This window comes from Sabethes cyaneus, chromosome 3 (genome assembly GCF_943734655.1).
Source record: "Sabethes cyaneus chromosome 3, idSabCyanKW18_F2, whole genome shotgun sequence".
Lineage (NCBI taxonomy): Eukaryota > Metazoa > Arthropoda > Insecta > Diptera > Culicidae > Sabethes > Sabethes cyaneus.
In genome coordinates, this window is record NC_071355.1 from 16,593,426 (window position 1) to 16,664,824 (window position 71,399).

The following is a 71,399-nucleotide window of genomic DNA, read 5'->3' on the forward strand; positions in this document are numbered from 1 at the left end:
TCCACGAAATCCACCACCGCCGCGTCCACCACCTCCACGGAAGCTCATGCTTTCTATGCTATCTGCTAGCGAGAGTCACTGTACGAAAGGAGAAACGATTCGTTATTAAAAAGGGATTTACTAGCTTGAAGCTTTATATCCCGCTACCTAGCCTAGATCGGTAGCAAGTACGGTAGTAGCGCACACATACTGACGAACCTGTTGGTTCGTAGGTAAACAAATTTGAGGTTATAAAGTTTGACAAAACACTAGATTATTTAATTTCGTTGAATAAATTAATAATATTAACACTTTTTTTTGTTAAAAGGGAAGCTTGTTACAATCGTAACCCAAATGTTGTCAACTAAATTTTTAAACCTTTGCTAGATCTATGTAACTAGATTGTTCAGCCGGTTTGCTCGTGAAATCCGTCAGCATGCCGGATGAGTTAATACCAAAATACTTACCTTACGGTTAAATTTACGATTTCTTTCGTCAAGTCCAACACTTATTTGTTGCTTCTGTTTTAATTTCGGCAATACGAACAATTAACTAAAGCGAAATAACGTTAAATTTCGGGAAACCAGCTTTTCCAACGTCCTAAGCACATGTTTACCTCTGTTTACAACGCACACAGTACGAAGGCGAACGAGCACGAGCGCAGGCTGCTCGAGTGCTCGCTTTTTTTTGATGGGTGTTTATGCCGACTAGGGGTGGTCAGTTTTCGACTTTTCGATATCGACGTCGTCGATCATGGCTATGGGGTAAAACCGGTAAAACCAGGCGTATGAAATTGTTTACCCTTCGGTTTGGAAGTGACTGGTGTAGGTAAAATAAATAGTTTTAGGGAATTACTACCTAGCAGCGCAAAGTTCGATTATTTTGATACAGAAATAATATTCTTTGGATTCTTTTCTAAGCCTGAATGCTTTTGGATCACTTTAAATTACTTGTAATTAGCTAAAATTTACAATCATAAAGTGTATTGCCATATACCACTCATAATCCGACGTAGGTGAAGAGGAAACGATGTTTGCAACACATTTTTGATTTGGTTTTAATAGATAAATCCAATGAATTTGTATTGATGAAATCAGTTTTATTTAGGAAGGCGTATTTACGTGGTTTCGAAGGTTTCTTTTCAAGATTTTAATTTTTTTTATGATGTCATTTATTTGTATAGGCTCGTATGTATACGGTAGCTTTAAGGAGCCAACTTTTTTTATGTCTAGTATTTATAACATGTTCAACACTGCTTATATACTATGTTAGAGGGTACGATCGTTACACCCGATTTACTGGGGTTAGTATGGCTTAATTACTTATATTCCAAAGCTGGAGGACAAGGAGGGATAGGTTTCAAGGTTTCAAAGCTCGTTATTGTTTTCTACTATTAGCGATGAACAGGGTCCAGTAGATAAACGCTGTTTAGCGTTCCAGTTACTACGTTCGTGGGTGTTGGTCAGAATGAATGTGTCTTCTTTGGGGTGGCATTGTTACGTGGAAATCGTTGGGGCGTTTGGTCTGCGATTTATACAAAAGCGTATTAAATTCTTACGTCAATTTCCTTTAGAAACTTAAAAACCAGAGTCATGTACTGAAGATCTCTGCTCGCCAGAATGTCTCGCACCGGCACGTTTGGTTGTCTTCCTCGAGCCCGAAGGGAATCTGTTAGCTGGGACCTGACACCACAAAATTCGGTACACGACCATATAATATGCTCGATGTCGTGATAACCATCGCCACAAACGCAGTGATTGCTTTCTGCAAGTCCTATTCGGTAGAGATGCGAGTTTAACGTATAGTGATTGGACATGAGCCTGGATATGAAACGAATGAAGTCTCGGCCCAAATCCAACCCCTTGAACCACGCCTTCGTCGATACCTTAGGAGTGATGGAATGTAGCCACCGTCCCAGTTCTCCTTTATTGCATGAGGATTGCCAGCTGATGAGAGCTTTCTGGCGCAAGACGCTAAAAATTCATTATAGGCAATTGGTCTATAATAATCGCCTTCGATTGCGCCCACCTTAGCTAATAAGTCAGCCCTTTCATTGCCCGGAATGGAACAGTGAGAAGGGACCCACGCTAAGGTAACCTGGTAACCGGACAAAGCTCTTGTAAGCTCTCGTATTTCCCCCAAGAAATACGTAATAATGTTAATAATGTGCGTTACATTATTAATACGTTAATAATGTGCGTGTTCGCGGCGGAGCGGAAACAGAAACAACCGTATTCGAAAACCGACAGTATCGTTGTTTGGTATAGCCTTATAAGATCTTCTGGATGGGCGCCCCACCAGGTTCCGGTTATTGTACGGAGAAAATTGATCCTCTGTTGGCATTTTTGTTTCAGATACCTAATATGGCATGCTCAAGTGCATTTAGAATCGAACCAGACCCCGAGATATTTAGTGACTAGAACCTGCGAGATCGTTCTACCCATTAGCAGAAGCTGCAGTTGTGCTGGATCATGCTTCCGAGAGAAAACGACCAGCTCAGTTTTCTCCGGGGAGAAATCGATACCAAGCCTAAGAGCCCAGCTGGACAAATTGTCCAAAGTATCTTGCAGAGGACTTTGCAGATCATCGATTCTGTTTCCCGTTACGGATACAACGCTATCGTCAGCAAGTTGCTTTTGCTTTAGCATGCATGGGTTAGCAAGACATTCATCGATGTCATTGACGTAGAAGTTATATAACAGCGGACTTAAACAAGAGCCCTGGGGGAGGCCCATGTAGTTAATTCTTGAAGTTGTCAGATCGTCATGTGTAAAAAGCATGCGTTTTTCTGACAACAAATTGAGCAGAAAATTATTCAAATTCGGTGAAAGTCCTCGTGAATGAAGCTTCTCGGTTAGGACTTCTACGCCTTTTGGCAAAGTCAGGTAGATTTTTCAACAAGTTGAATTTAATTCTGTCTAACCCTGGAGCATTATTGTTGCACGAAAGGAGAGCTATTGAAAATTCTGATATTGAAAACGGCGGTTCGTTTGTAATCGACGGGGACGCATCGCGAAAAGATCTCTGTGACGGTACAGAGTCCGGACAGACTTTCTTGGCAAAATCGAGAATCCATCGATTCGAATATTCCGCGCTTTCATTTGTAACGTTACGATTCCGCATGCGTCTAGCAGTGTGCCAAAGAGTACTCATCGCTGTTTCTCTAGCTAGATAATCCGTTCACGAACCGTCGCCAATAACCGCGTTTTTTTGCTTTCATCAAACTTTTCATTTGCCTCTCAAGTACTTCGTACTTCCTAAGCAGTTCTATCGAACCCTGTTTTCGAAAGTCCTTATACGCCGTAGACTTTTTCGCGTACAGGTCAGAGCACTCTTTGTCCCACCAGTTAGTGGCAGGTCGTCGATTAATTCTTGTACCCGGTATCGGTTTTGTCTGTGCTTGAGTCGCGGCGTCGAGGATCAAGCTAGTGATAAACGTATACTCTTCCTCCGGAGGAAGTACTTCATAAGACTACAGCTTCGGATATTGTAGATGCGTAACTCTTCAAATCAATATTTCGCGTGATGTCATATGTGACATTGATAGGATTCGAGGAGGCTGAACCATTAGCAATTGAGATAACGATTGGCAAATGATCACTACCGTGGGGATCGTTAATTACCTTCCACTGGTAATCTAACGCTACTTAGTGACGTCGAGCAGAAGGACAAATCGAGCACGCTTTCACGGGCTGGAGGATTAGGTATTCGTGTCGCTTCCCCGGTATTTAAAAGTGTCATATCAAGTTCGTCAATCAGACTATAAAGTAAAGAAGAACAATTATCGTCATATAGCGACCCCCATTGCACAGTGGTCCAGAAACGAAAGTTAAGTGGAAACTTACTTTTGCGGCTAAGCGATTTATAATAGCTCCCTATGATGTTCAGCAAAGTTGTTCAACTCTAAAAGACATATAATGCGAAATCAACGACTAAGTTCCAGTTTGGCTTGTAAACACATAATCCATAATAACTTTTTATAAGAAAGAGATAGAAGGATAATTTCTTCGACAAAGTTGTAGCTAAAGATTACATAAGTAACTTTGCTAAAGACATAGTAAGCCTATTTTTAGGCGTTTCTAACTTACGGGGTGTTTTATAAAAAGACCTCTCAAAAATCACTTTTTCGCTGATTACTTCAAATGCAATGGTTTTATTGCATCATAATGTCTTACAAAGTTGGTTATCTTATCAAAAGACATATTTTTGTAGAACATTGTATGTTGAAAACTCATACGTATAACGAGTTCTAACGTTTTTCCTGTGTTTTTTTAGTCTTTTTTGGAATAGAATATCTCAAAAAGGGGCAAACTAAAAGAATCAAACTTGGCTGTTTCTGAAAGCTTGGAGTTTTATCTCAAGCATATGTGAAAATAAAAAACTGGTTTTTTCTCTAACTCGAGTAATTTCAGTTTAATTATTTCATCTTTGACCATTTTCTACTATGCAGTATTTTCCAATATCTTCTTGAAGACGATTAAAGTCAACTTGTCAATAGTAAAAAAGAAATTCGTCGTACCTTGACACAATTTCTTCTGATTGTCACGTTAAATAGTCTTCGAACTCCAGATATGACATCAGTTTTCTATCAGCACCAGCTGTTTTTGATAAATATCTATCTTTCAATTTTCATTATTTTGCAAATATGCTCAATCTACCATCAATAATGTTTAAAAAATAATTTTCAATAAAAAAGCAAAAAGATATTGGTTATTTCATACATAATATTGTTAACTGTCATTTTAGTTTTATGTCATTTTTTAATCGCAGGGAAGTATATCAAAACAGGCAAAGAGATAAAAGAGAAAAAAACCTATAGATCCTTTTCGAACTTCAACCACCTTATATCAGTATCTCGTTGATTTGGAAAACAAAAAGGGTAGTCATTTATTTGAGAGATTCAATAAATGTTTTGTTTTTGAAATATTTTATTATTGTTAGCAATATAATAATTTATTATATTAATAATTGGTTTGTGCTTGGTGGAAGCTCCAGAGTACGTGTACAATACGAACGATTCTGTACTGCAATGACTGGATCAGACGACAGCAGGAGGCGTTTGAACACATCCTCCAAATTGGCAATTCGGTTAAATTTTCTGGCGTGAAATTCCCTGAACTTACAAATACATTTATTTCGCGTTTCCTGTACCTCTTCGCTTAAAAACCCTATGGGTTGTGCCGTGGCCTTAATAATATCTGCGCCGTGTACTAGAATTTTATTAACAGTTGGCGATATAGCTAATAAGGAATTGAATGGGAAATAATCTCCTAAACTACCGAATTACTTTCACGAACATTTTAGATACTAATTTAAAATAACAGTAACGGTACCCTCAAACCTTTTGACAACAAACTCCAGGACTTTAATAGGATTTGCTTGAAAGCGTTCCTCCTTTTTTACTACGATCATAGTTATGTTCCTGTTCCTGAATACGTATAAGACATCAATTTTGAAGACTTCTCAGCTTTCTGACACTAAAGTAATTTAAAAGATTACTTTAGACTAGAATCAGAAATATCAATATAAAATTTAATTTCATGTGCATATATCCAAGTGAAGATTTCCATGACTATTTGTAAAACAATGAAAATTGTAAGAAAGATATTTATCAAAAACAGCTGGTACTGAGCTCAATTTGCAGAGAGGACGATACGACAGTGATTATTTGAAATCCAGGATAACTGCTAACCAGAGTACAGTAGTTCGGTGGAGACCAAGGCCCTTCACTCTAAACCACCGTCGAACTAACTACGCGCGCAATGAACCGGCCTGCCGCTGTACGCAGCTAATGCACAATTTTAGAAACATACTAAACTTAAACATGTCGACTGATACTATTAAGAAAAACCTTTCTGACTATTTCTGAGAGGTCAATTACATGTACACTAATACCACTGCATTTTATATTATTTTATTATATTTGGCATTATAATTTATATTTATATGTATGGATTGGACGACGGGCGAAGTCCATTTATCTTGACAATAAACAATTGTAAAAACTACCGTTATAAAAACTTATTTGATGAATATTTCAGCAGTGTTTCGAAAACTAGCAAAAGGTCGAAAAACTAGATCTCTCAACTTATCCGAAGTTCGAAGACTATTTAACGTGACAATCAGAAAAAATTGTCGCAAGGTACGACGAATTTCTTTTTTACTATTGACATGTTGACTTTAATCGTCTTCAAGAAGATATTGGAAAATACTGCATAGTAGAAAATGGTCAAAGATGAAATAATTAAACTGAAATTACTCGAGTTAGAGAAAAAACCAGTTTTTTATTTTCACATATGCTTGAGATAAAACTCCAAGCTTTCAGAAACAGCCAAGTTTGATTTTTTTCGTTTGCCCCTTTTTGAGATATTCTATTCCAAAAAAGACTAAAAAACACAGGAAAAACGTTAGAACTCGTTATACGTATGAGTTTTCGCTGCTGGACCACTGTGCATTGTGTGCACTGAGAATTAAAATCTCCTAAAATCAGAAATGGTGCTGGGAGCAACTCTGCTATATCGTAAAGTTGCCTCTGTTCGAACTGTTCGATTTTAATTTAAAACCACAAAAAATAGTGTCCAAATTGTGTCGTGAAAATTTTCTTACCATCAGATTTTGGACACCCCTGTATTTTGATTTCTGGCAGCAGTTTGTTTACCTATTAAGATTCAGTGAAAAAGCAAAATTGAATGTACCCGTCTGTACTATTTCTTCGATTTGTGATTGAATTGGTAAGCATTTTAAGGAAAAAGAACATTTATAATAATTCCTTATTTAAAATATCTTGTTTATCAGGGAATACATCATGCAAAATACAACAAAATCATGTAGAGTGGCCCGCTCGAAGGAGGCAATTAATGAGTGCTTGCAGGAAATCAGTAACGGTGTGGCAGTTAAAACAGCATGTCGCCAGTTCGGTATTCCCAGATCGACGATCAAGTTTCGGCTAAGCAATCAATACAAAAACCAGTCAAGACATGGAACTGCTCCAGCACTTGATCATGCTGACGAACTTGAGCTTGTTGAATGCGTGAAGAAAATGGCTCGGAAGGGATGCCCTGTCACTAAATACCGTATCATGAACAAAATGATTCGCAAATCGAGACTGGTAGTAAGCTGCAAATTAGAGCTCTAACTCCCCTGAAAACGTTTCCAGTAATTCAATCGAACACAGAAGGAAGTATTTCCCGATGGGATTTTCTCGACGAATCCGATACCAAGAATGCAATAATTTGAACTTTACTTACATCCTTACATTTTATTCTCCTGCCTGAGGATATTTGTTAACGTTTCAACTATATTAAATCGTATATTTTAATTTCACTTCCGATATAATTAATAAACATGAAGACTGATAACTGTTATGTTACATGATAAACGAAGGGTTTTGACGTAGGACTACGTCTTACGGCAAGTTTTGAGATAGGGTGTCATTCCAAAAAATCGAAAAATGCGAGCGTCACGAAAAATGAAAGGTTTTGAGCGCTAATAGCTCAGCGGTTTTCCGATCGATTTTCAATATTCTTCCACCAATCGATCGGAAAATCTTCTAAGAATTGACCCAAATGAAGAAAAGTATGGATTCTTGATGTTAAACTATTGAAAAATTGAAAATAATGAACCTATGTTTTTATAGAATTCTCGCTTCGTGATTGGTTGGAAGATTCTTTACGATGATCTTAACCTATACCAATTTGATATCTGTGCTTGGGAAGTAAGCTAAAACAAGTGACAAAGTTTCCTCATTTCAACAAGATTTCTTAAAACCGCGGTTCAACCTAGACCATTTTGATGTCCTTGCTTGGGAAGTACGCCAGAGAGAGTAACAAAGCCCCCTCGTTGCAACAGATTTCTTACGAAAGCGATTAAACCTAGTCCAATTTGATGTCTGTGTTAGGGAAGTGTGCCAGAAAAATGACAGAAGTTCGTTATCCCAACAGATCGCAAATTCCTTACTGCAAGACGATTAAACCTCGGCGAACTTGATATCTGTGTTGGAAAAATGTGCTACAGCTGTAGTGTTCGGTTATAATACGACTCTGTATGAATACGCATGCTTGCCGTTTCATTACAAGTGAAGTGAAAAGATGTGCTGTTGATAAAATAGGATTGAATAGGTAAAATCCCTTCAACGTGGGGAACCATGAGTAATAAAAACAATCTTTAATTTCAGTAAGGTAGCAGGAAAGCAATAGTTTGTGTTCTTGATTTTGTTAAATTGTTTTCAAATGCACAATCTTTTGAGAATTGAACGTATGCAATGTTACTACTTTGATAAATGTTACATACAACGTATGTAGCATGTATATATGTTGCATATAGCATGTATACATGAAGAATCGAATGATTACTTGAATGATTGAATACATGCTACTATCATTACACAGAGACTTACGTAGTCCTGCGTCACCTATATATGCGGTCGTGTCTTGTACACAACCCCTCTGATTTTTTGAAGTAGGACTACTTCTTTGATTTCTATATTGGGGTGCACTTTAGAAAAACGAAAAGGGAACATGTAACGAAAAGTGGTTATGGTTTGCACGCTTATAACTCAGTCATCCGTCAACAGATTCTAGAGATATTGGTATCAATCGATTGGAAATTTTTCAAAAAATCCATAACAACACAATAGATTCCATGTTTCCCAAACAGACCTTTAATAATTGAGAAAATATTAGACGGATATTCATTATTTCATTATTTTCATGTTTTTGCCTTCCCACGCCAATGCTTCCCTAGCACAGATGACAGAAATATATACGAGATGAGCTATGGGTTAAGCTGGCCTTTGATTGTATTTAATTTACGCTCTATAGAATCCGCTCGAAAATTGTTGAGCTTCAGTGGATGCTGCTTGCTCGGAATAAGGCATCGAAGACATTCAAATTCACCCAGCAAGATGCCAACAAACCGTAGAAGTAACCGACTCGCCCGCCAGCGAACGATATGGTTATTGCTGCTATCAATACCCAGTAAAATCAATGGATCCTCGCTGCAAGCCGTTAGAAGTAAATCGCCACTAGCCACAATTGTGACGTTCCAAGGTTGGACACATTCGTGAAAAAGGTTTTGAAATTAGCTGTCGAAAAGCTGGTCCAAACAAAAAGAACAGGCGCTTCCGATTCGTTCAAGGTTGATAAAACGGACGAAAACAATTTATCTTTGCTAACTGCTGCAAAGGCGGCTCCGATTAAAGCTGTACTACTGGAGTAAATATGCGGGTGCCCCCGAACAAAAATCTACTAAGCCGATGAAAACCGTAGCAAAGGCACCGAAAGCCCCAGTCAAAGGAAGTCGTTCCAGCGGAGAAGGTGCCCGAAAAAAACTGCTGCCTAGATGTAAATTTCCTTGATTTGCATTACTAATATCTGGTAGAAAAAAATCAGTTCTTTTAAGAACTACTGAATAAAAGTATACGAAGCAGTTAAATTGATTTTTCTCACATTTTAAAGTGATGTTGGCAGTTTAATATGAGCGTTCGAAGTACGAGCCCGTCAGAAATTACATGTTTAAACTGTATTAAGACAAATATTTCCGAAGAATATTTCTGAACACAATTGTTCATTCCACTTTCCACTGGTTTTCGGTGGCATGAAGACGATGCTTCATATTAGGTTGCTCTGCAGAAACTGGTAGCTCTTCATTAAGGAAGCACCGGACACCGGTTTCGTTGTACGTTGTACCGCCTTTCTTTCGTGTCTATGATTCTCTGCCCTACGTTGATCCGCCTTTGTTACAACTTGCTGCCGTTTGCTCTGGTATATAATCAGAAGTAAGCCGGCGAACGGCATCATTTTCGCATTGGCATCGGTACGGTACAGAACAGACAGCAGAGAGTTGCGATTATATCTCCCTCACTGGACTCGGCAAACTGGTAAAACGCAGCGCAGCGGCAGCAACAGCCGATCATTGTTTGGTGTAGAGTGCGCAGAACGCGTTGGTACCGGAGCATCGATCTATTATCTGCTATATTAGAATATTTAGTTGCGGGAGCGGAAGAGCTTGAATTAATGGAAAATGCTCTGTGCGGTAACCATTGTCTCCATTGCCCTGGGAGGTGTTGTTTCAAACATTCAAGCCATTCTGCTGGCCGGATTTTCAACCACATAAATTACCACAACCCGTCCTTTTTAGGACGAACGAATTTGTTTATGAAGAGATGAAAATTTTCTGTATACTAAATTTCTTTAATTAAATTTCCAAATGTCGCTGATTCTTTAAATCATGAAGAATTACTTCTGATTTGATCTATAAAACGTTAAATATGTAGTGACTCACCATGCGGTCTTCTAACTCATGACGTTGCTTTAATTTTATTTTTGCTAAAAATTTTTGCCTTCTCACGCCAATGCTTCCCTAACACGGATGACAGAAATATATAGGAGAAGAGCTATGGATTAAATTCCCTTTGAATCAAAGGGATCAAAGTTTGATTATATTTAATTTACGCTCTATAGAATCCGCTCGAAAATCGTTCAACTTCAGCTGTTGCTACTTCCCCGGAATAAGGCAACGAAGACATCCAAATTCACTGAGCGAGACGCCAATAATCCGAAGAGTCAACGGATCCTCGTTGCAAGCCGTCTAGAAGCATATCGCCGCCAGCTACAATTGTGACGTTTCAAGGTTGGACACATTCGTGAAAAAGGCTTTGAAGTTAGTTTTCAACAAGAGAAAGCTGGTCCAAACAAAGAACTGGCGCTTCCGGTTCCTTCGCCTACCAAACTTGCTAGCGAGAAGCAAGATTACTAAGTCAAAGAACACCATAACAAAGGCACCGAAAACTCCAAAGCCAAAAGAAGTTGTTCTAACGGAGAATGCGGTCCGAAAAAAGCTGCTGCCAAGCAGTAAATTTCTTCGTTTTGTATTATTAACAGCTGGTAGAAAACAATCAGTTCTTTTAAGAACTACTGAATAAGTATATGAAGCAGTTGAATTGATTTTGCGAACGGCATCATTTTCGCGTTGTTTGGGTTACAAATAATAATGAGAGTTACGATTTTATCTTCCTGTCCGGATCCGGACGCGGCAAAGGTGGTAAAACTCGGCAGTAGCCGATTATTGTTTGGTGTGGAGTGGAAATTACGCCGACCGTGTTGGATTCGAAACATCGATCTATTATTGTCAATTGCAAGGAAAATTGTTCAATTAATAAGTGCGCAATCGCTCATAAAAGTGCTATTTTAGCTTAAATCTTTTCGGTATCTTCGGCGCACTTATTGCTTGGAAGATAACGAAAAAGTGCGCCGAAGATCGAAACGATTTAATGCAAAATAGCACTTTATGAGCGATATCGCACTTTGGATGGTACAATTTTACTTGCAATTGACAATAAGCTGCTATAATAGAATATTAAATAAGCTAGAAAACCCAAATTTTGGTCGCGGAAGCAGAAGGGTTTAAATTGGTGGGAATAGTGATGTCCGAAATTTTCAATTATTCGATTACCGATTAATCGGTGAGCCTTGTCTGTACTAATCGATTGATTCAACTATTCGTGCTAGCGGTATTCGATTAGAAATATTCGCATATTTCTTTGAGTAATTCGATTAGTCGAACAATTATGAACGATTAACGAACATTATTCGGGGATTATACGTACTAATTGAACTATTCGATTAATTCAACTACTCGTGCTGGCATTATTCGATTAAAAATTATTCGAATATTCCTTGTGTTATTCGATTAGTTGAATTAATCGAACGATTAACGGACATCACTAAGCCCATCTGAAGGACGAAAGTTGACAATGGACATTACGAGTCAGAAATTTGAGAATTAGAGATTAACAAACGGACCTTTTCAGGTCCACCATATAAATTAGCTGAGGAGTTGAAATTATGAATTTCTCACATGTAAGAACAAAATTCTTTCATTCGCAACTTGAGCATCTATATATGAAATTCATACAAAAATCACCGGCTTTAGCATTGGGAGACGAATTGCGCTACATTCGTAGTCCTACTTCAAGCCTGCGCCCGTGCCACTAGGCATGGACCCTTGTACTTTTTATTTACAGTAATCAAATTGTGCTGAAAAGTCTTCCAAAAAAGCTTAATTAAAAAACGGATTTAAAGCATATGAAGTCCTGCCTGATTGACTTTATATTCAAATTTACGATCTCATCCCATGATAAATTTCTGATATTAAATGAATTTAAATACTGAAAGTAGACTGTAGACTGTACCATCCTGGTTGAATGAATCTTAGAGTGTCCAAAATATATTCGTTGATATTTGCCGTGTCCAACATACATTTTGGAATGTCTAAAATAAAGTAAGAGGGTCCAAAATATGAGCATGTAGCATGTATATCTACATGCGTTGTATGTAACATTTATCAAAGTAGTAACATTGCATACGTTCAATTCTCAAAAGATTGTGCATTTGAAAACAATTTAACAAAATCAAGAACACAAACTATTGCTTTCCTGCTACCTTACTGAAATTAAAGATTGTTTTTATTATCCACGGTCTCCCACGTTGAAGGGATTTTACCAATTCAATCTTATTTTATCAACAGCACATCTTTTCACTACACTTCTAATGAAACGGCAAGCATGCGTATTCATTCAGTCATATTATAACCGAACACTACAGTTGTAGCACTTTTTCCAACACAGATATCAAATTCGCCTTGGTTTAATCGTCTCGCAGTAAAGAATTTGCGATCTGTCGGAACGACGAACTTGTGTCATTTTTTCTGGCACACTTCCCTAACACAGACATCAAATTGGACTAGGTTTAAGCGCGTCCGTAAGAAATCTGGTGGTACGAGGGGGCTTTGTCACTCTTTCTGGCGTACTTCCCAAGCAAGGACATCAAAATTGTCTAGGTTTAACCACGGTCCACGGTGTTAAAAAATCTTGTTGAAATGAGGGGACTTTGTCACTTGTTTTGGCTTACTTCCCAAGCACAGATATCAAATTGGTATAGGTTTAGATCATCGTAAAGAATCTTGCAACCAATCACGAAGCGAGAATTCCGGTAAAACATAGGTTCATTATTTTCAATTTTTCAATAGCTTAACATCAAGAGTCCATACTTTTCATTTGGGTCAATTCTTAGAAGATTTTCCGATCGATTGGTGTAAGAATATTGAAAATCGATCGGAAAACCGCTGAGCTATTAGCGCTCAAAACCTTTCATTTTTCGTGACGCTCGCATTTTTTGATTTTTTGGAATGACACCCTATCTCAAAACTTGCCGTAAGACGTAGTCCTACGTCAAAAATCTGGCTTTAGTTTTCAAAAGGTCGCATAATCAACCCTTTTGCATGGATTATGCGACCTTCTGAAAACTAAAGTCAGAAATGAGCATTCCGTACGTTAATGCCTTTAGTACGAAACAAAACTGGAAGTGGCAACTCTGGAACTTCGTCTGCCAACGACCCGCTAAACGGGTACCCGATCATGCAGGATTAGGTTAGATCAAGCTGTAGAACCTTAGATCGATCTCTTTTCCAATCGATCATGGAAGGTCCCAGACAGAAATTGTGGGAGGAATTTACCTAACTTATTCCATTTGCCTAGCTGCAGGAATAATGTAACAAGGGATAGAAGGAACCTCAAAACTGTCCGAGAGAGAAACGACCTTCAGCGAGAGAAACGACCTTCAGTATTCGGTGGGATATAACCCGAGATCGGCTATCAAATGCCTCGCAAATATGCGCGAACTGGACAAAGACATGAGACGGCGCTGAGCGGAATGTGATGGTTTCCCGGGCCGGCAAGTATTAAAAGCAACGCCATCCGGAAGTGGATAGAGCGCTGCAGCTGAGGCCTTATGACAAATTGCGGCAGTCAGCAAATTAAGCTGGGTTGGCAGAAAATTGTAAAAATTTGAATACAACCCGACGCCGCGGAAAAATTCAAAAAATAGTGTTTCACCGAATTTCCGAAAACACCAAAGCTTTTGCACTCAATTCAGAGTGTAAAACATTAATTGAACCAAGCATTGAACAACAGGTAAGAACCACTCGAATAAAAATGTATAACGAAAAAACATTAAATTTCACTGTTATAAATATTGAGACTTCGAAAAACCACATTGAAACGGTGAAAATCTTTGTAAAAATTTTACAGCGAAGAAGAGAGTGATTAAGTGATGTAACAATAAATTTTCGATTGTCATTCGATGTCAAGACGTAGAAACAACGAGGTTAATGTATACCATAGGAACGAAGCCTTTCCCCGAACACCTGCGTTAAGAAACGCGGCTAATATGTTGACAGACGAACAAGTAAGTCGCAACTCGCAAGCGCCTGTATAGTGTCGTCGTCCCGTCAGTAAAACGAATTAGATTAAACTTCTCGATCGGTGGTTTCTACAGTAGACGGAGGAAGAGACACAATTTGTGTCTACAAATAACTCAACCTGCCAAGGATTGGACCTTAGATAGAGGTTATTTCCTGCTTCGAAACAATTTGCATTATTGCCGAATTATATGAAAAGTTTTCCAAGAACGGTATAGAGGGATTCCACGTCAAGTGACGAAAAAATAACTTATTTTTTAATTTATCATTTTTGATTTAGCTGAAACTTTGCATAGCTGTTCTCCTTAAAAAATGGTGTCATTCTATCATATCAGGTATTTTTTTAAGATGTCGACTGCTTTTTCAAAAGGGCCTAACCAAAAATGGTGCTAATCCATTAAGGCTGTGAACCATTTCGCGAAGTTTTTAACTTTTTAGTTAAAATTTGACAGTTTGATGGTTATTTCTCCTCGAGTGGTTAAAATCAGTTCAGAATGCGAACCATTTCATATTTGACGTATTGATAGTTGTTTTTTGTTCAATGAGAGCCTATAAGGTGAGGATGAAAATATTGTTTATTCTGTTCGAGTTAAAATTGGATGAATTTTTAATGTTGATTTGCTTTTATTTGATAGATAAAATTCATCTCATGGCAACCCGGGTTGTTTGAACAAATTTATTATGCGATAAGCATCCATACCAATGCAAAAAAAAATCCAACGAAAAATCAGTGAAACACGTCGAAGCTCTCTTCCTCACCTGTGCATATCTCATTGGCTCTGAAGCGAACCATCGAACTGTCAAAACCTTGGTCAAAACTAACCATGCTCCCGAGCAGGGTTATTTTCGAAAAACCATCGAACTGTCAAATTTTAACCAAAAAGTTAAAAATTTCGCGAAATGGTTCACAGCCTAAATATTTTATATTGGAAAAGTGGTTTATTTGATCAAAATAGTGTATTCAGCAAAGTTGTAGATAATAAAATTGACTTTCTAAAGAAATATGTGCACTGTAAAAAAACTTTTTATGTTAAAAAAAGAAAAGAAATCTAAAAAATGAAATATCTAAAAAAGCGCATTTTCTAAAAATTTTATTTTTTGACATGTTAAAGGTAACAATATACACTACTTTTTCTGAAAGTTTTATTGCTGGCGAATGAAAGGCAAATAAGTTACATTTTGAAAATTTCATGTTTTTTTTTATTTTCATCAAAAATAATTTTTTACAGTGTATAACTTTTTCTCTATTTCTGGCTCTATCTAAAGTCCAATCCTTGGCAGGTTGAGTTATTTGTAGACACAAATTGTGTCTCTTCCTCCGTCTACTGTAGAAACCACCGATCGAGAAGTTAAATCTAATTCGTTTTACTGACGGGACGACGACACTATGCAGGCGCTTGCGACTTACATGTTCGTCTGTCAACATATTAGCCGCGATTCCTAACTGCGGGTATTCGGGGAAAGGCTCCGTTCCTATCCTCGTTGTTTCTACGTCTTGACATCGAATGAGGTGTCAGGCATATAATTAAGTTTTTGTAACGGTAGATTTTACAATTGACAGAGAGAACGATAGAAGACAGTAATGAAACAAAGAGTCGATAGGAACAGATTGAGATAAGGCGTGAATGGGAGAGCGAATTTTTTTATGTAGGTGTACTGACCTCTATTACTTTTCTAATATGAGCGATGAATGCGGCTCGAAAATCATAGTAGTTCGAAGCCTATCAAATTCATTGTCATATCTTTTCAAAAACATGAAATACCATAATTAATCGGCCGGTTTTATTTTGTCCTAATAATCCGAAAGCCTACCATTTTTTTGCAGAACTCACCTTAAATTCCATTGTAACTTGGTTGTAAAACAGTGTAAAACTTATAGTGAATGTACCACAAATTTTACTGTTTTTGGTTTTTATTTGTATGGGAAAAAGCCGAATAAAATTTAGTGTTACATCACTTAATCACCCCCTTATTCGCTGTAAAATTGGCGGTATCCATTAAAATTTACTGTGAAAACAGTGATATTCAAGGTCTAAAAGCACAGAGAACAGATTAACAGGCTCGAAGGAAGTAACCCAAGCAACCAAAAGTTCGAATATTACTTGACACGCGAACTCGAAAGTTCATAATTAGTTCAGATTCAGTTCCGTGGAACTTTCTTGCTAATTAGTAGTGTATATCAAGTATACGTGGAACTAAATGCTTTAAGAAGTGCTGCGAGTACTTCATAGATACTTCAAAGCTATTAGGATGCTACATGAAGTTCTGAACTAACTTTAGTTGCTAACAAGATCTGCGTGCTGCTTTTTTGTGTATATTTCTGGTGATCAAACCAGCAGAGCCTGAAACTATTGGAGATTAATTATTTTTATTTCACTTGAATAAATTTAATCCTCGCACATTTCTAATTACAAATATAAATTAGAATGAAAAGCTCTTCATTATTGTGTTGTGTTGTGTAGCATATGCTGTCGGTATCTCACTACTATAGTTAATTGCCTGGTTCCAAACTTCATGTTCTATAATTAACTCGCGCTACATAAAGCTGCTGCAAGTTCTAAAACGAACTTTTACTTAAGAACAACTCATTGGCAAAATTCACATCGCTTGTATATGACAAAGGTGACGCAGTGAATCGGTATAGGTTTACAACGCGGAACACCCGGGTTCAAACCCAACAGCAGGCAAATGCAACGAATATAGAAGTTAGGTAGAAGACCGCTTTTTACGAGCCATAATGGCGAACGTCTTCGTAATACTTGAACAGCATGTTTGACATTTCCCTATAGTACATCGCACGTTTTCTTTCCGCGCGTTCAAGGTAAAACTAAAGGAATGTACAGAAAGAAAACGTGCGATGTATTAGGGAATTGCTAAAAATGCTGTTCAAATACCACGAACACGTCCGCCATTATGGCCCGTAAAAAGCTGGATAGAGCCGTAAATATCAAAATATAAAACTTTAATTTCTTCAGCAACATTGTAGGTAATTATTAGCTCTACAAATGCCACATAGATCACTTTTTCAAATGCTTGGTTGAGGGGCAGTAATCAAAAGAGCAAAATCGAAGCGAAAAGAGCATGTCAAGCCAGGGTAACCGTCATTCTTGACAATAATGCTACTGTGTTACCTGACTCACTGCGAATATGCGTTGTGTTCGCGGGATCGTGTTGGTTCGAAAGGTTTCGAAAAATATCGCCCTTGTATCGAAAATATCGTTAATTTTGATCACTAAAAATAACGTACTTAAACGTTATATTTTAAGTGCCAGTAGCACGCAATAATTTTATTGTGAAACTGAATTGTTATTTATGCAATTATTTACAAGTTAAATGCAATAACAAAAGCACAACTTATAAAAAATCGTTTGTTGTCGATATTAGCTGCATATGCGTTATAAACCACCTCCACGACATCGCTATCTTGGCCTACAGAGTTTGACAGTACCCCCATTAAGTTGGACCCCTCAGTATTGTACCCCAAACAACAATGGCGTCGCATTGATTTTCTATGGAGTGATTTCCCGCCCAGTATTTCTGACGTTTCAGATTCAGTCACAGAAAAATGGCGACGTGCCGGGGGGTCGTTATAAACGAATAAAACGTATTGTTACGTTTTATTTCAATAACACGTATATTCGCAGTGAGTCAGGTAAAACAGTAGTTTCTCCATACGTGCGAAGATACCTTATTCGGCCAATCACCGACTGGCCTAAAGAGGTCTGAAAATCGTGTTCTCATTGTCATGTCTCGTCTCAGGTTTTAACCCTCCATTTAGAGCTGTACTTAATTTGCACACGAGTTTAGGGTAACCAACGTATTTTGGACCCCATCAGTAGCTGTACATAATTTGGACACTTACAGCAAAATCAAACCGAAGTGTCCAAATTATGTACAGCTGCTGATGGGGTCCAAAATAGGTTGGTTACCGTACACATTTCAATCTGATTCCGCAAAATCGCTTGGTTATCAAATAAAATGTTTGTACTTTTTGATTTTCGATACTTTTTGCAATTTAGGAACATCTCTAATACACCGTTTCACCGTGACGCGACGATCAGAAAATGACAGCTCATGATGCTGTCAAACGATTCGTGCAGATTCAAGACAAAATCGAGCAGTTTTGTTTTTAGTGTTTTCTTTTGTTTGATAGTTTGATGCTAAGCCGAAGCTGAACAACTGATACGGCTGAAACTTACGCGCTATATTGGCAAAACACAAAAATCGTCACATTGCGATTGCAAAACGTTTACATAGGCTAATTTAATTTCTGTACAGAATCAAGATAATTAAACAGAAATGGCTGAAGAGGAACAGGTTTGTATAAATAATTCTGATCTACGATTTGCGGCATTACTATATTTCTGTCCTGAACAGATGCCAATCATCCCCGTAAAGGAACCGCTGGATTTGATACGCTTAAGTTTGGACGAGAAAATCTATGTTAAAATGCGAAACGAGCGTGAACTGAGAGGACGATTACACGTAAGTATACTGATTAGAAGTCCTGGATGTGGGTAGAGTGATCGTTTAATTTTTTTTGTAGGCATTTGATCAACATTTGAATATGGTACTGGGTGATGCGGAAGAAACGGTAACAACTGTGGAGATTGATGAAGAAACCTACGAAGAGGTGTATAAGACCACGAAGCGCACCATTCCAATGTTGTTCGTTCGAGGGGACGGCGTCATTCTGGTTTCGCCTCCCATGCGCGTAGGAAGCTAAACCTAGAAGTTCGGATCGCAACAAGTAAGACATCAATAAATTAATCATAAATGATTTAACATTGCTCGGCTATATAGATACCGACTGTTATTAAACTTCCGAAATCATTTTGACACCTTTTAACCCAGCGAGGATGTTGCAAGCAGTTATGCGAGACATTTCAGTGCGGGTTTCCACGTCGGCACTGGCAATGTGAGGCAGAACAACCACATTGTTCATCTGCAGCAGTGGACTATCCAAGGGAAGTGGCTCTGGGGTCGTTACATCTAAACCAGCGGCTCGAATCTTTCCTGCCTTGAGAGCGTGTATCAGATCGTGTTGCTCGACGATGCCTCCTCGACTTGTGTTAACCAAAATCGTAGAAGGTTTCATCCTAGAAAAGACGGAATCGTTGAACAGATTGGCCGTCTGCGTGTTGTACGAACAGCATATGATGATAAAATCGCTCGTCTCAATGAGCTCATCAAACGAAACCTGGCTGACGCCAAGTTCGTCCGCTGTTATACACTTGTCCGTCCGACTGGTAAATTGAATTTGCAGTGGTTTGAAGGGAATTAATCGTTTGGCAACTTCCTGACCTATGCGGCCGAAACCAAAAATGCCGACGACCGAATTTTTGATACTGGAACCACACATCCACGTTGGTGACCAGCTTTTCCAACCACCGTTGTGAACTTCCTTATTTGCTTCAAACAACCTTCTGGTAGTTGCCAGCAGTAAAGCCACCGTAAGTTCAGCGGTTGCGTCCGTTAGCACATCCGGTGTGTACCCAATACGAATACCACGCTCACGGCATTGCTTTACGTCGATGTGGTCAAAGCTGGTGGAAAAAACGGAACGTTATTTGGTTTAATGGAAACACGGAAACGTAACTTACCCAACTGAGATGGTAGACACGATCTTCAGACTTGGCCCAGCCTGATCCAATAGTTCTTTATCTATCCGATCGTTTAAAGAACAGAAAATAGCATCTTTTCCGGCTACATTTTTAAGGAATTCATCACGCGGAACAGGATATCCTTCATCCCAGATTGAAAGGTCACACCTGTCATCGATTAGATAGAGTTCATTTCTGTTCAGAGAAAACATCCAAAACTTACTCCTCCTTCAGCAGATCCAATCCAATGCGAGGATAATCGTTCCGTGTGACGTACACCCTGGGCTTCATGTTGAAATAGCAATAGCTTCGGGGGCTAGATCCGACTACCGGTTGAACTTCAGTGTCCGGTGACCTTAGAGAAGGGCTGCGCGGAATAACGCCACTGCTGTTCACAATCACGTTTGACACAGTCCGTAGGATGCGTGGGCGGAAGAAGATATTCATTCTATAATGTACTTACCTACGACGATGCTGTATGTATTGACACAAGAGAAAGCATCAGCTGATTTTGTTGAGACGATACTTTCACACGCAGCAACAATCTGTGGAGCTGTTGTATGCTATAGTAAACTTCTCTCGCTATCGCTTCGTTCTGTTAATGGAATTGCACTGTTACAATGTGTTTCACGGATTAAAATTAATTTTTTCCTGTAAATTAATTGTGTAATCTCTAATTTTGTTGATTATTTCTAAAACCGATTGCGAAACTTCGGAGCACCATATAAAAAATAATCGTGTAGATTACTTATCGCATTCGAGCAAAACTGCTCGAAAATCACACCAGCGCAGATGCTGAAAAAGAACGGTGCAAAAATGTAAACACAAACATTATTTACCGGCTCCGGCACGGCAATCGTCACACTGCGAACAATATTCCATTACAATTTTAGTGAGGTTTGGTATGAAAACGCTGCAGCTTTTGCGGGCCATGTCTAGTAAATCGAAACCGTCGAAAGCAGGTAAAGCAGCTGGGAAACAGGCTGGTGCTACGGCTACACCGAAACCGGTGCAAGGACCGGTCTACGTAGATCCTAAAAGTGGTAGCGTGTTGATCAAAATTCAAGCCAAACCAGGAGCTAAATTCAATGGTATAACAGATATAAGTGAGGACGGTGTTGGAGTACAGATTGGTAAGTAAATTGGGAAAAAAATAAGTTGCTTTTGAAATTTATATTTTCTTAGGTAAAATTCTACTCGTTTAACATTTGCTCTTATAGTCAAACCTGAGAATTCAGATTTACCAGCATCGTGGGAAACTTGCTTATCCTGTAGTTTTAAGACAAACTGTGCATTTTCAAAAAACATCCCTTGGCTTTCTTAACATTGGAGTGACAAACTGATTCAGTCCATACCGATCTCAAAATAGCATTTGACAAAATAGACCATTCGATACTGAGCAAAATTAACCAAAATCGGATGCTATTCTACGTTCATTGCGTTGAACTTTAGTTTTTATTTGTGCTGAAGACAGTTGGCGGGTCCATTTCATGCTGTTTTTACCTGTACGGACTCATCACTACGACCATTATCGTTGATCTATTGTTATATTGCCCGGGTGCCATCTCGTTCCACATGACAGCGCTGTCCTCAATTACAGCCACCTCCGGCGCAGATAACCAGTGCATTTTACTATTAGTCATTTTTGCACTGTCAATAGGCCATATCGGGATAATATATAATTCAGCATGAAGGAAGGGTGATGAGGAGCCTGAAAATAAACCCATGCTAAAGTCACTTTGACTTCAAATGTCCTGATTCTAGTAAGATTCGAACCCATGACCTACCTTGCGGTTACAGAGCCTTCCTCTCAAGCTGGTTTACGAACAGTGCAGGTATGCCGCAAGGAAGCAATTTGAGCCCGCTCCCGTTGTCGCTATTCATTACCGACACAATCATTTGTCTCGGAAATTGCTCCTATTTAGTCTATGCTGACGACTTAAAGATAGTTCAATGTCATTGACAACATTGATGGTTATTTACTTCAAATTTTATTTCACGAATTTGTTCGAATGCTAGTCAATGGAATGCAGATTAATATCACCAAATGTTGCAGAATTAGTTTCCATCGTAAAAAGAGTATTTTATCAATTGACTATACAATTAACGGAGAATAATTAAACTGAGTACAAACTGTTAGATCTTAGAGTGACTCTAGACACAGCTCTTGAGTAGTTCCACGTGAAATAGGTAAATGACAAAATTTAAACCTTTCTGATTTAGGTGAATCTTTGCAAATAGGATAGGAGGAAATATGCACTTTCCACAGGTTTTGACGTTCCACAGGCGCCATTTTGATTCAAGACTCATTTTTAATAAGGGCGTATTTATTTTCATGGGTATTATATTTGAAAGATTGTATCTCAAAAATCAGAGGGGTTGTGTACAAGACACGACCGCATATATAGGTGACGCAGGACTATGTAAATCTCTTTGTACTACAAAGTTTGTAGTGATAGTAGCATGTATTCATGCTTGTAATCATTCGATTCTTCATGTATACATGCTATATGCAACATATAACCATGCTACATGCATTGCATGTAACATTTATCAAAGTAGTAACATTGCATTCGTTCAATTCTCAAAAGATTGTGCATTTGAAAACAATTTAACAAAATCAATAACACAAACTATTACTTTCCTGCTACCTTACTGAAATTAAAGATTGTTTTTATTATCCAAGGTTTCCCACGTTGAAAGGATTTTACCAATTCAATCCTATTTTATCAACAGCACATCTTTTCACTACACTTCTAATGAAACGGCAAGCATGCGTATTCATACACAGCCGTATTATAACCGAACACTACAGCTGTAGCACATTTTTCCAACACAGATATCAAATTCGGCGAGGTTTAATCGTCACGCAGTAAAGAATTTGCGATCTGTTGGGACAACGAACTCGTGTCATTTTTTCTGGCACACTTCCCTAACACAGACATCAGATTGGACTAGATTTCATCGCGTTCGTAAGAAATCTGTTGGTACGAGGGGGCTTTGTCACTCTCTCTGGCGTACTTCCCAAGCAAGGACATCAAAATAGTCTAGGTTGAACCGCGGTGTTAAGAAATCTTGTTGAAATGAGGAAACTTTGTCACTTGTTTTGGCTTACTTCCCAAGCACAGATATCAAATTGGTATAGGTTTAGATCATCGTAAAGCGAAAATTCTGGTAAAACATAGGTTCATTATTTTCAATTTTTCAATAGTTCAACATCAAGAATACATACTTTTCTTCATTTGGGTTAATTCTTAGAAGATTTTCCGATCGATTGGTGTAAGAATATTGAAAATCGATCGGAAAACCGCTGAGCTATTAGCGCTCAAAACCTTTCATTTTTCGTGACGCTCGCATTTTTCGATTTTTTGGAATGACACCCTATCTTAAAACTTGCCGTAAGACGTAGTCCTACGTCAAAACTATCGATTTTACAAAAATTATGTATAAGCAAATAAAGTTGTAGAAAATTGATTTCTGAACATGAAAAAATGTTGGTAAATGGTTGGATAATGCATAAAACAGACCCATTGTGGTCTCTAGCCTCTTATCTAGCAACTCCTACTCCTACCTCCACCTGGTACCAGCCGGAATACGAGCAACCTTAGTGGAGATCGGGTAACCAACCCCGGTGGAAACTAAGGTCATATACTAACAGTGTTGTCTCGACACTGAAAGATGGCAGCCTCATCCCGAGACTCGATAGCGTAAGCCCTACTGCGCAACCTATCTAAACCCAAAAAACTAACAACAAGAGTCAAGAAATATCTTCGCGGAATATTCGGCATGGACCAAGGCGACGAAATAAGGACATGGAATGGAGACTTGGTACCTGGAACTGCCGACTGCTAAATTTCGTTGGTGGCGACAGGGTGCTGCTCGATCAGCTAGAACCCCGAAAGTTTGGCATCGTGGCACTGCAGGAGATCTGCCGCAAGGGCGAGAAGGTGTGGAGGATCCGTGGCGGCAAAGCCCAATTTTTCCAGAGTGGTGGAGCGACCTACGAAATGGATTGGAAAGCGATCAACGAGAGGATGTGCGTGTTGAAGATAAAAGGCCGTTTCTTCAACTATACCATCATAAACGTGCATTGTCCACACGAAGGTAGACCCGACGACGAGAAGGAAGCGTTCTATGCGCAGCTGGAGGCAACGTACGTGCTCACGACGGGGCATCAAGATCGTCATCGGGGATATGAACGCCCAGATCGGCAGGGAAGCAATGTATAGACCGGTGATCGGGACCCATAGCCTGCACACCGACACGAACGATAACGGCCAGCGATGCATCAACTTTGCGGCTTCCCGAGACTGCCGCTGGAAGCATATCTGTCCCATGTTACAAAACACGAAAATGAGAAAATCGCACTCAAAGTTGAAAAACTGATTTTTCTAAAATTACTTAGTTTTGATGTAATTATTTGTCCCTCTTTGAGAGAATGTTGAAAAACTTCACTAAATTTTGTATACAACTTGAAAACATTTTATATGAAAAGGTATATGCAGCGAGACAAATATGCGTCCATTTTTCCAGTAGGACAAATTGTCCTCAAATTTTTTCGAGTTTTTCTTGTATAAACACCATGTTTTCGATTCATATTCTAATCAGGTATCAGGTATCAGCATCTTTGGCTCGAGCAGCACGTTCCTCACAATCATGTGGAAGATTTGTGCCTTGCCCATCTTGCCTGTGTCATCTGATGAGGACGGGAAGGAAAACAGGAGGAATAGGAAGGGGTGGATGAGGAATTTGGACAAATACAAACATATACCTATATACCGAGAGATTTTTGTACCCCCGAGGGGATACTGCAATCCTTGGTAGTTAACTTATCAAAAGTACACCCCCTGAAGGGTATACTCATGATAAATAAGAGCTTATAGCTCAATACCGCTTTCGGTAAGAAACATCAAAATGTCTCGTAATTTTAGTTTCCTAAAATCCGATTCATTTAAGACGTAGGATCCAAAGATCCTATGACGCAATTGTGCTACTGTAGGACAGTTGCAAATTACGTGATATGGTGTACCGTAGTCGGATTCACATAAATTACAATGAAACGATTCAGCTCGCTGAATCGTAGCCATATGATAATTTAGTCTGCAGTGACCAGTCAGTGATCTGACAAGAATACTGCAATTTACCTTTGAGTGTTGCAAAAGAAATTTCGCAACTTCTCACAAGGCTTAACAATGAAACTTTTCGTTTGACGACAAGTTTCAAGATTTTCCCAATAACGTACATGTTCAGATGAAAACCAAGATCGAATCTTTTGTTTTATCCAACATGCCGCTATTGGTAAAGCAGGTTCCGGTCCGAAAACCGACTTTTCTGCTCCAGATCTTGCTAGTTCATCAGCCCATTCATTCCGGTTATACCAGAATGGCCAGGAACCCAAACCAGATGAACGGCATTTAGAATGCTTAGTTCTTCTAATTGGGTGTGGCAGGCGATGACTGTTTTAGATTTAGAATTATCCGCAAAGCCCTTTGCTTTTATAGCGGCTTGACTGTCAGAACAGAAGTAGATAATCTTGCCTATCAGTTCTTTCTGAAGTGCAAACTGAGCTCCGCACATAATTGCAAAGATTTCAGCTTGAAAAACGGTGCAGTAACTACCCAACGAATAGGATTCCTCCAATTCCAGCTCACGGCAGTAAACACCAGCACCCGCGCGACCTTCGTACAAGGAACCATCGGTATAACAGACCACATAGTCGGAAATTTTCCTTTCCAAGTAGCCTGACATCCAATCCTCTCTAGGAGGAAAGTCACTTGAGAAAGTCCTATACGGGAAAGTACGCATGAGCGTTACATCGCTAGGAGCAAGGGCAAACTTGTCCTCAGCAACAATTTGCGACCACAATCGAGTATGACCAGTGGAACCGTCCACAGACTGCCAAAGGCCAATCGCGTGTAGTCGATAAGCACATATTAGTGCCTCTTGCTTCAGGTGGAAGTGTAGAGGTTTAATATTGCAAATAGCTTCTAGGGCGGTAGTAGGAGTTGTAGTAAATGCACCAGACATTGCCATTAAACACATCCTTTGAAGATGGTTTAGCTTTGTCTGGATAGTCACAACTTCCCCTCTCTGCCACCATACAAGACAACCATACGCCAGTATTGGTCTGACAACGACCGTGTATAACCAGTGTATGTATTTGGGTTTAAGCCCCCAAGAGTTGTCAATTGCTCGTCTACATTGCCCAAAGGCCATGCACGCTTTTTAATTTCGGAAATCAATATTTGTGGACCAGTCAAGCTTGGAGTTGAGAATCAACCCCACGTACTTCACTTCGTTCACAACATCAACATCCGAATCGTAAAAGCGCAGAGCGCGAGCTCCATTGGTATTTCTACGTCTTGAAAATAAGACGATAGATGTTTTGCTCGGATTTACCGAAAGTGCAGTTTCTCGGCACCACGTTTCTACGACACGTAGTGCGTGCTGCATTAAGTCAAATAATGTGCTTATGCACTTTCCAACTACTAGGATGAGATAGTCATCCGCAAAACCGTATGACGGATAGCCTAGACCATTGAGTTTCCTCAAAAGGTTGTCCGCCACAAGGTTCCATAAAAGAGGCGAGAGAACGCCACCTTGTGGACATCCACAAACACTTTGCTTCCAAATGCTTGCTTGCCGTAAGGACGAAAAAAGCAATCGGTTACTAAGCATTTGTTCTATCCACTGTATGACTTTATGACAAATATGCGTCCATTTTTCCAGTGGGACAAATTGTCCTCAAATTTTTTCGAGTTTTTCTTGTATAAACACCATGTTTTCGATTCAGATTCTAAAAATACATATATAATTATAAAGTTAGATAACAAAATGTCGAAAATGACAAAATGTAACATGGGCCAATTATGCTTCCACCGGCAGGAGACCTGGTGATCAAAAGCACCTTCTTTCCCCACAATATCACAAGGCCACTTGGAGATCACCTGATCAACGAACCTTGAACCAAATCGACCATATTCTCATCGAGGGCCGGTTTTTATCGAGGTGTGGAAACCTCGAGTGCACGAAATGATTGGTTTGACGGAGAATGCCAACAAGCGATAGAGAGGAAAAAAAAGAGCTTGGGAAAACTATCTGACCATATCCACGAGAGAGAATTTGGCCAAGTATCGACAAGCCAGGAATGAGTTGACCACGATCCTGAGGAAAAAGCGCAAGAAGGAGGACAGAGATCGTGAGAAGCTAGAACAACTATTCCGGGCTAATGACACCCACAAGTTTTACGAGAAGGTGAACCAAACTCACAAGGCCCACTCACCAAAACCTGACATGTGTAGGGACGAGGATCCCCTCCCTAATCACTAATCACAAACGAGCGCGAGGTGGTCGACAGGTGGAATCAGTTCTTCGATGAGCACCTCAACGGCGATATAGCAGCAGGAGACGCAATGGAAGTTAACCTCGGAGTACCTACAAACGACAACAGCGTACCGGCTCCTGATCTTGAAGAGATCCGGCGAGAAATCGGTCTGCTGAAGAATAACAAAGCCGCCGTAAAGGACCGACTCCCGGCTGAACTCTACAAAAATGGCCAAGCAACGGCACTTCACTGGCTGATTTCAAGGATTTGGGAAGAAGAGAAACTACCGGAGGAGTGGATGGAAGGCGTAGTCTGTCCCATCTACAAAAAGGGCGGCCGACTAGACTGCTGTAACTACCGCGGCATTACGCTGGTCAACGCCGCCGCGTCTCGACCAGGTTGAAGCCGACGTGCGTGTGTCGAGACGCGCAATGAATTGGCGACGAGTAGCCCAAGATCGAGAATGGAGAAGAATTCTTGATACGGCAAGAGCTACCCCGGCTCTCGGCTGAATAAGTAAGTAAGTAAGTAACATGAAAAAAATATGCACTGAAAAAAATCTTTTACCAATTTAAAAAAAAAATTGAAAAAACTTAACTTTTGAAATCAAGATATCAAAAATAAACAATTTTTGAAAATTTTTAATTTTTTTCAAAGATAGAAGTAATTTGCAACCTTTTAAAAGTTATCCTGAGATGGAGCAACTTTCATGGACGGACTTCGTAGAACAACGACTTTCATGATTTTTTTCCAACTTGGGCTTTTTCAAGTAATATGTATATGAATTTGTAACGCAAATAATAATTTTTTATGTCATTTACAACAAAATTGGTCATAATAATATTTTTTCTAAATGTAGGCGTTTTCGAGATATTCGGAGAGAAGATTTATTTTAATTTTTAATGTTGAACACGTCTTTTTCATATGTTACTCCAGTTGCTCCAGTGTTTCTATAAAATATCTATTAACTACATTTAATTTCCTACAACTTATTCGAATACACCTTATTGATTCAGCCTTTCGCTTTTGAGTTGTGGGTATTTTGAAATCTGTATTCGAAAAAACTAGACACGCTGATTAGTTAACTTTTTACCGCATGAGTAAACATAACAGAAATTTTGACTAATGATAGTTCAAAGGATGTTGTTTATATCGGTGGACCAAAATAGATTAGGAGATTACAGTGATATCTTTGGAACAAGAGAAAGTACACAAAAAACTTTGGGTGCTTTCTTCGAAAATCCAAATGCTTCTCATCGACGGAGCAATAAACTGCTCAGAATCGAACACTCAACCATATCCCAAGTAATCAGACGTTCAAGAAGCATCAGACTACCAAACGGAATGATGACAGCGGTAGGAAACGCGCCACCATAGACCCGACGAATACCAGCATGGTAGTTGCGCATTCAAGCACAACCCAATATTTCGATTCAGGATGTGGCCAAAACAGGCTAAATTTTCGGTTTATTTTGTGCAATAAACAATGACACTTTGTGGACTGCACGTGTACAAAGTTCGGATGGCACCGAACTGGAGTGACAAACAGAACACGGTGGCCAAAACTCGCGAAAGGAAGCTGTTCATAAAATTGTTCTGTATTGTGATGAATGGTGAAACCTACCAGACCAATACCGGAACAGGAATACTATGTTGCCACCTATAAATTTTCAGTTCCTGAGAATGTACAAAAGGAGAATACGTTGTTGAAAATTCGTTGTCTCGCAAATGATCTGTGGATGACGTAAAATGAGTCAACCGTTCATTACATTTTTACCATCCTTGCTATAGGTATATGGTAGGTGGCAGCTACTATCGTGGCATACTTTGCGTCTATGGTGCCGTGTTTCCTGCCGCTACCATCCTTCTGTTTGGTAGTCTGATACTGCTTGAATTGTCAACCAAACTCGGAAGGGCTACACACCGAAACCTGACATGTGTAGGGACGAGGGAGGGAATCTAATTACAAACTAGCGCGAGGTGGTCGACAGGTGGAAGCAGTTCTTCGATGAACACCTCAATGGCGAAGTCGCAGAAGGAGGGGGAACGGAAATTAACCTAGGAGCGCCCAAGGAAGATAGTAATATCCTAGCACCTGAACTCCAAGAAGTCAAGCGAGAAATCGGGCTGCTGAAGACCAATAAAGCCGCTGGGAAGGACCGCCTACCGACAGAGCTTTATAAACATGACGGAGAAACGCTAGCAAAGGCTCTAGGGAATGATCAGGCGGGTTTCATGGGGACTAGCGCAACTACGGACCAAATTTTTACTATCCGACAGATTTTGCAGAAATGTCGGGAGAACAACGTGCCCAAGCATCACATCCTTTTTGATTTCAAAGCAGCATACGATCTAGTCGATCGAGACAAGCTATGGCAGATAATGCACGAACACGGTTTTCCGGACAAACTGACACGGACTGATCAGAGCTATATTGGATCGAGTGATGTGTTTCGTGCGCAGTCCCTGTTCGTTTCTCGAGTCTCTTCGAGACGCGGCGAGGGTTGAGACAAGGTGACGGTTTATCCTGCATGCTGTTCAACATCGCTCTTGAGGGGGTGATCCGACGAGCGGGCATCGAAACGAGAGGCACGATTTTTAGGGTAGCCAACTTCTTGGCATTGCAGATGACTTCGATATCATAGCAAGGAACTTTGCGACTGAAAGCGGAGTCTAGGAGAATTGGGCTAAAAATAAATGCGTCGAAGACCAAATACATGAAAGGAAGAGGCTCAAAGGAAACAAATGCGCGTTTCCCACGGACGGTAACCGTTGACGGCGACGAACTAGAAGTGGTAGAGGAGTTTGTGTATTTGGGATCGCTGGTGACCGCGGACAACACTAGTAAGGAGATCCAGCGGCGCATCCAAGCGGGAAATCGGGCCTACTTTGCCCTTCGTAAAACGCTACGATCAGGAATCATACCCCGCCGCACGAAGCTAACAATGTACAAAACCATTATTAGACCGGTAGTTCTTTATGGACTTGAAGCCGTGACGCTGCTTACGGAGGACATACGCGCCCTTGCCGTGTTCGAGCGGAAAGTGCTGCGGCGATATTTGGCTGAGTATAAACTGAAAGCGGAGAGTGGCGAAGGCGTATGAATCGCGAGCTACAGTCACTGCTTGGGGAGACTCCCATCGTACATCTAGGGAAAGTTAGCAGGACGACAGTGCGACGAAAGTTCTTTTCAACAACCCCACCGGCACCAGGAAGGGGGCCCAACGTGCACGATGGCTTGACCAGGTCGAAAGCCATTTGCGACTTCTGAGACGACTAGGAAATTGACGACGAGTGGCCCAAGACCGAGTTGAATGGAGACGAGTGCTTGAAACAGCACGAGCCATCCCGGCTCTATGCTAAAGATGAAGAGAAGACTATACACGAACGGCTTCGTCGATCGCATAGCGCTGTGGTTTTCCGGTTGGTTCGTTGCAACAAGCCGTTTACCGAAAAGAAAATTACGTTAAGTGCAAGTTTATTGCAAGCTGGAGTTATGATAATCAAGCAATCGGTTCTTTTAAGGATCACGCAACAATTGAAGAATTGTTTATTATATTTTCTTGTCCAGTTAATACGATAATAAGACAGGTAACGTGGGAAAAGTTGAATTTTTCGCCGTTGCGGACGACCAACAAATGGCGGGAATAAGTTTTCTGGTCACGGATGACATATTCTACAACTTCCAAAACGTCTGCAGCTTGTAAATCAGTGTTCTTTTTTTGTAAGCCACAGAAAAGTTTTGCGTAAAATTTTCAGCTTTTTGAAAACTAGCGCGTACCGTGTACGGATTACCAGAGGAAAAGCTCCATTGAACGTAGAAACAGATCATGAAAATTGATTTACTGTTTGGTTTAGTGTGACTGATTCGTTTTAATAAAATAGATTCAATAAATTCGTAGAAATAACTCCCAAATCTGTTGAGGATTGAACGTATACAATGTTCCTACTTTGATAAACGTTACGTACAACGCATGTACTGCCGCCGGAAGCATATCTGTCCCATGTTATAAAACACGAAAATGAGAAAATCGCACTCAAAGTTGAAAAACTGATTTTTCTAAAATTACTTAGTTTTCATGTTATTATTCACCCCTCTTTGAGATAATGTTGAAAAACTTCACTAAATTTTGTATACAACTTGAAACCATTTTATATGAAAAGGTATATGCAGCAAGACAAATATGCGCCCATTTTTCCATTGGGACAAATTGGCTTCAAATTTTTTCGAGTTTTTCTAGTATAAACATCATGCTTTCGATTCATATTATAAAAATATATATATAATTATAACGTTAGACAACAAAATGTCGAAAATGACACAACGTAACATGGGACAGTTATGCTTCCACCGGCAGTGTAGTATGTATACATGAAGAATCGTATTATTACCAGGCTTCATTTTCAGTTTTTTGCCTTATAGATGATCATTTGACTGCAGTGCCTCAACGAAACAGAATTTGAAAAAGTAGTGTAAAAGTCAATTGTAGAGTTAATTATTATCTACATTATTGTTGAAGAAAGTATAGCTCTATCTTTTGTATTTACCGGGCTATGATGCTACTACCCCGTTGGTAGCGAAAAGAGCGCTCATTTGGCTACCAACGGGGTAGCAATCGCATAGCGCCGTAAATACAAAAGATAAAACTATACTTTCTTCAACAAAAATCTAGATAATAATTAGCTCTATAATTGCCCTTTACACTACTTTTTCGTATTCTGTTTAGTTGAGACGGTGTAGCCAAATGAGCATCTTCTGAGCAAACAACCGAGAATGAAGCACATACATGGATACATCCTACTATCGCTACAAAGAGACTTGCGTAGTCCTACGTCACCTATGCGGTCGTGTCTTGTGCACAACCCCTCTGATTTTTTTCTTCAGTAAAAATATTAAAATAGGGTACTTGTCGAGTAGTTGTTGCTTATTTCAAACCATACTAGTTAATTTTTAGAGAGCCACTTGTGATGGCGAATCTATTATCCTTTTGTCATTGTAGCATATTGAACGATTTTCCCTTATTTGACGAACCCACAAAAGGAATATCGAAATAAAATCATAAACCAATCCCTTCCAGCTGCCCCACCGCTCGATGGTGAAGCCAACGCAGAACTGATCAAATACCTGGCGAAGCTGTTGGATTTGCGCAAAAGTGACGTCAGCCTGGACAAAGGTTCAAAGTCCCGCCAGAAGACGGTCGTTCTGGAGAAGAGATGCCGCACTCCCGAACAGGTGCTGGATACGTTTCGGAAGGAAGCTCAACAGACGTGATAGGCAGCAGGGCAACCGAACACTCTCTTTTGATGGGTAAGTTTTAGCTACTACTTTATTTTCCTCTCATTCTATAGATGTGTACGGGTGTATAATTATACTTTTTTTTTACCTCCAACGAATAAAATCATTGTAAAACGACGGCTTAGTGCACATAAATCTAAAAAAATATTAACAAAAAGAATACCTTTCTACAAACTTGGGGTCTGTCTAGTAAGCCCTATCCAACACGTATGTTTCCTTTCTTGTTTCCACATTACTCTATATAGAATGGTTAATAGGTTTATAATAGATATCAACAGTTTTATCAAGTGGTTTCCAATACGTAGTACAAATGTGAAGAACATCGGCAATTGTCCGATGCTTTTGCTGAGCGGGAAAAAGTTCTGATTTTCTATCATTTTTCTTTTAGCTAAACGCGAACGTTGACTTTCTCTAAAAAGTTTTTACTAACTACCATTAGGTTTACTCAAACCGGGTTGAGAAATGTGTCGTATTTTTAGAATCCCTAGTCTTCTTCGGTTTCTGCTGATTTGCAATCGTAGAACGAAACGAATCCCGTGAAAGCATGCAAGGAATGTGAAGAGAAGAGAGAATTTCAAATTAGAACCATTTTCTCCTCCGGTCGGTTGCTTGTACGCGCTGCTAGAACTAGGGTCTACGGTTCACCAAATAAAATTTCCGAACCTGGTGGTATCCGACCGGTTCCGAACTGGATCGTACTAAAGTAGTTGGCGGATTGCAGTACGTTTGGCTGTTGTGTTTCACCCGGCGAGAATGATTGGGTCTGGCTAGGTGGTGCTCCGGCGGCTCCGTTCGCATTCGGTTCGAGTTGCAGTGTCAGATTGTACGGATCCTTAATGTAGTCGCTGTAGATGTCAGCACCTTCGGCTGGTCCCGCAGCTGGCTGGACAAACATAGGGGCAAAGCTTTGAGCGATGCCAATCGGTACGTTGCTTAGCGAAGGGTATTGATTGCCCGCCAGCAAGTGGCTCAGCGGGACCGACGAAGGATGTGGTTGGGTTTGCTCCGGTGAGCTGTACTCTGGTGTGGGTTCAGGCTGGTCTGGTTGCGGTTCCGGGATGAATGGAGGAGGTGATGGTGTAACTGGTAGCTCAATTATGTTGGAGTAGCGATTCATGTCGGCAGGGCTGGATGGTGGTTGGAATTCGGATTGGGCTACGGATGGGAACGGTGTAGGGGCAACAGCTGTTGGCGGGGGATTTGATGGTGCTATCAGGACCGGAACGCCCAACGGGACTTGCGGTATTATGGGCGGGTGGTTTATATTGTTTGTATTGTTGATTAGCAGATTGGTCGCAGCGGGTGCTATGCGTCCACCTTCTGGCGGGGAACTTGAGAGGACTTGTGGGACTGGTTGCAACGTGTTTATCGGGGTCGGAACCGGCATTGCGACGGCAGGTGATGTCGGAACTGGCGATGGTGCCGAAGGTGCCAAAACGGGCTTTGTATTAGAAGCTAAAAAGTTTATTGATTAATAGGTTGAAATTATGCGTCGAATACTAGTAACTTACTGTCGGTCTTAAAAAGTTCATCTTTCAGATGGGGCAAAAACCCGGAAATGCGCTGCCAGGTTACATCCCATAATGTAGAATGTGTCACTCCGTCGCTATTATGGAATACGCAAACCTGCAAGACAGGAAAAATTGGAATTTAAAATTCAGGAGTCTCGCGAAGTAAAAGACATTGTTGAGAAAAGCAAATCGTTTATCTAAAATGAGTTTCGAGTAAAATGTTGCTCACTAATCGATATTATCAAGGTGATCAAAGAACAATCAGTTATGGTAACTCTGTTCGACATGTTCTCCAATATGACATGAACTCTGTTCGACATGAAGATTCCAATATGACCAGCAAAGGTACGGGAATTGATAAAGAACTTATAGACAGATGCGACATCATTCTACGAATGTTTTCTTGTGGTTTTATAGTTAACGTAAATGCAGTCGCACTGGAAGCCGTACGACTCTATGGTATCCTATGTCAGCGAGCGTACACAAAATGTTGATAGCATAGTGCAGATGCTATCGATGTTGCGCTTCTAACAATTGGAATAATGAGCGAAGAGGAACAGGAGACCAGAAACAAAGATTTTAGAAATTTGTGCGAGCATAATAGCCGCAAGACAAGCCGTTGCTATACGACGCAAAATATTTTAAACATGATTGCTCACAACTTCCGACCCGTTTCTAGCTAAGATCTGAAATGAACTTAAACGAAATAGCAAAGAACTACTTAAGAAAGAAGTCAGAGATCTAGTATTTTGTGAACCATCCGATTCGTCGGATGAAGACGACGATTGAATTGATGTTTTGTCTTTGAAAAAAATGTACCATTTTCTTCTAAAAATGCTGACAAACAAAATCAGAAAAACTCTCACTGTATGACTACAAACGTTGGATCATAAGCGGATCTGATAAATGAAACAATACTACGGAGTAAAAAAAATTATAGCTGCCTACCCAAAGAAGCGAAATTTTGTAACATTTTGTAACATTGCCAAATACAGCAAACCTCTATCAGGCTTCATTTTCGGTTTTTTGCTCACTGCCGCTACTCGTATAACAGTCCCATTTATATAGATAACTCCATAGAAATAGAACAGATTAACCTCGTGTTTTGTCTTGACCTTGAAATAAGGTTGATATGTATGGCAGAAAAGGCTTAGCTAAGGCTAATGCCAATGCACTCTCTAATCATCTCTCTCTGAGATCCTTTCCAGTGTTGTTAACCAACACATTTGTAAATGATACCTAATAAATAGCGTTGAGCGGGACTCGGCTGAGAGAACTATTCTGATACCCATAGCTACCGGTTATTTTGTATCGCGCGTTTATTCCGAAATCCCCGTACCGTGTTATAATTACAAAAGAAGATTATTAAAAGTGGCGACTAGGTAAAAAGTGTTCGGTATTGTGTGCAGAAATCCGGTTTTCTTAAGTCGGTTCGGTTTTCGCGAGTGAAAGTTCTGTGCTAAAGGCACACAGCAACGAGTTTTCGGCTAAGGTCGTTACGCTATTAGTAGCGAAGTGATATTTCGGCGAAATTTTACTGATCATCTTTAGCAGCAGAAAAGCTACGGTAAATATTTTTTCTTGGAGTGCTACGGTGCTCAGAAAAAAATGTTATTTGAAAAGGAAATTACTGTGATTCATTTGTTGACGTAGGACTACGTCTTACGGCAAGTTTTGAGATAGGGTGTCATTCCAAAAAATCGAAAAATGCGAGCGTCACGAAAAATGAAAGGTTTTGAGCGCTAATAGCTCAGCGGTTTTCCGATCGATTTTCAATATTCTTACACCAATCGATCGGAAAATCTTCAAAGAATTGACCCAAATGAAGAAAAGTATGGAGTCTTGATGTTGAACTATTGAAAAATTGAAAATAATGAACCTATGTTTTACCAGAATTCTCGCTTCGTGATTAGTTTGAAAGATTCTTTGCGATGATCTAAACCTATACCTATACCTATTTGATATCTGTGCTTGGGAAGTAAGCCAAAACAACTGACAAAGCTTCCTCATTTCAACAAGATTTCTTAACACCGCGCTTCAACCTAGACCATTTTGATGTCCTTGCTTGGGAAGTACGCCAGAGAGAGTGACAAAGCCCCCTCGTGCCAACAGATTTATTACGAACGCGATTAAACCTAGTCCAATCTGATGTCTGTGTTAGGGAAGTGTGCCAGAAAAAATGACACAAGTTCGTTGTCCCAACAGATCGCAAATTCTTTACTGCGAGACGATTAAACCTCGGCGAATTTGATATCTGTGTTGGAAAAATGTGCTACAGCTGTAGTGTTCGGTTATAATACGACTCTGTATGAAGGTGAAATTAGTCATCATCGATTCTGCCAATTTCAAAAGCAGTTTTTTTGTTTGAAACAAAAATTCGGTTTATGAAAATATATTCGCTGTGTTCAGATTGGCAAGAAGAATGCAGTATATACATTTTTATAAACACATTCCCGCTTTTGGGCCGAAAAGCTGCTTCCGAAATTGGGCTTTCCGACGAAAAGTCAATGACTGCTAGTTTCCCGTGAATACACATGCTTACCGTTTCATTAGAAGTGTATTGAAAAGATGTGCTGTTGATAAAATAGGATTGAATTGGTAAAATCCCTTCAACGTGGGGAACCATGGGTAATAAAAACAATCTTTAATTTCAGTAAGGTAGCAGGAAAGCAATAGTTTGTGTTCTTGATTTTGTTAAATTGTTTTCAAATGCACAATCTTTTGAGAATTGAACGTATGCAATGTTACTACTTTGATAAATGTTACATACAACCAGGGATGCCACATATAATTCTGTGTTTTTTGTTGGAAAAATCTGACAATCTATACGGCGAGGAAAAATATCTGTGCAAAAATCTGTCCAATGCAAAACAATGAGAGTGAAAGAGATAGAGAGTCATTTTGCTGACTATTTCCGTCTCTTTCACTCTCATGTAAAAGCTCAAAAATCTGTTTAATCTGTGTAATTTGGCGAAAATCTGTATTCTATGCATACAGATTCTGTACAGGCGATTTCTTTCAAATATCTGTTAAACACAGAATAATCTGTGCATGTGGCAACTCTGCATACAACGCATGTAGCATGTATATATGTTGCATTTAGTATGTATACATGAAGAATCGAATGATTACAAGCATGAATACATGCTACTATCACTACAAAGAGACTTACGTAGTCCTGCGTCACCTATATATGCGGTCGTGTCGTGTCAACCCCTCTGATTTTTTGTTGGAAAAATCTGACAATCTGTACGGCGAGGAAAAATATCTGTGCAGAAATCTGCCCAATGCAAAACAATGAGAGTGAAAAAGGTAGAGAGTCATTTTGCTGACTATTTCCGTCTCTTTCACACTCATGTAAAAGCTTAAAAATCTGTTTAATCTGTGTAATTTGGCGAAAATATGTATTCTATGCATACAGATTCTGTACAGGCGATTTCTTTCAAGTATCTGTTAAACACAGAGTAATCTGTGCATGTGGCAACCCACAGTTTGCCATGCGCATAATGGCGAGAACACCGTAAAAAGTGTTCTGTACCAGAAGCCGTCGTCAAATATAGATCATCTTATCGATTATGATAAAGGTATATTTATACGGCTTTCTTCTTAATTAAACTAAATTTTTAGGTTCAGATTCTGATGCCTCTTTTGATGGAGAGAAAACTGACCCGTTTGGCCTTCACCATGGATTTGGTAGCGATATTCCTAAGAAACCACAATATTTATCAACCGTGAAGAATGTACGTGAAATTGAAACGATGATGCTCTTCAGAAATACGTTCGGAAGGATAAAGGCATAGAACTAGGGCTGTCTAACCGGTAGTACCGAAACCGGTAATACCGACCAATTTTTGGATACCGAAATACCGTCATCCGGGGATACTTGCAACACTTTTGAACTTTGACTTGGTATAACTTTCGAAGTGTACCGTTTATGTCCAAGTGTTTTTTTTTAACGAGTAGGGAAATCTGCTATCAGACACCTGAGAAGACAACTCAGGGAGTGGGGTTTGGTATCCCGACCCTCCTACTGGGGCGTGAGGATCCAGACCCACTAAAACCCTACTCGAGTCTCCAGCCTCAATCCCCCCTGGAACCACCTTATCGGTATTACTTCAGGGAGGTGTCCAAGTGTAAGTAGCCAAAACATGTATAGTGGTCAGTACTTTTGATTTATGATTATGAGACAAAATATCAACTAAATGAATCTGTAGAATGAACCGAAAATAGGGGTGTTGCATGTTACTCAGTAAACGGGGTTACTTGCAACTCTTTTCTGATTTTGCGTTTCTTATGATTTTAAATTTGATTTTAAAACGCGAATGACTATTTTTAGATATTTTGAGTGTGTTTGCAGTAAAACAAGAGATACTGGAGGTATGTTTTGCTTCGCCATTTGCGTCTATCGCTTTTTAAAGGATATTCGGAGAAAATGCAGCATGAAGGCGAACTCCAAATTGCTGTTTCATGGCACGTGGAATTTTTCACAATTTTATTTTCCCGGAGCTGGCAGTAGATAAAATAACATCGTACAGATGCTAACTGACTTTGTACATACTGTCTATTACGATTAATATCTATTTTACAAGTACTGCAAGCCGCGCCACATTGGAAGTAACAACACGAATTCATCGTTTCTTCTCCAAGTTCAAAACATAAACAAAGCTCAAAGTTGCTATTTGTTAGCTTATATGATGCGCTAATTGTGTACAGGAACTGAATGATAAAAAATAATTTCATGTCAATTAACTGACGCAACTTTGCACATCCATTTTTCCTATTCTAAAAGTGAAATTACTTTCCAATCGTATAAAAACAAGCAAAACAATGATATAATGGATGCAACTTGACTAAACAATAGGTAAACGTCCCTTCTTTAAAACGGCATTGGCTACAAATCGTTATGTTGACAAACAAATGCGTTAGAGCTGTTAAAAGTGCGATGCGCAAAAGTGTTGCAAGTAACCCCGGTGTTGCAAGTATCCCCGGATGACGGTACCGGTTTTGGCAAAGCAAAAAACCGGTATTTCCGGTATTTTTTAATATCTTAGTTTTTTCAAACTCCTTATTCGAAGAAGAACTAAGTTTGATGGAAGATTATAAAACTCATATAAACAAATAACTTGGTGTTAATGCTGACGAGATTCTGCGATTACTAACAGTGAAGAACGTGAAATTGTGGGTCAAATAATTATAGCTCTTGAACCCGTTTAAGGCACAGTAGAGCATATTTGCCGTAAAAAAGTTTCATTGTAAGAACTAGATGTCGTGTTTCTTATTTTTGAACAACTTGATATTTTAAACCCACCAAATTAGTCGAAGTTCTCAAATAACGAATTTAGGAAACAAGATCAGGGCCCAGCAACGTCACTTATAAGTAAATCACTACTCATCAATGAAGTACAGTCATCCCAGTAGTATGGGCCAGTTACGCATGATGATGCCTCAAAACTATTGGTAGAAACACAGATTTAAATAATTTACAGTTTATTTATAACTTAATTGGTTATAAATATATCATAATTTGATGTTCTGTAGGTAAACTTATTCCAAAATCACAAACTTTTTGGCAGAACAACAAAATGTAAGCATGTTCCATTCCCAGTATTATGGGCCACTTTTAAACCTGGTCAAAATTATGGGTCAATGCTCCCAGTATTAAGGGTCAGTAAAACAAAACTGGTTTTATTTAGAGAAAGGCGAGGCGCGCGCGTGTGTGTGTGTGTGTGTGCGTATGTGGGTGTGGGTGGGTGCGGGTGTATGGGTGCGTGGGTGTGTAGTTCTCGCGATTTAGTGATCTTGTACAGTACTCAGCAACTTCTTCTTCAGGAAGCTCGTCAAACTGATTCAATCTATGATGGATGGTACTCAGCGCTATGTTCGGATTTCGAGTAAATTGTCAAGTTCATTCGAATCACGCAGAAGGCTTCATCAAGGTGATGGTCTCCAGGATAGCACATGGCAAACCAAGTATACAAAAGGCGGCTAATGCTATCCGAATACGATAAGCAGGACAAGTTGCAAGAATGCCGAACAACTACCCTGGAAAGTATTTGCCTCACATCCGGTAGGAATAAGACGACCAGGGGTGCAGCGAGCAAGATGGTTGAACTAGGTGGAGCGAGTCTGAGAAATTGGAGAGCGTGGGCCCACAACCGAGCGCATTGGAGAAACTTTGTTCATCAGGCTTTGTCTTAGAACGGCAAGCCAACTAAGTAAAGTAAGTAAGTTCAAGAAGAAGGAAAGTATTTGGTCCTGGCTTATTAGTTTTGGGTGGTTTCCAAAAATAACGCGGAACTGTACTGTACAATAGATTGTGATCCTTTGTAACTTCTCGAATTTTTTCGGTTTGTCGTGCTAGATCAGTGATGACCAAACTGCGGCCCGCGGGCCGCATGTGGCCCTTCGTTATGATTCGTGCGGCCCGCGGACTGATTTGAGGGATGGTGGAATTATGAGTAAATTTTTTGATGGCACAGAAGCCATTCAGTTTAATTGTAATGCCTCGTGTATGCTGTGGATATGAATACCTTCCTGTTTCAATCTTGTGGTGAGTTCTAGAAAATGGTTTTTGCTACCGCACTTTTGTTATGCCCTGGAATGGCCTGAGGTCATTTTGGCCCGTGGTATTATGTGGCGATCTGATTTGACCCGCACCATACCTATGCCTGGGCACCACTGTGCTAGATCAAGTAATGCAATATATCAGGATCATAGAGCTTCGATTTCTGTATATTTATTTTCTTTGCACATTTTTTCGTTTTTCTGAGAAAAAAAATTACAATTATAGTCATAAACAGCGAATACTGTTGATATAAATGCTTGACCCATAATACTGGGAAAAGTCAATTTTGCTTCCAGTATTATGGGCCATTGTTTAATTTCGTATATTAAAGCGGAAAATGCATTTTTATAGGTGGTTTCACCGTAATTCTATGAATACATACCTATTCCCTCGATTTCCATCCATTTTACGCCCAGATACACAAATTTACGCCGCTATTCAGCTTATAATTCACGACCGAATTTTTATAACAACCGCAAAAATAACAACAAATCGACAGTCGATTGGAGCCAACTGACAACTATCGGAAAATTAAGAAAATTAACGCATTGGAACTGAGTGTATTGCTGTCAACCATGCAGCAGAATGTTGCTGCTATCTATTGAACTCATACTCGATAGCTAAATATTAATTTGTTACGTATAAAACTAACGTAAAGTATAGACTGGCCCATAATACTGGGTGGCCCATAATACTGGGGTGACTGTAATGAAGCTTTAGTTTGAACTGAAGCAATGCCGCTTCGTTTTAAAACTGGCTTCAAACAGCCTCAATAAAACGGGTTAAAAGTTTTGTCATTTGTCAAATCAAATGTCTATCAAATATTCAGTAGGAAGCCAGCAACTTTGAATGCAATTGAATTGAATTTCATCTTCAGCTTCATTTACTTGTTTCGAGGATGCCGAGCCCTAGTCGGAATACGGGAATATTTCCGCTTTTTGGGCATTCTTGCCATTAAAGGATCTGCCAGGAAAGACTTTGGAATATTTTTCAAGTATTTCGAGTGATACATTGATCAAACAAGCAGATAACATTTCCAAGCTCTGCGAATAGTGGGATTGATAATAGAGAACAGAAGATACCTGTGAACGATGATGAAGAGGATGACACTATGCTAAGGTTCTGCTCTGGGGATGCACGATAATTCGTTAAGCGACAATAGGAGACCGGGGCATTTGATATGCTGGAAGCTACAATTCCGGGACATTTAAAAATAGTTTAATGGGGCATAGTACTTTTTACACCATATTTTTTGCCTAATTTCAAATATTTTATTCTCGATAACGCGAAAAGCGAATCGATTCGGGTTTTTTGCATTCCAAATATTGAACTTTATACTAATATTTACAATTTCGTTTGCATATGTGAACCTCTTCCCCTCTCCCCTACGGCTCCTTGAACATGATCGTTCGAAAAAAAAACATGACTTGCGGTACCATGGATTGACGCTGGGGGTCTTATCCGAATTGAAAAATTCCAAAACGACATGAAATTATATTAAATAATCTCGTGTTTGACCCATCCTTTTTTTAAAATGCGAACGCATAACAAAATGGCGGACATTCAAACATAAAAGTAAGGTTTTTAGTCGAAAAAATTGACTTTAAACATTTCTAAAAAATACAAAAATAGTAATATCAAAAAAAGGATGGGTCAAACACTAGATAATTTTGTTGGCTTTAAAACAAAAAAAGAATCATGAGAATTGCTTGAGCCGTTCTTGAGATATTTATGGTACCGACTTTCAAAACCTGGTTTCGAGAAAAACGACGTTGAACTTTTTATTCGCCGTGTAATCGCTTCAGACATGCGCGGTACAAATAGCTGTAACTTTGTCAATTTTTGGAATTCATTGAAATGACTTGAAACACATATGGTCAAAATGTTAATCTTTCGAAATAATCAATAAAAAAAATTTCGATTTTTTTAAGTACTATGCCCCCTTAAAGCGGGTTTTTCTACTATAAATTCGAAGACATGAAAGAAAAATTCCTGATGCGCTTAGAGCCGTTTGTCAGACTCTATTGATTCCGAATAATCTGCCAATACCGGTATTTTACCGGTACTACCGGTATTTTCTACGCCAATACCGAAATACCGGTTTTCATCAAAATCACCCAATACCGACAGCCCTATACGGCACGAGCGGTGCATCAAACACACAGATATCCATGCTGGAACCCGTGTTTCATACGAACTTGCAGGCTATGGGACCACGACTGGTTACGGTTACGCAATGCGTGGTAGATCATCGACCACTTCAAAAGTACCTCCATCGATCACCACCGCAGTTCCAACTCCTGAACGGGATACCACGTTCTCTAGCAGCCACCATATTTTTGGTTTTGGCAGAGCGTATGATAAGGTCTGTCCTTGCAGCGCAGTTTCCTCCTTAAGACACGTAAAAGCATACTTACATGCTCACGTGACATTTCTTGATGATGGCACGCTTCTCGACACACCTTCCTTTCGGCAAGACCTTCTTGGGCAATGTTGAACAGCAAATTCGACAGCCCACCACTGTTTTGTTGGAAAATTATTTTCAAGAATAATCAAGCCACAACTCATTTCGTTTAATTGACCAATACGCCGCCTTGAAGTCTATTAACAAATGGTGCCATTGCAGTTTGAATTCTGGGAATTTATTGGGGGTCTGTCGCAAGGCAAACAAACCTTTGGTCCGCTGTGGGGTTTTTTTTATCCCATCCAAGTTTGATGAATCCACAGCTGGTTTCTAATTCTCCATTGCTGCAAGAACGCATTCCCAGTACTGGCGTTTCTTACGACAGTAGAGTCTTTTATCGGTAGCTCTAGCATCTCGCTGTTTGCCCCTGCTCTTGCGTGCACAGATGCAGCCAGATGCGGACAGTTTCAAATACTTATTCTTACAATGTTAGTTTATCAAAATAATTCATAAAGTAGGTAATTCGATTTATGAAGTAAAAAAATCCTCCCCAAAAACGTTTACATGTCTTCGCACATTTAGCGCATATCTCTGAAATGTCACAGGATAGTAACTTAGAACCACTATTTTCCACACTATTCGTCAAAGATGTACCACTGCTGTTTTCCGATGATGACAGAAAACTTCACTTAATAGGTTTAGATCAATACAATAGTTGGGAAGAATTAATAGAGTTCAACGACAAAACCACTTACCGAATGCATGACCAGCAGCATATTTTTCAAACTTTCCAGTACCGCTTCGTACAGCATATCGGAACCGACTTTCATAAACCGTTCGAAGTACTCCAAGATTTCCAGCCACAGTTCGTTGAAACCGGGAAGGGCGATCAGAGGCGTCAGGTGATGCAGAAATACTTTCGACATAATAGTGGCAGTTCGCATGCGAGATTCTTCCAGCAAACCGGCATCAGCCGGTTTGGCTGGTTTCTCAGCCAGCAGTTCCGATAGCAGAGGAAATAAAACCTGAAATAAAAAAAGAAGAGTTTAGGGGTGCATTGTGGTTAAACCTCTATTTAGCTTCAAACATACCTGTTTGAAACAACCAGCCCATTCTAAACCGGTGAGAGTTTGCAGGTCTTGCACCAGCAAAGCCCGTTGCAGGCAGGTAATTGCACTAGTTCGGACCTAAAAATTAAAACAATGTTTAATTGGGAACCAATTTTGAACAAACATACGACGGTGCTTACCTGTCGTCGTTGGTCGGTCGCTAGCCGGGCAATGCCTTGCAGCAGCGGGCACCAACCCTGGGACCACAGGGCGGAACATTGCGGAAGTGAACCACCTTCTTCAGCCCACCAGCGGAAGATTTGCGCCGTTCGGGTGTGCAACGTGTGCATCAGATCCAGCAGCTGAATCGAAATGGACTGGTACGCTTCGGGAAGCTCCTCCGTCTCGCTATCGCTGCTGTCGTTTTTGCGATTTCGATTTCGTGAATTTTTTCCACTTCCCGTACCACTGCCACCACCACCACCGCCACCACCATGTTGCCTCCGCCGCTTTCCTTTGCCATCGTTCATGGATGCTTCCACAAAGGTGCGAATGCAGCGGACACAGCTTTCGAAATTGTACGGTGTAATGTGAGCCACATTCCGGACAATGAAAGCCAAACTTTCCCAGCATTTCACCAGCGCGAACGGCGAGTGTTCCAGCAGCTTGCAGCGATAGTGGATCGAATGTTTCGGCGAAGCCGACCGGGAGGACACAATGTCGGCGTCCTTGTTGACCAGAATCCAATTGTCGCCGGTCGGGCTGATCAGCGGTGTGCACGAGTTCGACGACGTTTGCTTGATTGTGTTGATTTCCGAGTCGGAAATGTAACCCCGATCGGGCAGGCCGGAATCTTCCTCGCTACTAAGCGCCCCGTCGGATTTCGCCCCCGAAATGGACGGCGCCTCGTCGTACTCCGGCGGCATAGCGCCGGCTCCAACGCACTCGAGAATGGTGAACACTATTATCCAGTCGCTTTCGGAGTGGATGTTCTGTGCGCTTGTTTTCAGCAGTTCGTACATGCCGATCGAAATTGGTTTCGAAATTGATAGGATTACCGCCGGTTTTAGCATCAGCAGCATGCGAAGGCTCTGCAGGATCGTGGAGCAAATTTCTTCGTTGCGCATTAGGTAGATTGCTAGTTTTAACAGTGCAACGGTTGTTCGCTGCAGCAGATTGGTGTAATCGTTCGTGGAAGAGCCTATCAGCAGAAGATAGAGCTGATCCTGACAGGACTTCCACAGAGGGAGCAAGCGATCTCTGTTTTGGATTAAAATTTTCACCAACAGTTCCAACAGAAATACAACCGTATTCTCGGCGTACGGTATTCCAACTGATTTGTGGCTTTCGGGAGGTTTCAACATTCCCAGCAGATTGTTAACCAATTCCACTAGCGATTCAAACTGAAGGAATTTCGATTCGTTAATGATTTGATCGATTTGACACTCTTTTATGCAGCGCTTGGACTGCTTGATGATTTCCTGTTCTTCGTACGATGGCTGCCTCTGGCTATCGTTGCTCAGGTACGAGTACAAACTGCTCAACAGGCTGGTGTCCGTTTTCGGTAGCTGATTTTGGTCGCGAACCAGAACCACCTTTCCGCCTGCTTCGCAAAAGTCCTCCGCTTCCATGAGGCTTTTCGGAAGAAGTTTGAGACTGTGGGGAAATCAGCAATATGGTTTGTTATCTTTTAATGGTTTTTGTTTTGATGGACTTACCGGAACAGTTGCAGAACAACATCTACAATGTGTTTCCAGCCTTCTCGCATGCAATCTCCGTGATCATGGATCAGAGCGAATACAGTTCTCATCGCTAGCTGTGCTTTCGCATTTTGTCCGAACAGCACGCTGGTCGTTATCTCGTGAGCATCGGCTGGTGGATTTAGGAGACTGGTAAACTTACACAAGGTCAGAACCAACGCATCAAAGTCGCCGTGCAGATCGTAGTGTGAAGCGATTACAGCCGATTTAATGAATCCATTCATTGCCTTTTGGTAGAGTTGAGTATTGTCCGGACTTTTATCGAAAATGAAACTAAGCGCTGCCAGAGTTGAGCCCTGAATGATACGGAACAGTTCGCGATCATGATTTGGACTGAATACGTGTTGAAAGATCCCATCTTTGGTGGCACCGCGGCGCAGCAAAACCTTCCATAGGTAATTCTCTCGGACCACCCCCGTTTGCTCGGCTGGCATGACAATTTCTTCGTTCCTGAAAAAAAGTTTCGTTGCATTATTTGAAAATTTGCTGATGAACTAACACGTGTGCCTCTCTAAAAAGGGTAAACAAGTAATGTGGAAATCGGCCCCGAGCTGTCTGTCACAAGCCAGAATTGAACTTATAAATGTAGCATACAAGAAATTCCTACGAATTGTCCTGAGGACAATCCCAACACTGAACTAAGTACGATACAGCAAGACTCAATACAGGATGCTCTATCAATAGTTATCAGGCATGGGTAAAACACCGAACCGAGCTTACACGTGGGCACCATTGCTCAAAACCACTCAACAAACTTCATTTCGTTTTGCACGCCGTTCCCGTACATGCAAACAAACACGGAGTGTAAGAAGCATTACACCGGTGGCGTTAGGTTTAAAAAATGTTCAGTCTGTTTTCAATTACACACGGTTTCCGAGTGTTACCGATATCGGAATCCACCGTAGGCGAGTACTTTCAAGCTTGCAAAAACACGCATGGAGGCGCTTCATACTTATTCCAATTGGCCATGTGAGTGAAAGAAATAGAAAAGTAAAAAGACAGTTCAAAGACAGAGAAGTTCACGCTGGTCGTCCAGCATATATCCGAGAAACTTTTACGAAGTAGAAATACACGCCATCCCGAGTGTTTCCGAAGTGTTAAAACCCGGTGTGCAAAAAACAACACTGAAAAGGCTAGCGGTTGCTTTTTCACAGCGTACGGGTTGTTTTATCAGGCACGGCAACTGCGTACCGTCTCAAATAAACTTCGTGGTAGTTTTCAAATGCGGCATGCAGTTTGGTTCAGTTTTTAGACATGCCTGATAGTTATAGAGCAGCAGCGAAACGATCAGGTTAAACCCAAATTCTTTAACTGCTTGTACAAGTCCGGGTACTTGGTTCTTTAATGTAAAGACCAGGAAACCTCGGCCTGGCTTACCATTATGGGAAGGAGCCACAATAGATCAAAATAATGGTGGTCAAATCTTCCGACAAAAAAAATGGGAAGGAGCTAGGCTCGTTGCTCTGGATGCAAAGAATATTTCGCATCCAAAAATTCTCCACAAAACGCGTCATTCGATGACGAGGGACTCGAAGAGTCTGCAGCGATCCAATTCGAATGGAATGCATGCGGATGGGTCACTAATAGTAGATGAAGTTTCCATACATCAGCTCGCTAGCAGAAACTTCATCATTAACTTTCGTTTTGGCGAAACTCAGCTGAAAAGAGTAAATCCGACGCAACGTCAAATCACAAGCCAGCACATGGAGGTAAACATCTAAACAAAATCTAAAGATCTCAAGCGAATTCGGGTACTGGTAAAAAGAAAACTGTGGCCTCTTTGAGGCATAAACCTCCAGCGAACAGAAAATTCACAAAAATGTAGAACACTAGGGTTCTGCACATAAACCTCCATTATGCGAAAGCAGCATCAGGCGTACGTACTTTTTAGGAGGTGTATCAAAGATGCTGTAGACCTGGGCCTAATTCAAGAACTCTGGGTCTACAAAGGAAGAATACAATGTATTCAAACAAGCACGTGTAATTTATTCTATGATGACAAGCATGACTTTCCGAAAGCTGTTGCTGCTGTGTCCACGCAAACATTTTTCTATCCGTTTCTATTTCTATTACAGAGTTCATCAAACAAAACATCGTGGCGATCAGACTCGAGATACCAACCGCCAGAGGAAAATCCGATATTATCGTAGCATTGGCCTATTTTCATGGTGACGTTCCTGAGTTTGCCACTCAAGAAGTTATGCTGACTCAAGAAGTTATGCTAACAGTATTTCTAGGAGGTTGTCGTAGCCACTGTCTGGGCCTTAGAATGCGCTATGGTGCGTAGATTAGATGTGAAGTTGACCAAGCAGGGCGGGACTATCAATTTCACCTTGTAAAATTTTTGCACCAAAAACAGCTTGGTTGGCATTTCGTCGATCTTCCAATGTTTCGATGCCAATCAATGCACACCGGTCTTTATAAGGAGGCAGGTCTTGCGGATTCGTCCATGGAAGGTTACGTAGCGCGTATCGAACAAACCTACGCTGCACAGATTCGATTCGAGATATCCATATCTCTTCATATGGCGACCATACAATTGACCCGAATTCGAGCATAGATCTAACTAAAGAACAAAACCAAGTTGGCGATTAGCCTTGTCCACAGTAGCAGAGTAGTGCGCTTTGAAGGACAATTGGTAATCTAACAGAACGCCTAAATCCTTAATTTGATCGACACGATTCAAAACAGTTCCGTCGATGCAGTAGTTGAACAGAATGGGATTCTTCAGACGCCGATAGGAAATCACACAGCATTTTGCTCTACTAATCACGAGATGATTCAGCCGGCACCACCTGGTAAAGCTGTCAAGCATATCCTGTAGACGGAAACAATCATCTAGCTTGCGAACGACGAGATAAATTTTCAAATCATCCGCGTAGATCAACACACAACTGTTCGGTATAGTCGAAGAGACATAACTGAAGAAAAGAGCGAATAGAAGTGGTCCTAAGTTACTTCCTTGAGGAACCCAGCGCTGCGGACTGAATATTGTTGATTCAGCCGATCCTATCTTTACATATAGCTGTCAGTTTGCTAAGTAAGATTTCAGCCAATCACAGAGTCTATCTGAGAAGCCGAGACGTCGAAGTTTGGCGTAAAGTATTTCGTGGTTCACTGTGTCGAAAGCAGCCTTGATATCCGTGTATATTGCATCAATTTGTACACCAGCATCCATCTTGCTGATACAGAAGGAAGTAAACTCACAGAGGTTCGACTCCACAGATCGCCTGCGAAAGAATCCGTGCTGAGATGATGTAATGTAGTTTTTGCATGCTTCAAAAATCACTTTGTTCAGTATGGTCTCTAAGCATTTCGACCCGGCAGACAGCGAAGTTATCCCACGATAGTTGGCAATATCCGTTTTGTCTCCTTTTTTGTATACCGGCGTCATACACGAGCTTTTCCAGATTGTAGGAAATGTTCGACGTTGCAGTGAGAGATTGAAAATCGCTTGCAGAGGTTCTACTAGAGCACCGGAACACTTTTTCAGCACACACGATGGGATGCCGTCCGGCCCAGCGATATATGATGACTTCAACTTCGCGAGAGCCGCAACTACCATCTCGGAAATAATACTGAAAACATCCACGTCAACAACGTCGAGGGGGGCATAGCGAACAGCGTTGCTTATATCTGGATCATGGAGGGCTGCGGTGGAGTTGAATATATTCTCGAAATGTGAAGCAAAAAGTTCGCACTTTCCATCGACAGTGGAAGCGGTTAGATCACCTAACTTCATACACGAAGGTAGACCATAATCCTTTGGCTTAGGGTTTACAAACGTCCAGAACCGTTTCGGGTGCCTGCGTAAGCTACTTTCTGTCAGATTGAGATGTCGTCTATACAGCAGTCGATTGTAGTAGCGGTATACTCGACTCGCTTCCTCAAATTGGCGTTTGGAGAACTGGTTTTTATGCAGACAATATTTCTTTAGCATTTTAGAACGTTGTCGTTTCAGATACTTTAACCGCGCATTAGACCATGGTGGATTTTTCGGAGGTCTAAATGGGGGTACCACCTCAGAGAAACAGCGACGCAATTTATTATTGAAAGCAGTGACTGCGTCATCAACATTCAGAGTGGCGTATACATCAGACCAATCCATCTGGCAGAGCAATCCATTGAGGGCGTCAAAATTAGTTTTACGGAAGTTGTATTCGGAACAGCGGGCAGACCTTTGATGGTTAACAAAAGAGCAGGATGATCAGGATCCAGTCGCACAACAGGTTCGGGAGCTTCTTCGGCAGTACTACTACTAGTGATAGAGTCAGAAGTGTAAATCAAGTCAAGAATTCTCACGTTGTCTCAAACGGCAAACCGACAAACCATCGAGTAATGTGCGACAAGCTGGTGTAAAGTACGATAAAAGTGGATCAGTGAATAGGTAACCACCTGTAGTTGCACTCCATTCCACGCGAGGTTGGTTGAAGTCACCAAAGAGGATTATCTCATTACAGTCGGAAGGGTTCACGATTTCAACAACAGTGTCCAAATGCAATTGAATGTGGTCGCAATCCTTGCTATTGTTCGGCGGAATATAAACAACACCAAGGAAAATGACCTTGTCATGAAAAGCGATTTTGATCCATAAATTTTCAACGGCTTGTCCGCAGGATAGATGAACAGGGGCCGCATTTATGTTTTTTGCAACGGCTACTAAAACTCCTCCACCTCTATGCCGTAAACTATTATGCGCACCACGATCAACCCGGAAGACATTATAATCATTGCTGAACAATTGGCGAGAGGCGATGCGATCGTCAAGCCACGTCTCAGTAAAAACGTACGCGTCGTACGAGAACTCTGAGGTACTCAGGAACACTTCGGAGATCTTGGACATCAATCCACGGACGTTCTGGTAGAAGATGCAGATGGGCTCACTGGAGGTTTTTGGCTGGTCACTTGCCGTTGCAATAGTATTTAGCACAGCGATAGGACCGTTAGTGGCGATTATGCTGGAGCGCAGAGTCGACACGCGAAGAGATATCGCATTGAAGTGTTGAGGTGTTCGAAGTGTTTTCACTGAAATTTTGAAAAACATCAGGGCGGGAAAAGGTGGGAATGCACGAGTACTTGCCTGAGATAGCAGGCAGGAAGACCCCTTCCAAACCACCGAATACAGCACCGGGATGACTTTGTTGGCAGGATACTGTTTCATTGATGCTTGCAGAATCATGAAGAATGGCTGACGACTTAACTGTATCGGGGTCAAAAGGGGCTTCCATCATGCTTTGCTGCGTGCATCCCGGTGTTGGCGATGACGAAAATGGTTGGCCTGTGTCCACCTGTATCGGTTGAACAGGAACCGTGTCCACTTGCGGCATTCCTGGCGAAACTTCCTTCGACGAAATTCTTACAATCCTTGAAGCGTTTTTTGTCCGATAATCCTCAAGCAGACGAAAACGTATATTTTCCGGCCATGTTTCGCAACGTAACGCCTTGTCCTTAAACTGTTGCTTGATCCCGATTTTGAAAGACACAAAGTTAGGCGTTGCAGGGTCCTTTCCCATAGGGATCAGCTTCATAACCTTAGGTTGTTCCTCAGCATTGAGCACAAGACATTCCGTGACGAGACTAGCGATTTCCTTTACAGTGGTAGAAGGATGAAACGCAGACAAATATATCCATGTCATGTCCTCACTTTGTTTTCGGCCGAGATAAACGGATTTGATTTAATGAACCGCTTTGGTCCCGTAGGTGTTGGCGTTCAGTGTAGAATGTGGACTAACAGGTTTGCCACTGTTTCCCCGGCATCGTTTCAGCGTACTCTGCGGACCATTCGAACGAGTAACGTTAGGCCACGGTATAGGAGTAGCATATGGCGTGCTAGCATTCGATTTAGCATCAACTTTCGCAGTTAAAGTAGTTAAAGCTGTATGCAGTTTATCGATGTTTTCTTTCATCGATTGTATCGCTTTCGGCATAAACGATGAACATAACACGATAAAAACAACAGTATTGTTCCTTTCACTAAGAAAAAGAAATTGAGGCGGCAGTGTCTATACTTTGGGGAAGAGATTCCGAAATGTAGCGTCTCAGTTAAATATCTAGAAGAAATGCTAAACTATGCTAAACTATCTTGGAACTATCTAACCAAAAATTCCTTGCTGGTATGGTGGCCAAAAACTAAAGAAGGCACAGCTACTAAAAAGTTGAACAAACTTACAACGATTAGTATGCATGTCTAAAACGCCTAAACCAAGGGAACAATGCTTGAAGGGGATAAAACCGGCCATTTAAATACCCTAAATCTTCTACCTCTTGATCCAGTTGCAGAAATGAATAATGATTGGATGGAAACTAGAACCAACTACGACATCCCTTCTTCTTCTTTAGCAGCATAGAGCCGGGGTGGCTCGTGTTGTTTCAAGCACTCGTCTCCATTCAACTCGGTCTTGGGCCACTCGTCGCCAATTTCCTAGTCATCTCAGAAGTGGCAAATTGCTTTCGACCTGGTCGAGCCATCGCGCACGTTGGGCCCCCTGTTCCTGGCATCCTTACGACGTGTCCGGCCCACCGTAGCCTGCTAACTTTCGCTAGATGTACGATGGGAGTCTCCCCAAGCAGTGCCTGTAGCTCGGGATTCATATGCCTCCGCCACTCTCCGCTTTCAGTTTGTACTCCGCCAAATATAGTCCGTAGCACTTTCCACTCAAATACGGCAGGGCGCGTATGTCCTCCGTGAGCAGCGTCACGGCTTCAAGTCCATAAAGAACTACCGGTCTAATAAGAGTTTTGTACATTGTTAGCTTCGTGCGGCGGCGTACGCTTCCTGATCGTAGCGTTTTACGAAGGGCAAAGTAGGCCCGGTTTCCCACTTGGATGCGCCGCTGGATCTCCTAACTAGTGTTGTTGTACGCGGTCACCAGTGATCCCAAATACACGAACTCCTCTACCACTTCTAGTTCGTCGCCGTCAACGGTTACCGTCCGTGGGAGGCGCGCGTTTGTTTCCTTTGAGCCCCTTCCTTTCATGTATTTGGTCTTCGACGCATTTAATTCTCCTAGACTCCGCTTTCAGTCTGGCGTAGATTGCCTCCGCCGTCGCAAAGTTCCTGGCAATGATATCGAAGTCATCTAGGCAAAGCCTAGAAGTTGGCTGCTCTTGGTAAAAATCGTGCCTCTCGTTTCGATGCCCGCTCGTCGGATCACCCCCTCAAGAGCGATGTTGAACAGCATGCAGGATAGACCGTCACCTTGTCTCAACCCTCGTCGCGTCTCGAAGGGACTCGAGAGTGTCCCAGAGATGCGTACGAAACACATCACTCGATCCAATGTAGCTCTGATCAGTCGCGTCAGTTTGTCCGGAAAACCGTGTTCGTGCATTATCTGCCATAGCTTGTCTCGATCGACTGTATCGTATGCTGCTTTGAAATCGATAAAGATGTGATGCGTGGGCACGTTGTACTCCCGACAATTCTGCAAAATCTGTCGGATAGTAAACATTTGGTCCGTAGTTGCGCGAGCCCCCATGAAACCCGCCTGATAATTCCCTACGAAACCTTGTGCTATCGGTGACAGCCGGCGTAACAGGATCTGGGAGAGTACCTTGTAGGCGGCGTTTACCAGCGTAATACCACGATAGTTGCAGCAGTCTAGCCGATCACCCTTTTTGTAGATGGGACAAACCACTCCTTCCATCCACTCCTCCGGTAGCTTTTCCTCCTCCCAAATCCTCGAAATAACCCAGTGTAGAGCCTTTGCTAGCGTTTCTCCGCCATGATTATAAAGCTCTGCCGGTAGGCGGTCCTTCCCAGCGGCTTTATTGTTTTCAGCAGCCCGATTTCTCGTTTGAACTATGGCATCCCATACACGCTGAATTAACCCTCACGTTCAGTATGGGACAAGAGGGGACCAGTGGTTCAATCAAGTTCTATACCGACGGATCAAAAGTGGGTATAAGAACAGGTGCTGGAATGTACGGCCACAGAACAAAAATATCTATAGCTATGGGAGACTGGCCAACAGTTTGTACAAACGTATTGTCTTAAACGAAAATGAAGACTGCAAATATCTGCAAATTCCTCAAGAATTGTAACTGCATTTGCTTCTTACGGCAATTAAGTTAGATACACTCGGAAAATCTGTACTGGTTTCCTGGTCATTGCGGTATAGAGGGGAATGAATTTGCGGACGAGCTAGCCAGATGTGGGTCAAACTCTCCATTCATTGCTCATGGATCCATTTTACGGAATCTCTGACTCTGATTCTAAAGCGTATAATCGCTTAACCAATCAAAAAATGTTATAACGCCGAGTATTAGAGTTAGTCAAAAGTTGCTGCGGGTCAATAAGAAATCTCAGCCCGATTACCGGTCTTATGACAGAACATTGTTCGAGCAAATATCATCTTCAAAGTCTTAGTTTTGCACAAGATGGTGTCGGTCGCTTCTGCAATACTGAGTGCGAAAGCTCGGAACACCTGCTCTGCAACCGAAAACCAAGGTTCACCCGCATTAAGAACTGTAGCGGGCCAAGTTCGGCCAAATTTAATCAAAAATCCTCTGAGCACATTTCAATTTCCATATCAAGAAGTACATGCAATTGTACGAAAAAAGAGAAGCCTTTTGAAGCGAAATAAATTTTAGTGTGTGCCTTTCTTGATATAGAGGGCACATTAGATAATTCACCTCATAATTCAATGATTACGGCTATAACGAAACGTGCTTTCGACATATCCAACAGTCACTGTATTAGCGAAATGGTATCAATCAGAGAGATATCAGCAAACTTAGAGCAGCTTAGAGCAGTGAAAGGATGCCTGCAAGGCGGTGTAATATTACGAGTTCTACTGTGGTCAAAAGTTAACAATCCTACGCTTCGAGTGGTCATGGGTTCGAAACTTAGTAGAATCAAGCCATTCGATGTCAATTGTCAGATTTCAATGGCTAGCTACTTTCTCAACGCCGAGAAGCGCACCATCGAAGGCATTTGATGCTTTACTGCGTATTATTCCATTGCATCAGTTTATACAAATAAAAGCTGAGAAGGGTGCTTTGAGGGTCAAAAGATGTATGAACCCCCTTTGAAGGTGATTTTACAGGTCATCTCAGTGTCGTAAAAACTATTAGTATTAATCCTTTTGTTGTCAATATTAAGGACTGGATGGCAAAAAATACAATTTTAATCGAATATTTCGCGTATTTGAGCCTAGGCGTGGTTTTTGGAACAATGGTGGTCCCGATCTTCGCCCAGGCTCGATTGTTTTCCACACAGATGGTTCGAAAATGGACATCAATGGAATGGTCGTAACCAAGTCAACTTGCGCTGGGTCTCAGGTCACTGTAAAATTTTTGTAAATGAAAGAGCTGATGCGCTTGTAAGACTCGGATCGTCTCCTCAATTCGTAGGACCTGAGCCCTTTTGTGGCTTATTTTCTACTTTCGTTTTAAAAATGGCACCGAAAGCATGGGAATGTACGAAACTGGAATCAAATTGGGATAACACTTGCATCGCTAGGCAGTCAAAATGGTTTATCTCTCCAAACATTTATTAGCAAACACTTACCTGATAGAATGGTAAACATTGATCAGCATTTGCTGGTCGAAATCAGAGTTTCCGTTTAGTCCACGTAGGTTTTTCAGAAAATCATCCACCGTCATTGGCACGTTCAAACGCTTTGCATTGTAATTGTGTTGATCCATGTTCAACATAATGATCGCATATGCCAGCCTAAATGCCGCATCCGTATTTGCGAATGGTTCGTTGTTACATTTCTAAACAGAAAGGAAAAATTAAGTTTTTTGTTCTGTTACAAAATTTAGAAAAAAACTCACATGCCAGTGGTCGGCAAAATGTTCCATAACCAGAAAAATCAACGGAGCCTCGCCCGGCAGCCGGAACGTCTCCAGGTACAGCCGCAACGCTTGATCGATGGTTGCCCCGGTGAAATCGAACGACTTCACAAACACCTCCAGTATCCTACTTTCGACGTTCTTCTTCTTGCTGATGTACTCGCCAATCATCTTCTTGTCCAGGCCGGAATTTTCCCGCAGAAAGCGAGCGATCTCGAGCGGGTCTAGCGTCCCATTCAGCAGACCATTTTCCTGCAAAAACTGTATACCCTTCTCCGGTCGTTGGTTGAACAGATCCGTACCCTGCGTTAGCAAACGTTTCTTCTTCTTGATGGCGGCCAACTCTTCCTGGCTTAGCACCGGCGCTTGTTCGGCCCCTTCCGGACGAACGATCTGTCGCAATCGGTCTTCGTTTTGACTAGACTTTAAATATTTGTTAATACTTTCCACTACGACGTCGCTGACGTCGGGATCTAAGGCAAAGAAATGGAAAAGTATTAAAATTTAATAAGGTTTAACCTTTAAGGTTAGTCTGCGGTACTTACCCTGTGGACCGCTAGTATTACCAAGATCTATGGAAGCACTCGTTTCCAGCACGATCCTGTCGACGCTCGAGTTGTTCCGAGAGTGTCTAACGTAGGTTGTTTTTTCGCCATTCTTCGCCTGCATACAGTTGCGCTCGATTGCACCGATTATCGTCAGCAAAGCGTCCAGCGACAGAGTGTGCACGCTGTAGATCGAATGCGTCGCCGAGAGGGTATTCTTCGATAGGAGCTTGGTCAGGTCGTCGAACAAATTCGAACAGTACAGGTCGCAATCGTAGTTGATATAGAGTTCTGCCGCGAAGCCCGGTATTCGCCACAGCTGCAAAAGATTGTCCAGCGCTAGTTCTCGCGCTTCGTACAGAATTCGGGGATTCTCGTTAACGATAAGGTCGGCCAGTTTGGTTAGATAATACTCGAGTTGAAACTTAAGCTGGGAGCGGAGGGATTCAATCAACAGAAAGCACAACTGCAAGTCGGCAGCGAAGATTGAAATGCGTTCCGTTGCAAGCAGAGCAAAAAGGTTTTTGCACAAATCATCCTTGACGATTGCCAGAAGCGAATCGTACTTTCCTATACTGTCTGCTCCAACTTCAAACGTAACAGTTAGCAGCGTTAGACCCATGTGGATCATCACGTCGGTGTTTTGCTTATCCAGCGGGTTGCACAAGGATATAAGAAACAGGAACAACTCTCGGATACAAGGTAACCCATAGGGAAGGTGCGGAGTTGTGCCGGAAACCTGTTCGTCTCCCTGATGTGTAAAACGTACACCTACCGCATTCACAAACGATTCGGCTGGCGAATCCTCTACTTCCGGTTGAATTTGGGTTTCTTGTGGTGGTTCTAATTGTGATTGTGGTTCCGTATCTTCCACGATTGGATCTTGTTTCACATCTAAACTACTTTTGGGAGTTTGAGAAATTGTTCCTTGCATATCTACGATCGGTCCGGCCGGTGTTGCCGGAGTAGTCGATAATGGGGGAGGCTTTAAGCCTTTCGGTGCATTATTGATTACCGGAGTTGTTGGTTCCAACTCTGTTTGACTGCTTTCCTCGCTAGTTATAATTTTAGGGTTTGTTGCCAGGGGTTTTAGCTCAACCTTACTATTCTTCCGCTTTTTACTTGACTGATCTATCGAGCTAGATCGCATCTTCAACGATCTAAGATTGAAATTACCACTTTCCACGAACTGCGGCAGTCTCATAAACAGCAGCAAAACAATATCTCTCAGTGCATTTTCAGCTGTTTTCCGCACTAACTCATTGAGACGTGGTTCAAAGCACAAACGAAAGCAGCTCAGTATTATGTCACAAACACTTTCATTTGATAGAGCACTGCCTTCCGGACTCAAAACCAGCGTCCGCAGTACCTGAACAATTTTCATTAGCACTACTCCGTCGGATGTCTGATCGGTTCCCACAAACCGAGCGTGTGTCACGGCATCAGCGATTCTCTCAACCGTCGCGGCCAGTGTCGAATGAGTCGGATCAATCAATCCATAGGAAAGGAATTTATTGACAGCCGACAGCGCCAAACTGGTAACCGGCCCCGTTGTTTCCTCCGAACGAATAACTTCCAAAAACGGTCCCAAAAACACTCCCGGTTCCACCAAACGTAAATCTTCTACCTGTAGTAACTTTTCCTTTAAATCGTGGAAGTTCTTTAGCAGCACATCTTTTTCGTCGTCCTGAAAAAAATCATAAAATATCGTAATTCGTTCCTAAACTTTCAATAATCATCCGCAAACAGTAAGCCATATGTAAACTATTATGTTTGCACTGACCTGATAGGAATTGGAGCTCCACCGAGAGCCACGTCGCATCGCTGTAGTCAGGGTGGACATTTCGCCCCGAACGACAAAGATTCCGTTGCCCGGCGGAGACATTTTCAGTGCCGCCTTAACAGATCGTTTCGGAAGCGGAAATTCGATTCAGCGAGCAAATAGTGCAACAATTATTCTTGTTTAAAAAACCCTCGAGAAAAGGCAGTCACCACTTTTTCACTTATCGTCTTCAACTTCCAACTCACAGCAGTGACGTTTATTGCTTTTTCTCTTGTCTTCGTAAAGCAAAAGCACGGAGACTGTTTTTCAATCTTTCAACCCGCCTCTTCCCGTTTCACCACGGGCGCAACCATTCCTTCATCCACAAGTTTTGACGTTGATGATTGTCAAGTTGTTCATCCAGGGGTGAGCCAGTTGTTATGAGGTAATCATAGGCTGTTTGTATAATACGTACTGTAATTACACGAATAGCTTATTACACATCAGGCGATGTGGTAATGGATATGGAGACAATAACTTGTTGATTTCCTGATCGATTTTTAATATTTTTGCACAAATCGACCAGAACATTTTCTACGCTTCGACCCAAATAAAGAAAACTATTGAAACTTAAGTGTGCATTAATAAAGTAGACTACAAATTCAGTCAATAAATTTCAGAGTTATTTGCATTAATTAATCGAAAAATCCTATTGACTCCAATAAAAAAATATTGATTTTGAGGTGTGCGCTATTGGAAAATTTAAAATAATGATGCGTTGTCTAGCTAAAATATATTAAATATCCTTACTTTCACAAACGTCACATTGAAAAATTATCTGCTATGAACAAGTATAACAATTGGAACCAACTGTAAAAAAACTACATCAAATAACTGCTTAAAATCGAAGCCCTCCAAACTGCTCAGCGTGAAAGGGAAGGGAAAGGGTGCTAAAACGGATAGGAACGGGTGTGCGTCACGGCTATTCCTCAATTCAATAAGTGTTCGTCGCAAACAGAAACCGCTGGAAACAAACCACAAAGGCTAATATTACGATTAATAATGCTGCTAGAAACAAAATGATCGAGTTTAGATCCGGATCACACCTCAGGAGAAAAATAAACGACCAGGACTGAAACTCCTTTCGAGCTCGCAAACGAAATTTACAATCAAGTTGAAGATAAAATTAGAGGACGATGACGCTGTTGGTAAAACTCTAGATTGTGTATACAACTTATAGGTTTATTTGCCCTTTCCCGACAATTTTTGGCTTAAATCTAGCCTACTTGCTTATCTAAGGCTGGTGGAACGACCTTCTCCTCTCAACGACGACGACGGTTTCTCCACACACGGCAATTTTGATGCTAATGTGGTCAAAATGGCCTCAGTCACCGTAGCTTGATGGTACGGGGTATTGTTCTCGTCCCGCAATGAGCGAACCAACAGCTACGTTACCGAAAGCAAGGGTGTTGGAATTGCAGATAAATGTTGAACTAGCCGCAGGGAGGCTTTTGCGGCGGGTACGGTCAGCAGTGGACGCAGGATGGTATTGCGTCTCGGCCTGTACCAAACGATACAACGGCCAAGAACGCCGATTCACTCGCTCTGCGCCGAATGCTGACGGGCACGCAGGCTCACTGGGTACAGATGCTAGCGCTGATTTTCTGCGCCTGTAAAATAGGCCAAGAATAAAAGGTCCCTCGAGGACCTTTTCGAGGGATATTAGCCTTTTTCACACACCAGCCTTAGTTTTTCCTACACCAGCCTTAGTCTACTTTTACACATTTTAACATTTGCTTAGAACTATTTTTACCTTTTTCTTCTTTGTATAACAGCACTATTATTTTTGTAATCTTTTTATCCACGTCTGTTTATTTGTTACGTGTTTGTGAATTGTTCGCTTTTAGCTCTTTCTGAAGTTTTATAGCTGAGCACTAGAATAAAGATTTTACAATAGACTTTTTACCACAATACACTTTTTTTTACTTTACAATTACCTAGTTTTGTTCTTTTAATTACACACAACACACGACGTAATCTTCGTTTTATCTCACCGACAATAGAATAATCAAATATTTATAAAATAAATAACACAGAAACCGATACTCGCGCACTGCTTTCGTTTAGTTTTCACAAACATCAAATGATCTCATGTTCATCGCCTTTATAGCCCTTTTATAAGTTCGGTCAGTTAAAAAGTGAATCTTTTAAAGTTTTTCAATTTTTAACAATCTTTTGTCCTGGCAACCATTATTTACGGTATACCCTATGGCACTGAATACCTTGGTTGTATTTCTAATGGCATCTGTGAGCAACCCTGTAGGGGGGATCCCTCCGTCTATAGGGAACGTGGAGGGTTTTCCCACTTACAGGGGAATCTTCTGGTTGTATTAGAAAAGGCCTTCCCGAGAAAGTTACGATAGACGCCACACGTGGAGGGAGATAACTCACCCAGTCGACCGCATCACCGTTTCTCTGACAGATAATTGAGAAAGCTTTCCGCCGTGAGCGACCCGTCCGTCCTGGTCGTGATGCGACAGACTTGGAGGGATATCGCCCACCGCGTTGACAGCTGGCTCAAACCTGTTTAGCTATGCCAGAGAGACTTTCCCGAGTGAGTGACCCGTCCGCCCATCGCAAAGCGAGAGACTTGGAGGGATATCACCCACTCAATAGACAGCTTACTCAGGTTGTTTTAGATATGACCGAACAAGCTTTCCCGTGTGAGTGACCGCTCCACCAGAAGGTTTGGAGCGCTATCAATCACACAATAGATCATTACACGGGAGCTCCTAACCACACTTTTTTGACAGCACTTGGTGGTTTGTTTACATGGTATTTAAATTTTGAATTGAGTTTTCTATCTTTGTCCGGCGGATAATGATAGAAATTTGTAGTTTTTAATTTAAGAGAAAGTGCCTTACATGCATTTTACAGAAACTGATGCAGTAATCCTTCACGAAATTTCAAATCGAAACTGCTGGATGTGACAAAAAACATGTAAACAAACCACCAAGTGGTGTCATTTGACGGCAAAATGACGTCATCGCAAAATGATCTATCGACAGCTTGCTCAGAGATGAACTTAGGAAATTTGGATTGGGAATTATGAGCAGATTGAAATAAGCATGTTAAATTGGCAGAGCTAATTTTATATAAAATATGTAACCGAAGGTTACAAAATTTAATATGATCAGCTGAGGAAAGAAAATATTCTATATATTCATATAAGAATCTGTCCGTTTTTAAGACGACGGCGTGGAGAACGGCTTCTGTTAATTGCAGCAGAGAGCCGGGGTGGCTCTTGCCGTATGAAGAATTTCTCTCCACTGTACTCGGTCTTCGGCTATTCATCACTAATTCGTTGAGCGTCTCGACAGACGCAAGTCGGCTTCAACCTGGTCGAGCAATTTAGCATGTTAAGCCCCTCTATTCCTGGTGCTGGTGAGGTTATTGAAAAGAACGAATTTCACTGCACAATCGTCCGGCTTCCATCCAAGTAGTGCCTGCAACTCGTGGTTCATACGCCTATGCCACTCTCCGCTATTCGTTTGTACTCTGCCAAAAATAGTCCGCAACATCATTCGTCCAAATACGGCAAGGGCCCGTATGTCTTCCGTGAGCAAAGTTACTGTTTTGTGCATCGTCAGGTTTGTTCGGCAGCGTATGCTCCTTGATCGAAGCGTCTTGCGGAGGGAAAAGTAGGCTCGACTTCCATCTGTCCGTGGAAGGCAAACGTGGCTTTCTCTGGAGCATCTTCCTTTCATATATTTGGTTTTAGAAGCATTGATTTGTAACACTATCCTCCTAGGCTCCGTTTTTAGTTTGACGTAGATTGCCTTCGCCGTCTCAAGGTTACTATTAATGATGTCGAGGTCGTCTGCGAAAGCTTAGGGTTGACTACTCTTGTTGAAGATCGTTCCTCTCGTTTCGATTCCCGCTCGCCGGATCACACCTTCAATAGCGATATTGAATAACACACAGGACAGCCCATCCTCTTGCCGTAACCCTCCGCGCGATTCGAAAGGACTCGAGAGTGTCCCCGAAATGCGCACGTAGCACATCACTCGCTCCACAGTAGCTTTGATCAGCCGCGTGAGTTTGTCCGGAAAACCGTACTCGTGGATTACCTACCATAGCTGTTTTCGTTCAACTGTATCGTATGCTGCCCTGAAATCCACGAAAATATGATGCGTGGGCACGTTGTACTTTCAACATTTCTGGAGGATTTGTCGGAGAGTAAAAATTTGATCCGTAGTAGCACGGGCCCCCATAAAGCCCGCCTGAATACTGCCCTACGAATTCTCTTGCTCTTGAGGATAGACGATGCAACAAAATCTGGGAGAGCACTTTGTAGGCGGTGTTGGCCAACGTGGTACAGCGGTAGTTACAGCAGTCTAGCCGGTCGCCCTTTTTGTAGATGGGACAGACTACACCTTCCATCCACTCCTCCGGTAGTTTCTCTTTCTCTCAAATCCTAGAAATTATTCAATGAAGTGCCGTTGCTAGCGGTTCTTGGCCATTTTTGTAGAGCTCTGCCGGAAGTCGGTCCTTTCCGGCGGCTCTATTAATCTTCAGCTGACGAATTTCTCGCCTGATCTCTTCGAGATCGGGAGCTGGCGCACTGCTGTCGTTTGTAGGCACTCCGTGGTTAATTTCCATTGCGTCTCCTGTTGCTATATCGCCGTTGAGGTGCTCATCGAAATACTGCTTCCATCTGTCGACCACCTCGCGCTCGTTTGTGATTAGATCCCCTCCCTCGTCCCTTCACATGTCGGGTTTAGGTGTGTAGCCCTTACGAGTTTGGTTCACTTTCTCGTAAAACTTGCGCGTTAGCATTAGCCCGGAATAGTTGTTCCAGCTCCTCACCGATCTCTGTCCTCCTTTTGGTGCTTTTTCCTCCTCAGGATCGTGGTCAACTCATTCCGCGCTCGTCCGCGTAGTTTTCGGCAACTGGCGTTTGTTTAGCTGCCGAATGTCTAACCGAGGAGGGCGGCTTTGTCGCGAGGTATAAACCAAGTATAAACCGTTGATAGTTTTGAGCGTACGTGTACTGCTACTAGATAATGGTCCGAGTCGATATCCGCACCTCGTAGGGACCGTACGTTGATGATGTTCGAGAAAAACCCTCGATGAGAATATGGTCGATTTAGTTCGAAGTTCGTTGGGTCAGGTGATCTCCAGGTGGCTTTGTGGATATCTTTGTGAGGAAAGAAAAGACCACCAAGCCTCGGGAAGCTGCAAAGTTGATGCATCGCTGGCCGTTATCGTTCGTGTCGGTGTGCAGGCTATGGGGCTCGATCACCGGTCTATACATTGCTTCCCTGCCGATTTGGGCGTTCATATCCCCGATGACGATCTTGATGTCCCGTCGTGAGCAGCTGTCGCACGTTGCCTCCAGCTGCGCATAGAACGCTTCCTTCTCGTCGTCGGCTCTACCTTTGTGTGGACAATGCACGTTGAAGAAGCGGCCTTTTATCTCAACACGCACATCTTTCCATTGATCGTTTTCCAGTCCATTACGCGATCCTGCATGCTGCATTTTGCCCAACACTACGAACTCGTTCCCAGCTCGTTGATCGCTCCACCGCTCTGGAAAAATTGGAGTACAGCCTGAATTCGTTAATTGGGCCACGACTGCACTCCAGCTGATTCGCTAATTGGGCCGACTGACAGTTGTTAGAAATTTCTAAACTCGAAAATTCCATACAATTTTGACATTCAAGTTGTCACATAGCCCAATTAGCGAGCACCCAATTAACGAACCGCCCAATTAACGAACCACCAATTAACGAAACTTTGCTGTAATTCCGAGTAAGATTTTCTTGACTCGTCAGAAATAATGTCACAAATTAACAAAGTTTGTATGCCTTTGAATCGCCAAAATAATAGTATTACTGTCTGGTGAATGACAGAGGAAGTATCATGATATACCGAGAGTTCCACTCATCGTTTTCGGACAAGTCGAGTTCAAACGAGTTCTAATTGAGTCGAAATTTGATTTCCGGCAATAATAATATAAGAAACAGACACTGATAAAGCATGCAATATGGAACTGAAATACGAATATTTCTGGATAATAGATACTAAGTTTCTAAGTTCCTTTCTCTATGGATAGCAATTCAAGATACAAGATAACATATGCATTACAAAAATAAACAAAATACGGACGGCGATGAAAATAACTACAAAAGATTTCCTTAACGGGAAACTACCAATCATTAACTTTTCGTCGAAAAGCCCAATTTCGAAAGCAGTTTTTGTGCCCAAAAGCTGGGTTCCGGTTATAAGAATGTAAATACAGCCTGAATTCGTTAATTGGGCCACGACTGCACTCCAGCTGATTCGCTAATTGGGCCGACTGACAGTTGTTAGAAATTTCTAAACTCGAAAATTCCATACAATTTTGACATTCAAGTTGTCACATAGCCCAATTAGCGAGCACCCAATTAACGAACCGCCCAATTAACGAACCACCAATTAACGAAACTTTGCTGTACTGCATTCTTCTTGCCAATCTGAACACAGCGAATATATTTTCATGAACAGAATTTTTGTTTCAAACAAAAAAACTGCTTTTGAAATTGGCAGAATCGATGACGGCTAATTTCACCTTTCTATTGAGGGGACATGACCGACCAAAAATTTTGAAAAAATCATTTTTTTATTTCCAATTTTGATTCTGCAGTATTTTCCGCTTATTTTAATACTAAATTTTTAATGATTCGACCACGGGAAGTGGCTGAAAAACGATCATACGTATAAGCATTTCAGTGCGGCGTGGAACAACTTCAGCGGAATAAAACGCTGCTCCTGGAAAACCACCATTTTCAAACTTTATGTACCTTTTTCTCAGAAACTAGACAACGTATTGGAACAAACTTTTTTTTGTTTTGTTGGTAGTAGCTTAGCCAAGACTTTTATAACTTTTGAGTTTCGTAAACAAAACGCAGCTTGAGAAAAACGAAAAAAAAAAGAAAAATAGATGCCTGAAAAAATAAAATTTTGTCTTCTTTTTCTTTTTTCTCTGGCTGTAGAATCAAATTCTGAAATAAAAAAATAATGATTTTTTCAAAATTTTTAGTCTTTTATGTCCCCTTAAGCCTTCTACAACAAATGCTTCGACGCCCTGTCGGTCGGCCTTACGGCAGTTAGCCAGAACCTTAGTCATGGCCATTGAAACGATGAAAAAGGTTCTTTTGTTTGCAGCTGGGTGATGCTGGAAAGGTTGGCGGTGTTCAGTACAATGATCCGGTACATCTCTTCTTTTGGCATATGCATATTGGGCCGATGCCAGGGCGGCCAAAAGACCGCGTCCTCCAGACAGTAACTTCCAGCAAGTACTTCATACTGCATATATCCCCGTTCACCACGAGCCCCGAAGGAAAGAACAGCAGCTTGGACATTCGCTTCTCGCTGATCGTCAGTTACAGAAGGACATTCTTTGGGAACTTTGTGTCGGAGATATATTTGACGCCATCGCTTATCTTCTTGGTGTCAGTACCCAGTACCCTTGCCAGTCGTGTACCCAGTGCTTTGCCAGTCGTTGCCGTCTAACATCAAGTAGGTCTAGTCATCGTCGGAAAGATGTTTTTTACCAGCACCTTCAGCCAACATATTCACAAAAAAATCCACATAAAAATGTCCATTTTGGCGAGATACTTCTTTACTGTTTAGTTCCGACCTCCCCAAGGCTGAGGGCACCTTGCTCTCGGTGTCCCTTTTTAGCTTCTACTGCAATTAATCATTCCCTAGAAGGGAGAGGATGAAGGAATCGGCTATATCCGGCGGATACGAAGTGCCTCACGATGTCCAACTTCTTCACTCCGGTTGTTTGTCTGTTTTCGTCACAACTGCTAAAAATCAATTGATAACGCTGTCAAATTATTTATGTACAGTACACCATGTACACAATCAATTCCTACGATTGACGGTACATAGATGGGTTCATCACCAGTTGATTGGGTAATTGCATGAAAAATTGCTAAAATCAGTTAACTTTTCATGCATATATTATGTCCAAAAATTATGAATTGTCGACAGTTATTTGCGCTATGTATAGTATATGCTCAAACAAAAATTAGCGATTAGCGAAATTTTCGCTAATCTGAGTTTATCGATTAGCGTTTAGCGATTAGCGAGCTAACTTTTTCGGTTAGCGGATTAGCGATTAGCGACGCTAAATTTTCGGTTAGCGGTGCCCACCACTGCCTGTTGGAATACGACCTTGGTTTCCACCGGGATTGGTTACCCGATCTCCGCTAAGGTTGCTCGTATTCCGGCTGGTACCACGTGAAGGTAGGGATAGGAGTTGCCGGATAAGAGGCTAAGGACCACTATGGGGTCTGTTTTACGCATTATCCAACCATTTACCAATATTACACATATACATTTCAGACAAATCCTCTAATATGCTATCATTACCAGGATGTCACATCCTTCCCCTGCATAAAATGAACAATGCAGTATATTCTTGTTTGTTATTGAAATTTGTTAACTCTCATACATGGCCTGTAGAAAAAACGCGTGTTTTTGTGTTTTCCCCGACGCAACCCTAAAAAATGCCTCAAATCATTTTCTGGCGACAGGTAGCGACACGCCGGCAGTTTTTACTCAAATTCGTCAATGGCGATGGCGAACCTAGTATTCAAAAGGTGGCTAAAAAAGTGGACGGATACGATGGGCAGGGTATGTTACAAGAATGCCGGACAACTACCCAGCAAAGATGGTGTTCGCTTCAAAACCAGTAGGAACAAGACGACCAGGGGCACGGCGAGCAAGATGGTTGGACCAGGTGGAGCGTCCACGTCCACGTCCGAAACCGTTGTCCACGTCCAAAACCGAATAAAGTGGGGAAACTTTCTTCATCAGGCTCAGTTTGTTGGATGACAAAAAGAATTTAAACGTTTGTTCGTTAAGTATTTATTACTAAATACATAAAAACCTTTGTCAAAATAATGTTACTAAAGCAAATGATATTCAGGTAAAGGTGACATTCAGGTTGTTACCCTCAAATAGAACTTTTTTCTAACATACGTAGTCGTAAACGTAGATGAATGTCACTTAAATGTGTATTTTAAAAATGCACAGATTGTATTGGCTTTGAAATGCGTAGACAGATGCTTAGGTTCGAATAGTAACTTTGAACGGGGTCCGTAACAATCACAGAGACCCTTTGATTATATGGCACTTCTAAGTACTCTTTATCACGAGAGTTTCACCGCTCAGATGTGATGGAGATCGTTCGTTGTCATTGAGCACATTTTCTACACATTGGGCAACTGTTGTTTTGGTCCACCCATTGTTGGATGCACTCACTGTGGAATGTGTGTTTACAGTTCAATTGGCGGCTATCAGAATCCGAAAATGGGTCCCAACAAATGGGACATTCTTCGTCTGGGTCATCTCTGCAATAGATAAATTAAAATTAAATTTTTAATCACACGGTCAAGCACATTTTCGTTTGGTTTTACTCTGGTTCCAACTTTTGGCTGCTGGAGGTGTTTGACGATGTTGCCGGTTGATTTGTTGATTCCGCCGTGGCTCCATAGTAGGTAGGAGGAAGTGTCGAAGCAATAAACTTCAGCAGATCGCCTTCGGGTTGACTGTGTTTATTGGCGATCTGAATATTTTTTTCATATTGCTCGAAACTAGCGCTATGCTCCGCAGCAATATGCTCTGAAAGATGCATATTTTGCACAACGTTGTGATTTTCTCCGAAGCAAACACATATTGGACAGCACACGTTAAACTCAATGTCGAGATGTTCCAAAGTCAAGTGATCGTACAACGCCGAGATGCTCAGTTTAGGACGGTCACAGTACGGGCAGTTGAAGATTTTGACTTCCAAAAATTCTGGATCATCCGCGTTGATGTCGAGATTGTCCAAAAGCAGATCGTCCGAAAATAGTTGCTGCTTTGGGTGAGCTGTATGGTGTTTATTTGTTGAACAGAAAGAGGCATCGTCTGGGCACAGCAAACACCTAAACTGATCGGAACCTATAAAATAATTCAATTTATGGAACTTTCATCCCTTTTTGTAAAGCAGTTAACTTACTGTCCATTTTGAGGAAAAGTTATGCAAAAACGGTAAAATGCGAATCAATCACTTCTTTATCAGCTGGCAGACTACTAACTACTTTGTGTATGAAAGTCGATAGTGTATTAATCACTGACGCTCATAAGCGAGAGCAGAATAGTGAAACGGAGAGGAGCGGTTGCAAAATTTAACGACGTCATAAGGCCTGCACAGGATGACACGGAGAGAACCGGCACGCGACACATGTAAAACGACGCAAGTCGGTTAGGATTTTATCGAAAACATTTCATCAATAGGACGGAGAACTTCGTACGGACCTCGTACAAAGAACAAGCGATTATCTGATTTTCTCACGGATAAGTTAAAATCTTGCTGACGAGTCGGCTATTTAAGTCTAATAGTAGTTGTCACAAATGCACTTTTCTACCCAAGATTACATTGAAATTTTAGTCTAGATTTCATGAAGTCTTCCATCAACACTCATCATGTTTTTATTGCCTTAACATGTTTCTCTCAATACAGAGAAATTAACAATCCATAACTGTTGATTGATTTTTCATACTGATGATGTCGAAAAAGTAGAATAATAAGCTAAGGGACGAAAACGTGAAGCGATCTTAAATTAAGATTCCTCGTAATCGACCTCCTTCTGGCTAGCATTGCTTTCTAAGAGAAAGAAGACCTCTTATCTATGCTACCGCCGCGCCACCGACGATTGAAATGAGCGGTTTGTTTTATACCCTTTATTATTAGTATTTAGTAGTATCGGATAGTAAAGACCGTAGTAGGAGTGAAAACCACTTGCGCGAAGTGCGATTGTGTGCTTCTGCGCGTGCGTACCTACTGCTTATCACTCTAAAGTGCTGACTGATGCAATATCTGCGCAGATTATTTAACTACTTTTGCCTTGCACTTGTAGGATGCTTTTAAGTGTGATGGTAGATTGATTATTCTTATTTTGACGTAGGACTATGGCTTGCTGGAAGGTTGGGTGTCATTCCAGAAAATCTAAAAATACGGGCGTCACGAAAAGTTGTTAGGTTTTGAGCCGTGATAACGCAGAGATTTGCAGTTCGATTTTCAACATATTTGCAAGGGGAATCTTGTACGCATCGAAGTCAATAAAGACAACTAATAATTTTTAAACAAGTGCTATTGAAAAATACTCTAACAGCCGGCTGCGAAGTCTGTTGATAAAAAGGTCAAGTAGTACTAGTAAAACTAACTGAAAGATTATGAGTAGAACCCGTTGCAGCTTACTTTTTAAGTGATTAAGCGAACTTTGAATTTTAGTTGACGACAAACTTCCAACAGTACGCTAATGAATCTTGAATCTATAACTATAAAAATGGATTTCTGTCTGTCTGTCTGTCGGGATGTTCCTTATAGAATCGAAAACTACTGAACCAATCGGCGTGAAAATTTACATGAGGAGGTTTCTGGGGCCAGGGAAGGTTCTTATGATGGTTAGAGACCCCTCCCCCCACTAAGAGGGGGTGCTCCCATACAAATGAAACACAAATTTCTGCATAACTCGAGAACTAATCAAGCAAATGGAACAAAATTTGGCATGTGGGTGTTTTTGGAGACAAGAATTTTTGCTATGGTCAATTGAGACCCCTTCCCTCTTTAGAAGGGGAATCCTGACTCCTCTCCCCTTTAAGAGGGGGGCTTCTATATAAATTAAATACAAATTTGCTCATAACTCGAGAACTAATCAAGCAAATGGAACCAAATTTGGCATGTGAAGGTTTTTGGAGGAAAGATTTTGGAGGCAAACCCCCCGTAGAGATCACCTCTATCTAGGTTTATTTATTTTCCTAGATCTACTGACCTCTATTACTTTCCTTCAGTTGGGTCGCCCCTGAGAAATGTATGTATTGTATTGTATGTATTGTATATTAAATGTATGTATTGTATATTAAAGTATGTATGTATTGTATATTAAAACACCCATGAACTCCTCAGAAACTTGCAAAACTCGAGATTGTAATAAAGGTCACCCGAGATTTAGGATTTATGTACAACACAGTTTAATTTGTGGCAATACGAAGTTTGTCGGGTCAGCTAGTTTCTAAATAAAATCGTAAAGCTAGCAAAAAAATTGCGTTAGCCGCTGTAATGAATGGCATTTAACTCACGAACTAAATTGAACTTTAAAAAACCCGATTTAATTCACCTAGTGGTGACAGGAACCTTTGTTATATCATCTTATTTGTCATTTGATATGGGCATTTCCAGCTCAAATACCATTTTTGATTGGAATTAAGTTTTGCTGATGAGCAATTCCAGCTCAACTAGCAAAACGATTTGACTCGACTATTTTTGATGGGAATGAAATTTTCCTAACGTGTTGGATACCAAGCAAGAACTCATTTTCCACTAAACTTGATTTTTTGTGTCTGGAACACAACCTTTCTGATTTTTTTTTCGTCAAGAGTAACTTTTCAAAGCGCGTATTTAGAAATGAGATAGCTTAAGTTATGTAATTACTAGCTGACCCGACAAACTTCGTATTGCCACAAATTAACCTGTGTTGTACATAAATCATGAATCTCGGATGATCTTTGTCCCAAATTTCGAGTTTTGCAAGCCCCCCAGTGGGCGGCGCTTCCGACGACGGGTCACCGGCAACACTCGCGACCGTCTCGTCCTGAATGATCTAGTGTTACTATAGATAGTTTTTGTGGTCTTGTATTAACTAATGTTTTATGGAAGAGTCTCGAATTTCTCGAGCTCGATTAGTTTTTGAGTTTCGCAAGAAATTTCTGTTTTATTTGTATGAGAGTCCATATCCCCCTACCACAGGGGTGAGAGGTGTCTAACTATCGTAAAATAAATTCAAGACTCCAAAATCTCCCACATGCCAAATTTGGTTCCATTTGCTTGATTAGTTCTCAAGTTATAAGGAAATTTGAATTTCATTTGTATGGGAGCGCCCCTCTTTAAAGGGGAAGGGGTCGTAATTCACCATAGAAAAAATTTCTGCCATCTAAAACTCCCACATGCCAAATTTGGTTCCATTTGATTGATTAGTTCTCGAGATAAGAGGAAATTTGCATTTCATTTGTATGGAAGCCCACCCTCTTAAAGGGGAGATGGGCCATAACTCGCTTTCTAAAGAAGAGAGGGGTCTCAATTCACCATAGAAAAAAATCTTGCGTCCAAAACCACTTACATGTCAAATTTGGTTCCATTTGCTTGATTAGTTCTCGAGTTATGAGGAAATTTGTTTTTCATTTGCATAGGAGCCCCCACCCCCCCTCTTAAGATGGGGAAATCCATAGAAAATATACCATAGAAAATATTCTTGCCTACAAAAACACCCACATGATAAATTTGGTTCCATTTGCTTGATTAGTTCTAGAGTTATGAGGAAATTTGTATTTCGTTTGTATGAGAACCCCCCCTCTTAAAAAGGTAAGGGGTCCTAATTCATCATAGAAACAATGGTTGCCTCCAAAAACACCCACATGCCAAATATGGTTCCATTTGCTTGATTAGTTCTCGA

At 41.2% G+C, this 71,399-nt stretch overlaps 6 protein-coding genes across 9 annotated transcripts in view; 2 read left to right on the forward strand and 4 right to left on the reverse strand.

Moving 5' to 3' along the window:
* Positions 1-599, reverse strand: part of LOC128742777 (H/ACA ribonucleoprotein complex subunit 1) — a 1,356-nt gene extending 757 nt beyond the window's left edge. Inside the window, exons 1-2 of the mRNA XM_053839230.1 lie at positions 447-599; positions 1-78 (exon numbers count right to left, since the gene is read on the reverse strand). The exon at positions 1-78 is cut by the window's left edge and continues 560 nt beyond it. Coding sequence (XP_053695205.1) covers positions 1-48 — 48 coding nt within the window. The 5' untranslated portion in view covers positions 49-78; positions 447-599. The remainder of the gene's footprint in view (positions 79-446) is intronic.
* A 17,831-nt stretch (positions 600-18,430) lies between these two features.
* Positions 18,431-19,029, forward strand: LOC128741763 (U6 snRNA-associated Sm-like protein LSm3). Its single transcript, XM_053837783.1, has 3 exons — positions 18,431-18,552; positions 18,613-18,720; positions 18,782-19,029. The coding sequence occupies exons 1-3, from the start codon at positions 18,535-18,537 to the stop codon at positions 18,959-18,961; spliced, it is 306 nt and encodes a 101-aa protein (XP_053693758.1). The 5' UTR covers positions 18,431-18,534; the 3' UTR covers positions 18,962-19,029.
* LOC128741762 (glyoxylate reductase/hydroxypyruvate reductase) lies at positions 19,009-20,564 on the reverse strand. 4 transcript variants are annotated; one of them, XM_053837782.1, is made up of 4 exons: positions 20,302-20,564; positions 20,062-20,205; positions 19,839-20,006; positions 19,009-19,781 (listed from the first exon to the last, which is right to left on the reverse strand). In XM_053837782.1, the coding sequence occupies exons 2-4, from the start codon at positions 20,127-20,129 to the stop codon at positions 19,052-19,054; spliced, it is 966 nt and encodes a 321-aa protein (XP_053693757.1). In that variant the 5' UTR covers positions 20,130-20,205; positions 20,302-20,564; the 3' UTR covers positions 19,009-19,051. The 4 variants fall into 4 exon arrangements, with proteins under 4 accessions (XP_053693757.1, XP_053693756.1, XP_053693755.1 ...); XM_053837781.1 differs by having other exon boundaries at positions 20,062-20,223; XM_053837780.1 differs by having other exon boundaries at positions 20,062-20,226.
* Positions 20,565-20,703: 139 nt separating this feature from the next.
* LOC128741272 (UPF0235 protein C15orf40 homolog) lies at positions 20,704-32,571 on the forward strand. The gene is made up of 2 exons (XM_053836959.1): positions 20,704-20,971; positions 32,241-32,571. The coding sequence occupies exons 1-2, from the start codon at positions 20,743-20,745 to the stop codon at positions 32,432-32,434; spliced, it is 423 nt and encodes a 140-aa protein (XP_053692934.1). The 5' UTR covers positions 20,704-20,742; the 3' UTR covers positions 32,435-32,571.
* LOC128741271 (Golgi-specific brefeldin A-resistance guanine nucleotide exchange factor 1) lies at positions 32,441-58,175 on the reverse strand. The gene is made up of 10 exons (XM_053836958.1): positions 57,871-58,175; positions 56,088-57,774; positions 55,525-56,015; positions 55,256-55,464; positions 45,706-46,197; positions 44,188-45,643; positions 44,030-44,125; positions 43,694-43,963; positions 33,970-34,084; positions 32,441-33,913 (listed from the first exon to the last, which is right to left on the reverse strand). The coding sequence occupies exons 1-10, from the start codon at positions 57,970-57,972 to the stop codon at positions 33,093-33,095; spliced, it is 5,739 nt and encodes a 1,912-aa protein (XP_053692933.1). The 5' UTR covers positions 57,973-58,175; the 3' UTR covers positions 32,441-33,092.
* An 8,865-nt stretch (positions 58,176-67,040) lies between these two features.
* LOC128743740 (E3 ubiquitin-protein ligase KCMF1-like) lies at positions 67,041-67,998 on the reverse strand. The gene is made up of 3 exons (XM_053840391.1): positions 67,907-67,998; positions 67,323-67,848; positions 67,041-67,256 (listed from the first exon to the last, which is right to left on the reverse strand). Exons 1-3 carry the CDS (start codon positions 67,911-67,913, stop codon positions 67,100-67,102), a joined length of 690 nt encoding a protein of 229 aa, XP_053696366.1. The 5' UTR covers positions 67,914-67,998; the 3' UTR covers positions 67,041-67,099.
* Positions 67,999-71,399: the final 3,401 nt, after the last annotated feature.

Coding starts and splice junctions, on each gene's coding strand:
- LOC128741763 (XM_053837783.1), top strand. Junction 18,721..18,781: donor AACTGAGAGGACGATTACAC/GTAAGTATACTG, acceptor TTTTTTTTGTAG/GCATTTGATCAACATTTGAA.
- LOC128741762 (XM_053837779.1), bottom strand. CDS start 20,285: ATGAATATCTTCTTCCGCCCACGCATCCTACGGACTGTGTCAAACGTG. Junction 20,007..20,061: donor TTGGATCTGCTGAAGGAGGA/GTAAGTTTTGGA, acceptor AATCGATGACAG/GTGTGACCTTTCAATCTGGG. Junction 19,782..19,838: donor GTGTCTACCATCTCAGTTGG/GTAAGTTACGTT, acceptor TTTTTCCACCAG/CTTTGACCACATCGACGTAA.
- LOC128741272 (XM_053836959.1), top strand. CDS start 20,743: ATGAAAACGCTGCAGCTTTTGCGGGCCATGTCTAGTAAATCGAAACCG. Junction 20,972..32,240: donor CGGTGTTGGAGTACAGATTG/GTAAGTAAATTG, acceptor AATCCCTTCCAG/CTGCCCCACCGCTCGATGGT.
- LOC128741271 (XM_053836958.1), bottom strand. CDS start 57,972: ATGTCTCCGCCGGGCAACGGAATCTTTGTCGTTCGGGGCGAAATGTCC. Junction 44,126..44,187: donor CGACCGACCAACGACGACAG/GTAAGCACCGTC, acceptor TTTAATTTTTAG/GTCCGAACTAGTGCAATTAC. Junction 34,085..43,693: donor TGCTGCTGGTCATGCATTCG/GTAAGTGGTTTT, acceptor CCTGTCTTGCAG/GTTTGCGTATTCCATAATAG.
- LOC128743740 (XM_053840391.1), bottom strand. Junction 67,257..67,322: donor AGCCAAAAGTTGGAACCAGA/GTAAAACCAAAC, acceptor TATCTATTGCAG/AGATGACCCAGACGAAGAAT.